The sequence below is a fragment of the Solanum pennellii genome, chromosome 3 (genome assembly GCF_001406875.1).
Source record: "Solanum pennellii chromosome 3, SPENNV200".
Taxonomy (NCBI): domain Eukaryota; kingdom Viridiplantae; phylum Streptophyta; class Magnoliopsida; order Solanales; family Solanaceae; genus Solanum; species Solanum pennellii.
Genome location: NC_028639.1, coordinates 2,896,762 through 2,966,891, shown reverse-complemented (window position 1 = coordinate 2,966,891; position 70,130 = coordinate 2,896,762). Strand labels below are relative to the sequence as shown.

General features: G+C 32.2%; 9 protein-coding genes across 14 annotated transcripts in view; 4 read left to right on the top strand and 5 right to left on the bottom strand.

Moving 5' to 3' along the window:
- Positions 1 to 284: 284 nt before the first annotated feature.
- On the bottom strand, positions 285 to 1,222 carry LOC107012696. The gene has a single exon (XM_015212605.2). The coding sequence runs from the start codon at positions 1,101 to 1,103 to the stop codon at positions 384 to 386; it is 720 nt and encodes a 239-aa protein (XP_015068091.1). The 5' UTR covers positions 1,104 to 1,222; the 3' UTR covers positions 285 to 383.
- Positions 1,223 to 3,972: 2,750 nt separating this feature from the next.
- LOC107012136 (SKP1-like protein 21) lies at positions 3,973 to 10,778 on the bottom strand. Of its 5 annotated transcripts, none has more exons than XM_015211883.2 (10): positions 10,397 to 10,778; positions 9,589 to 9,809; positions 8,696 to 8,971; positions 8,345 to 8,536; positions 8,152 to 8,262; positions 7,936 to 8,017; positions 7,105 to 7,208; positions 6,799 to 6,974; positions 5,577 to 5,713; positions 3,973 to 4,397 (listed from the first exon to the last, which is right to left on the bottom strand). In XM_015211883.2, exons 3-10 carry the CDS (start codon positions 8,915 to 8,917, stop codon positions 4,378 to 4,380), a joined length of 1,044 nt encoding a protein of 347 aa, XP_015067369.1. In that variant the 5' UTR covers positions 8,918 to 8,971; positions 9,589 to 9,809; positions 10,397 to 10,778; the 3' UTR covers positions 3,973 to 4,377. The 5 variants fall into 5 exon arrangements, with proteins under 5 accessions (XP_015067369.1, XP_015067365.1, XP_015067368.1 ...); XM_015211879.2 differs by having other exon boundaries at positions 8,696 to 8,917; positions 10,397 to 10,777; XM_015211882.2 differs by having other exon boundaries at positions 3,973 to 4,394; positions 8,696 to 8,917; positions 10,397 to 10,777.
- A 7,894-nt stretch (positions 10,779 to 18,672) lies between these two features.
- On the top strand, positions 18,673 to 24,131 carry LOC107014874 (short-chain dehydrogenase TIC 32, chloroplastic-like). Its single transcript, XM_015214983.2, has 8 exons — positions 18,673 to 18,912; positions 20,158 to 20,389; positions 20,552 to 20,631; positions 21,095 to 21,248; positions 22,095 to 22,173; positions 22,432 to 22,516; positions 23,361 to 23,407; positions 23,851 to 24,131. Exons 1-8 carry the CDS (start codon positions 18,702 to 18,704, stop codon positions 24,007 to 24,009), a joined length of 1,047 nt encoding a protein of 348 aa, XP_015070469.1. The 5' UTR covers positions 18,673 to 18,701; the 3' UTR covers positions 24,010 to 24,131.
- A 1,873-nt stretch (positions 24,132 to 26,004) lies between these two features.
- On the top strand, positions 26,005 to 30,420 carry LOC107014200 (short-chain dehydrogenase TIC 32, chloroplastic-like). The gene is made up of 8 exons (XM_015214049.2): positions 26,005 to 26,178; positions 27,647 to 27,878; positions 28,010 to 28,089; positions 28,564 to 28,720; positions 29,027 to 29,105; positions 29,379 to 29,463; positions 29,914 to 29,960; positions 30,096 to 30,420. Exons 1-8 carry the CDS (start codon positions 26,070 to 26,072, stop codon positions 30,255 to 30,257), a joined length of 951 nt encoding a protein of 316 aa, XP_015069535.1. The 5' UTR covers positions 26,005 to 26,069; the 3' UTR covers positions 30,258 to 30,420.
- A 1,857-nt stretch (positions 30,421 to 32,277) lies between these two features.
- LOC107014197 (short-chain dehydrogenase TIC 32, chloroplastic-like) lies at positions 32,278 to 36,059 on the top strand. Its single transcript, XM_015214046.1, has 8 exons — positions 32,278 to 32,682; positions 33,372 to 33,603; positions 33,700 to 33,779; positions 34,506 to 34,659; positions 35,091 to 35,169; positions 35,435 to 35,519; positions 35,621 to 35,667; positions 35,769 to 36,059. Exons 1-8 carry the CDS (start codon positions 32,577 to 32,579, stop codon positions 35,925 to 35,927), a joined length of 942 nt encoding a protein of 313 aa, XP_015069532.1. The 5' UTR covers positions 32,278 to 32,576; the 3' UTR covers positions 35,928 to 36,059.
- Positions 36,060 to 37,102: 1,043 nt separating this feature from the next.
- On the bottom strand, positions 37,103 to 39,698 carry LOC107014196 (peroxidase P7-like). The gene is made up of 3 exons (XM_015214045.1): positions 39,415 to 39,698; positions 38,416 to 38,607; positions 37,103 to 37,804 (listed from the first exon to the last, which is right to left on the bottom strand). The coding sequence occupies exons 1-3, from the start codon at positions 39,628 to 39,630 to the stop codon at positions 37,253 to 37,255; spliced, it is 960 nt and encodes a 319-aa protein (XP_015069531.1). The 5' UTR covers positions 39,631 to 39,698; the 3' UTR covers positions 37,103 to 37,252.
- Positions 39,699 to 45,271: 5,573 nt separating this feature from the next.
- On the top strand, positions 45,272 to 51,100 carry LOC107014198 (short-chain dehydrogenase TIC 32, chloroplastic-like). 2 transcript variants are annotated; one of them, XM_015214048.2, is made up of 8 exons: positions 45,272 to 45,608; positions 46,132 to 46,363; positions 47,465 to 47,544; positions 48,108 to 48,261; positions 48,803 to 48,872; positions 49,464 to 49,548; positions 50,102 to 50,148; positions 50,597 to 51,100. In XM_015214048.2, the coding sequence occupies exons 1-8, from the start codon at positions 45,503 to 45,505 to the stop codon at positions 50,753 to 50,755; spliced, it is 933 nt and encodes a 310-aa protein (XP_015069534.1). In that variant the 5' UTR covers positions 45,272 to 45,502; the 3' UTR covers positions 50,756 to 51,100. The 2 variants fall into 2 exon arrangements, with proteins under 2 accessions (XP_015069534.1, XP_015069533.1); XM_015214047.2 differs by having other exon boundaries at positions 45,276 to 45,608; positions 48,794 to 48,872.
- A 123-nt stretch (positions 51,101 to 51,223) lies between these two features.
- LOC107014195 (mitogen-activated protein kinase kinase kinase YODA-like) lies at positions 51,224 to 60,049 on the bottom strand. Its single transcript, XM_015214044.2, has 12 exons — positions 59,728 to 60,049; positions 57,793 to 58,430; positions 56,853 to 57,590; positions 56,636 to 56,723; positions 56,442 to 56,504; positions 56,045 to 56,205; positions 55,871 to 55,946; positions 55,475 to 55,534; positions 55,275 to 55,382; positions 54,857 to 55,093; positions 52,549 to 52,640; positions 51,224 to 52,384 (listed from the first exon to the last, which is right to left on the bottom strand). The coding sequence occupies exons 2-12, from the start codon at positions 58,341 to 58,343 to the stop codon at positions 51,886 to 51,888; spliced, it is 2,673 nt and encodes an 890-aa protein (XP_015069530.1). The 5' UTR covers positions 58,344 to 58,430; positions 59,728 to 60,049; the 3' UTR covers positions 51,224 to 51,885.
- Positions 60,050 to 69,111: 9,062 nt separating this feature from the next.
- LOC107013857 (silicon efflux transporter LSI2-like) overlaps positions 69,112 to 70,130 on the bottom strand; it is a 2,099-nt gene continuing 1,080 nt past the window's right edge. Inside the window, exons 1-3 of the mRNA XM_015213737.2 lie at positions 70,116 to 70,130; positions 69,759 to 69,948; positions 69,112 to 69,581 (exon numbers count right to left, since the gene is read on the bottom strand). The exon at positions 70,116 to 70,130 is cut by the window's right edge and continues 1,080 nt beyond it. Of these exons, the coding sequence (XP_015069223.1) occupies positions 69,322 to 69,581; positions 69,759 to 69,948; positions 70,116 to 70,130 (465 nt within the window). The 3' untranslated portion in view covers positions 69,112 to 69,321. The remainder of the gene's footprint in view (positions 69,582 to 69,758; positions 69,949 to 70,115) is intronic.

Below are 70,130 nucleotides of genomic sequence, written 5' to 3'. Positions count from 1 at the left end.
AGTTTTCTATTTCAAAGCTTCAAGTAAATATCAAGGAGTGTGACTCACTGATATACCTAGTGATCTGTTTCTCAAGTGTTGTTTGGGATGTTATTCACAGATCGATAATGCTTTAGCTGGTTAATGTTATTATATATGACAAATATAATGCCACAAAATACATATAACGAATAGTGGTAGGTACATGCCACTTTTCTGATAGACCCTTGTAATCTCTAGAATAGTGGTGGGTACATATCTTTAGGTAATCCCAAAAATAGTGGTGGGTAGATGTACACACAGACTCAAAAGAGAAATACAAATCCATTTATATGTCACCATTTATATACATACTAAAACTAGTTGAATCCTTTGCAAGATGAAAACAAAAAATTAAACATTAATCAATCTTTTGATTTGCGGCCGCAGTAGTATATCTTAAAGGCCTTAGGAAGATACACAGGCAACAAAAAACAAAACAAATTAAAACACCAAAACACCATATTAGCAGTAGCTAATCCTCTACCCATATGCACCCTCCTCAAATTCCCTCCATATTCTTCATCCACTTTCGATATTTCAGTCTTCAACCACTCCATAATCGTAAAAATCCTCCTCGAATTGTAAAAAACTGGAACAAAAACTCTTATAGGCAGCGAAAATTGATCGGTAAACGTTAATCCTTCCATGAAAACTTGACTAGCCAGCAAGAAAACATGTGGGGCTGCTGCCTTGATACCTTCTTTATCTCCCTCGTAAATTCCTTCGAAAATATAGAGTATCGGGAGAAATAACCCAACCAGAGCTCCAATCGAAACATAAAGATTTAATACTCTGTTTTTTTCGCCGAAAACAGGGGGCTGCTCTGTTTTAGGAGAGATTTGGGGAAAGGCAATTTTGGAGATGAAGTAGATGTAAATTAGGGAGAATAGAACGAAGGAGAAATCTTCAATACTCACCATACCACTTGAAGAAAAGATGATTATGATTGCGAGGACGTTGAGCTGTCGAAAAGTGAAAAATCCTCTGTTTTTTTGTTGTGTTCTTTTCTGGGAATTGTTCATGATTTGTTCAGTGTTCTCCTCTTCAAGAATGTCACTACTTGGACCAACTCCACCTGACATTTTTTTTTCTTTAACAAATTTTGTTGTTTTTTTATGGTGATTTTTTTTGGTTGTTGAAGATAATGAAGAACTAAGAAAGTGACTGAGAGGAGAAAGATTTAAGGGGAGGAGATCATGAGTACACGTGCTAGTTGGAGATTTTGGATAAAATACGTGGCTGAAAAGAGATGACGTAGTGGAGATATTAGTTATATCCTTATACAGTGTTTTTTCTTGAAGTCAAGTTTTTCGATAAATGAATATGAGTTAATTTACTTTGATTGGATTTCTAGAGGATGGGTGCGTACAGGGTAAAACTTTCGCTCTTATGCAATAGCTCGTAAATCACATAGGACAGGTAATTCGCACTAGGCAAGCTCGGTGCAATGAGTTAGATTCAGAAGGCAAACCCCTTGCTTTCGCTGACAATTGATTTCAAACTTGAGACTAACCACTGGACCACCCCGAAGGGTATGAAGGGTGCACTATATTATAAAAAGGTTGATCTAAGATGTAATTTTAATCGGTTCGACATTTAGGTGCTAAAAGAGGTCAAGGTAAATATAAAATTCAAATATCTAACCTTACATAGAGAGAGGTACACCCTGTTATTAGCATTATAGTGTGAGTTCATACATTTATATAACATAACACTATTATATATGATCTCAAAAAAAAAACATGAGTTTACGTAAATCGATGACCGCTCCTTAAATACGTCCCTGCATTTATGCATGATATTTGTGAAAAGACAATTAACGATAATCTACTATTAATGAGAACAACATATAAATAGTATTTAGTTAAGAAATATTTATTATTATTGGTATTATCATAGATTTTTTAATTAGGTTATTGTATTCCGTGTGATACAAATCAAAAGAATTCTGTTGTTAAAATTGGTAAAGAAAATATCATATGGAATTTGAATTATTTTTTTTATTGAAACAAAATATCTGTATCTTAACTTTGAATATCTTTTATCATTTTATTTTAAATAACTATAATTTTTATAGTAATATATTCACTAACAATTAATCTCAAAACAATTACATAATACTTTTAACAAAATTATGAAGGGAAAATTGTATATAATAGCAAACTAATAACTTAAAATAAATGGAATATCTAGGGTTTGATTTAATTGTGCTCCATAGCAAACGTTTGCAAAAAATTGTCAGGCGCCTCTCTCCCGAATATCTCGCTCGCCACTCTCCTCCAATCTCTCGCTCGCTTCCTCACTTTTTATACAAACACAAGTGTATACAAATTGTTTCTAATTATATAAAACATAGAAAATTGTATGAATACATATATTTTTGTTCCCCTCTCTCCCCTCTTCCAGATCTCACTCGCCATCCTCGCCTTTCTCACTTATACAAACAGAAGCGAAAGGTATAAATTGTGTTTATGTTTGTATAAAGCGTAAGAAAATTGTATATACACACGCAAATACATATATTTTCGTCCTATACACTTATAATTATACAATAAAAATTCTCCCCTGCCCAATTTCTTTTGTCTTTCTCTCTTTCTCGTTTTATACAATTTTCAAATTGTATCTAATTTCTCTTTTTCTCGTTTTATACGATTCGATTCAATTGTATATTCCTTGTCCAGTCTTTTTTGTCTTTCTCTCTTTCTCATTTTATACAAATTCAAATTGTATATAATCGTTCTATACACTTATAATAATACAATTCGTTTTATACACTTTATTTTTATACAATTTTCTGTCCATGTGTCTTTCTCTTCTTGTTTTATACACTTCGTTTTATACAATTTGCTTCAACTGTATATGTATAGCGAATTATACAGTTTCTATGTTTGCTATGAAACGCAATTATGTAAACTTTGTTATAGCATATAAATATGAATTTTTTATTTGCTATATGTGAAAGTTGCCCAAGAATAAAATAACTAGGTTAAGGGCTTTGTGTTTGTGTAAGTAGGCACATGTCAATTGGCGGTCGCGTTGGGGCTGTGGTGCGACCGTGACCTACTTCTTCCTTGCCATTAAAAAAAAACCATATACTATTGAAACCCACTTTACAACATTACACAAAAATATAATGAAACTCCATGTGAATTGCTACTATTTTCTATTTATAGACAGACAGCTTTTGTTTGCTATTTTATAAATAATAGTTTTGCAGTAAGGTGTCAGTTATAGTTAAATATAGATCATGAAGAGTAGTGTTTGTCAGTTTGACACCTTGGTTCTTACTTACTCTTTTGGATTATTCAATTTTTGCAATTTCTCCAAGAACAGTGCCGGTCTCTATTTACTTGTCTATATTTTTTTTATACCTGTTTATTTTAACAAATCAAGAAAGAACAATAATTTTTTTCCTAATATGCTCTTATTTAATTCTACAAAATTTCTAGTACTACTAAGTAGTGATGTATGCTTTTTGAAACCAGAAAATACATTAATTTCTAGTACTACTAAGTAGTGATGTATGCTTTTTGGAACCAGAAAATACATTTATTATACTTGGGGAGTTACATAATCTTTTAAGCTAAGGGTAAAATTATAACCAACCTATAATAATAATTGGTGTCTTGATATGTGTGTGTCAACTCTAAAGTGGACAACTAAATAGGGACAGAGGGAGTATATGGTGTCGAGTTTCGCTCGTAGAATTTGAAACACCGGAGCAAAAGCTATTCTTCAGTTACAGGACTGAAAAGTGTCTAGTTATAAATAGAGTGGGGAAAGGGAGGAAGAAGGAGCCACAAGCTTCTATTTTTGTACATTTAATATACAATGGTGTTAGTCAAGTAGACTTCGTTACACAATTATTTTCAAATCCCTTTAGCAATTTCATGGGAAGGGGGAATGATCATGATACATTCCTTTTATGGGAAGAAAGAGAGCAAATTTAAATTAAAAAATGAAACAAAATAACTAAAAAAGGATGGGAGGTTACAACAAACATTTGGACTATATAATTAAGAGAAGATGGAAAAATCAAAACCATGGTTTAAAAAGAAACTAGGAATGTAGTGCAAAACTGGAAACTGTTAATCTCAGCTTTTTGAAATGCACAAGTTTTGCAAATTCCATAGTCACAAACAACAGAAACTTTCCTTCTATTCTGATATTTCAGTACACTTTGAGAACCTGGCGTGTATCCAGGGACGCGAACTTGCTATTGGCAGCTTGACAGGAAACTTTACATGAAATGGATACCAAAGTTCTTTGTTGCAACAGACAGACAACCTGGCATTTTAAGCTCAAGCTGTATACAAAAAAAAAAAACGCTTTGTCGTTTGTCCACCATTTCCATCACTATCCCCGGTCCACTCCTGCTGCAAAGACAACAAACTTCTTTTTAGAGACAAGCTTCTAGCACAAAACAGATATTTGTTTAATAGAAAGCCATTTCATGTTGATTTCGGGTCATTCTGTTTATTTTTTCATACGGAGGAAGTGCAAAGCAAATCAATAGTAATATTAGTCCCAACTAGAACCCAGCCACAAAACTGTACACTCCTTGATAAACTATCCCATCTCTTGAAACAAATAGTGAAGTGCAACACCCCAACCAAGGGGAAATGCTTCACCTAGTTGGTTTCCAGATGGACATGTCTCACTCAGGAAAAACTCAAGAAAAGAGGCCTACTCTGTATGATTACTGTTCAGGTATGACACATGGTTCTCAGCATTTCTGAAGAGCCCTGGGTGATGCCAGAACATACTGCTGATCTTTTGAGTTGTTCGATGGGGTGTATAGTACCTGCTTGTGTCTGGTTGGCTATTTAGAGAGAAACCTCAGGTGTCATGAATATTACTAACATTATTCAGAACTTTAAAGAAAAATGCATTAACATGTTGTATTTTTGGTGAAAAGAAGAAGGTAGAAGAAGTAGAACAGTTGGTAGATTTCAAGGATCTATGTGATAATGAAAATAGCTTGTAATTTTTTTGGAGGTAGCCAGCACACCCTTAATGCTGAAAAATACGACTTTACCTTTATATATAAAAAAAAGAAGAACATTCCCATAGCCTAAAGTTAATGATGAAGACTCTAAAGTTAAATTCAACTTCTTTTAAATAGCCTAAAGATTCTTGTACTTTTGGTATTTAGAATGATAGAAAGAGTCTCCTTGAAACTCCAGTCTTACGCAGAGGATTCTTTTCAGCAAGATCTTTCCAAAAGAATATTGTACTTCCCTGAACACTCGGTTTGGATGGTTGTTGCGTAATGTATTGTATTGTATCATACTATATTGTTTTAATGAATACAATGTTTGGATAGATTACTCATCTCCATCGATACATGATGACTCATCCATAATTTGAATGATAAATCTACAGAAAAGTAGGGTACGGAGTAGAGCTACTTTGAAAACGTAGGGTAAAAAATAAAATAGAATTATTAAATAGTAAAAAGTAAAGACAAAATGAGAAGAAAATACTAAGCATACCATCCAAACAAGGTGTAAGTTATCAATAAATGTTTGGTTCAGGAGAAGTAAAAGATCTACCTGTACATCTCTTCATGGAACCATTTCCGTTCATGGAAATTGGTCCAAGCCGTTTACTCTCCTGACCCAAAGACAAAATCTGTTGTATCCTATCTGGCCAGACAGAGTCTAGTCTCCGAGCAAAATCCTCAACCTCCCTGCAATATAGAAATACAAAACAAATTAGAAATCACACATCTTACCATGGAAACTTTATAAGAATTCTTGCCCCATACAGACGATAGCAGCCCATGCCAAGAGATATATGGAGACATCTCGCTGTTATAGATAGTAATCACACAGACAGAGGCCTCTCACTCCAAAGACAGAAACTCAGATGGAACTCCTCCATTTTTCAAGGACAAAAAATAGGAAATGACCACTGCTACATAATAAAGATTTATCAACTCTTATCCATGCACTCTAACACGTGGATGATATGACAGTTCCACATCATTTAAATAAATCCATATATACTATAATAGGTAAGCAGATTACAGCTAGAAGAATCCAAGCATTTTAACATTGCTGTACTTGCAGTTAGCACAATTAGGAAAGCTACCAGTATACAAAATCAAGCAAGACATTAATGCCAGTAAGGGTTGAAACTTGTACGAAGGGAGCAGGTCAAACAAATGAAACAGAGAAAATTCATCGACTTGGATGGACAAAAGACGGATCGTCAAAAGTGTGAACGATATTAGATTCAGTTTTAGAATCTAAAGTTTTTCCCAGGGGATCATGGATCTATTACACAGGAAAAGTCAAGCTCCCCAAAAGCATGGGATGTTGGGAAGATTCTATCTCCAACCTTTTCTCTTTCTTTTCTTTTCTTGGTAGAGGGGGTCAGTTATATGCATAACCGGGCTAAGTTAACCTTTAAGCCATACAGTATGCCCTGGAGTATGCAATCCTTCGGGCTTACCAGAGAACAAGGGATATACACAATTCCTTATCAAAAAAACAAAGGGACGGGGGATGTAGATAGTTCCTTATCCAAAATATGAAGGAAACAGACAGTTCCAATGAGCTTCTTAGAACAGGTATGCAACCTCTGCAGAAATAGGAAGTGCGGTACACTACTCGTAGGGAAGTAGTCTTCCCTTTACCCAAATAAACATTACCAAAATCTATCAAAAGAGAGAGATATAAACATAAATAATTTATCACGAGAAATGCAGTCATGCCATATAGTCAGAATAACAAAGTATATCTCTAGAACACTAATACAAGATGAACGAACCTGTCAATTTCTTCCTTCCTTGCTGGATCTAACTCATCATCAATATCAAAATCATCCAAGTCGAGCTTAGATGAAAACATTGCAGACGGTGAGTTTTGCAGCTCAGAATTTCTACTTGGAGAAGACCCATCACTGGTGTCACCATTTAGGCAGCCAGATGTAAGGCAATTAGATTCCTGAGTACCAGCAAGGATCATATCAAAAAAATAGAAGATAGTTACAAGAAACACACTCTTCTCTTACACTGCGAGCATAAAACATAATATAAAGAAACAGAAAAGAACCTAGAGTACATGAGATACCAACCTTATTGTTGTTTCCAGCTTCATTATTTGAAGACGAATTTCTAGCTTGTTCTTTTCTCCCTCGAGATTTCTTTTTATTTTTTGTTACTCTTACAGCCTTTGAGTCTGCAAAAAAAGATAATCATGATACAGTTAAAAGAAGGAACTTGTCACACACAAGACAAGAACAGGGTTCTCAAAACGATAAAGGTTGGTTAAAAAACTATTCTATTTCAGATAGGGGCTTGCAAACACAAAAAGTATACAGTTCCACATATTTATTAGCTAACCTACTCATGTGCATCTACTAATGACAAAGTCAAGTCCTTCAGACAAAACTAGATTACAGTATTATAAGGTCCGGCGACCATACAGACTACAGATATGATGATTATGCAGCAAAACATATTTACTTATTGGAAAAAGAAACGCAATTGATTCATTGAAAGCATAAGAACGGATGGCCCTGATCATAGTTTTGGCAAACTATATACTCCCTCTGTCCCAATTTATATGGTCACTTTCCTTCTTAGTCAATCCCAAAAACAATTCTATATTTAGTAATTTAATTTCAAAGTGCCCATTACCCTAAATGAAATGATTTACAACCACACAAATATCTATGACTTATCTTAGACCACAAGTTTCAAAAGTCTTTCTTTCTTAAACTCCCTACGAAGTCAAACTGTCATATAAATTGAGAGGGAGGGAATGGAAGCTATGATGAGCAAATCCCCCCCCCCCCAAAATTGTAACTAGAGGTGGTAGTTCAAATATCTTACTTATATAATCTGTAGAAGTTAGTGCAACTCTACACAACAAATGAGAGTGTAAATGAAGTCCACAATTGTACCTTGATCTCCACTATTTATGAATGACAAAAGATCATCAACTGATCTTTCATCTACGCGGGGCTCTTCTTCTACATCAACATTCTGGAAAATCAAAATGAAAATCAGTTAAACATTAATGAATTAATGCAGAATGAGAGATGCATATACAATCACACAATAATTACCGATATAAATAAACATGACTAGAGATTACAATGTGAGATAAATGAAAGCACCTTTAGTTTCTTTCTGTCATATAATTCTTTCCTTTTTCTTGCATAGAGTCGATTTAGAAGGCGAATACGTGGATCATCCGTCATATTTCTCAAAGGTTCCAACTTCTCCTCCTGAAGAAATACCACTTCAATGTAAGGACAACCATAATATGGTAGTAGAAGGATATCTAAGTTCTCTGCAAGTGAGACAGACCTCTGTTAGATCATCAGGCAAATGGAAAGTTTCACGTATTTCCTCGGGAGTTTTGCCTTCGATCACCCGAGCAAGTGCACGGCTCGTAAGGTCAACCACAGGCCTTAGCTGAAGACTGTCAGCAGCAGAAGCCAAATCACATAACGTCTTGGTATCTAACCGGACAAACTTCTCATCATGTTTCTTGCGCTCCTAGGTATGTAAATGACAACTGTTACACTTAGTGGAAGCCAAATGATTGAACATCATGTTACATAACCATACTAAGCCCTGATTTTCCTTCATTATGTGTATGAGGTTGTTGTTTGGGGGGGGGGGGATGCATTGCTTTAAAAGAAGCAAGAAAGAGACCTTATTAGAACGGCCAGGAACTTGATGGAACCGACAAAACTCCAGTATTAACTCTAAGTTAGCAGGATTGACTCGTTCAGGAAGTAATATTGCACAATTTTTCGAAGATCCCTTGCCATTTTGAAGTAATTCCCTGCATATCACAGGGCAAAACATGGCAACTTCTTCCTCCACTTCTTGGATTGAACCATCAGCAGTTTCGAGCCAGATGTATGACTTCATCTGTATAGAATTAACAGCAGCGCAAATTTAGCAGAAGATCTTGGACAAGGTTGCCTGATTGAAAAATAATAAAGGGAGATCATTGGAAATGCAATAAAAATCTATTCCCACACCTTGGACAGTGATGCAGGATGTCACACTCCATTCCCATGCAAAAAAGGATTTTGGCCATTATCCAAAAAAATTACTATTTCTTTAGATGAAGAAAGGGATGGTTCCACTTATCTCTACCCTTCATGCTAAAGCAGTCTTTATCAGTTCTCAAACAGGATCATTTAAATGCTTACAACATTTCAGGGCTGTGATCTATATAATGCATCTTGTGTCGTGGCACAACATGCCATCAATAAACTAAGAAACACCTAGCTCTTCCATGCAGTATCCAATTCAAATTTAAGATTAAAAAAAAGTATGCAGCATAGCCAGTTCATCTTAACACAAAACCACTACTATTCCCGAATCATGGGATCTCATAACACCTTAAGTTAACGCAACTCACAACCTGACCAAGCAACTGATATAAGACAGCCTTAAAAGGAATGTGATTGGATGAAGATAAAAGGAATAGAAGTTAAGAGTCTCCTAAATTCGTAAAGATCATAACCAAGTAGCCTTTTTTACTAGATAAATACATCCAAGTGTCATTTGAACATAAAGAAGTTATCTCATACCTCTGGTTTGACGATCGCCATAGGACCTCCAGATATCAGCTGATAAATCTGATAAAACTGTTTATGGGCCTTCTCAGAACTACGGTATAAATAAAGTTTCAACCTTAAAAGTGTCGATGTTATGAACAAGACAGCAGCTTTATTCCTTCAGAAGACAAGCATCAGTAACATACATCAAACCATCGTAAGTAAACCTCTCCGAATTCCAACGAGACATGCACCTTCAGGGAGATTGTTTCATCAGTAGTATATTCTTCTTAAAGAAAAAACATAGCAGGGTTGATCAAGTTACATAATTAACAAACACTAATTTTTTTTTAAAAAAACATATGAATCATAATAAAAGGTAAGTTGGTTCATTTCCATTTTTTGCCTATAAGGGTTTTTACTTCTATATGTGCTTGTTTTCCTTACTTAATTGTTCATTTCTATATCAATTCCACCATCACATCCCTCCCCCTAAAGAAAAAGGGAAAATTTATAAGTGGAATAATCAAACAACAAACAATCCCCAGAAATGAAATTTAACAGAAATGTAACAAAATTTCACTTCAATTGCTAACCCATGTATGTGTAAAAGCTCATCAACATTTCTCAATTAAAACCTAATGAAGAACACAAAGTAACACCAAAAATCAAGAAACGGTATAAAATAAACACCCACCAACTAAAAAAAAACCCAATTAAACAACTCGATTTTTACACGAAATTAACACCAATTCACCGATAAAGAACCAATTTTTTAGTGTAAAACAAGGTAAATAAATTCATAACATAAAAAGGTGAAAACAGAAATGAAAAAAAATACCTCAATAAACAATGCAGTCATCTATGCCGCAACAGAGATAAAAGCTGGAGGATTAAAACAAAAATCCCAGAGAAATAGGTAGGGTTTTAAACTAGCAAGAAAAAGAGAAGAATGAATTTTTTTTTTCTCTTCTTTTTTGGCTCGACGTTTGTTTTTTTTTTTTTTTCTCTTTGTTATTTCTTTTTCGATTGGAAGGATAGTAGTTTCTGTAATTGCTTAGGTTTGTTTACCTGATAATAAGGCCCCCTGACTGTCAATGGTGGTTTAGCAGATTTGGGCGTTTAGGGCTCTGTCTCTCAACAAGAATGGTGGCTGCTGCTGGGTTTAGGAAGGAGAAGAGACAGCCTCAGCCTACTGTTTTTTATTTATTTTATTTTCATTTTTCATTTTATCCTTCTCTTTTTCATTTTTTCTTCAACTTCTTTTGTTTTATTATAAAATAGTCTTGTCACATTAATAACTCATTTACTTTCATTAAGATCAAGAATATGAATTAAAATTAAAATATCATAATATAAATATTATTTGTCTAAATATTAAAATATAGTTTTTACGTCTAAATATTAAATTATTACGATTGTTTGTTTTCAATATTTGAATGTGCATAATATTTTTTTAAAAAAATAGATAGTAAATACTATATCAATAAAAGTTATAATCTGAACCTAAAATACTTCTTTTAAACAATTGTTTCAAGAATAAAATTATGAAAAAAATTATTTATTTTCTCAAACAATTTTTTCTCAAGAAACAATGATAACTTCTTTCAAAAAAAAATTTGACAACAAACGAATTGTAACAAGAAGGGTTCTTCATAAATATCAATTCACCCTAGAATATTTTATATATTAGAAATATTAAATAGATACTTGTAAAAGATTATGAAAACTTACTTATTCAAAAGAAAGGTACTTGGTTGGAAAAGAAGAGAAAGAAACTTGAAATTTGTCGAGAAGAGAAGCAAGGAAGAAGAGAGTTTATTTATGAAAAGAACGATTATTATTTTAATATAGTCTGGGTCATATTAAGACTCTGTTATAGATCTGATTCATTCGGACTCATAGAGATCCATTAAGAGTTTTTTTTTTTTTAAAGAAACAAATAAACTTAATGGAATGAATTTTAATGATTAAGATTCAAACCTAAAAATCAAATGACCATTAAGTGCAGATAAATGAGACCAAAAATTATACCGTTGATTTATAAATTGGACGTTGGAGTCACTATGAAGATTAATTGAAAATACTATTGATCTTACTGAGAAAAATATTAGATAAAGGAGAGACTATTGACGTATAGAACAAGCTTGTAATAGTAGAAAGCTCACCAAAATAGGTTTACAACGTTCATTACGCATTTCCATGTTGATCTATAGATTGTATGTTTGATTCGCCATGGAGACTATGTGGAAATACAATTGTTGATTCTCATAAAAAAGTAAAATAACAGAGAGATTATTGATTTATAGAATAGGCTTGTGACAGTAAAAAGATCACTAGAATAAATTTTGATGCTTGTTAAGCATTTTCATCGTCAATTCACAATTAGGCATTTGAGTCACCATGAAAATACTATTGGTCCTCCTAAAAAAATCATATAAAGAGAGACTATTGATTTATAGAATAGATTTGTGACAGTAAAAGACTCACCAAAATAAATTTAGAATGCTCATTAAGGATGTTAACTATTGATCCATGGATTTGTCGTTTGAGTAACCACAAAGATTACGTGTGAAAAGAATAAGGGAGAGACTATGAAGAGACAAAGTATGTTCGGTCATGTGAGATAAAAAGATGATACTGTGAAATAAATATATGTTATATGATACACGTAAGTTAGATTAGATGAACTTTTTCAAGATACACTGTATCCAAATATATAAAATTTGCATGTATCTGAAATTTATTGACTCTCTTATTCGTCTCTCTCATTTTTTCTCCCAGCTTGCTTCTATTCCTTTCTTGTTTGTCTCTCTTCATATGTATCTATATTTCAGTTGGTATATGAATTTCACAAATGTTGAACCTATCCTAATCAAGAATGTTACTTATATTGATGATATTCATAGGGTTAGATGGATAAAATAAGAGAGGGATCACATGAATATAATTGAGGATTTAACCTATGTTGTAATAGGTAAATTTTCATATGAATGGCCAAATTTGGAAGGTGTACACATTTAGATACCAAAATAACTCAACGTGAATATAAACACAAGTGAAATTTTACAAGGGATGAAGAAGTCTTGGAGTGTTATCTTGGAATCAACTCGATTTAGTTTCTTTTAAGGGTTCTTACAATATATAGTGCACTTTCTTAGGTAGTGCAATACTTTAATAAATTTTTTTGACTAACCTAACTTTGATTTGCATGAGAAACTAATTTCAATACAACAAATTAGTTACCAGCAAAAGAAAGATGCGTACTAAATATAGACAAATTAGGACTACCTAATATTAGAAGAATTGTGAAAAAGTAATGTTTCCTAAGTAAAAATCGATGCTAATTGATGAACAACGTTAAAGGAAAGCTTGAACGGAATTATTTCGAGGGTTCTTAAATTTATTACCCAGTGAGAGCTTTGGGTGAGATAGAGTTCAAATTCTGCTCAAGTTTACTTCAACTACTGTTGTGTGATTGACATATGGATGATTAGTGCAACATCCGGAAAGTACTTCCTAGACGTAATCGGCGTCGGCGTTCTCGGAGGGGACTAAGACTAGACTCTTAGCATTCATCATTACATTCATAGGTTAAAAATGTGGAAAATTTAGAACTTTTCGTTTACACTTTCATGAGATTTATTTAGACCTCTCGCTTACACATAATATCTTCATATCGAGTATACATAGACCCTTCGTATAAGAAGATTACATAGTCTTTTACTTTTATGGCACACATATACATAAGATACATAACATAGTCTTAAAACGGATGTCTCATATTAAACCATCTAAACGGAGTCGAACAATATGGTCATAAGCCCTTACATAATATATAAATGCCACTTAGGACTTACAACAATATCTTGAAACAAGTAGAATGAAGTGATCGTCTTTAGACTACAATAAAGAAACATAGCTAGAGTAATAGCAAGGTATCATCCTTGGACTTGAGGACGTACCCACTTGGAGAATGATTGCAAGCCTTTATTCAAAAGTGGTCACGAACCCTTCAATGATTGAAACCTAAAATGTTTGGGACAAAGGGAGAAATGAGGTTAGAACATTACTTGTACTAAGTATAGGCACATATGCACACACAACATAGGAATCATGCTAAAATGGGATATTTAATAAAAGCATGTAAAATTACTTTGAAAAGCCTTATGCATATTCAAGAACCAACACAAGTCAATAAGCACATATTCCTTAAGTCAAGACATGTACATCACAAGACCAACAATAACAAGGCTAGTCAAGTCAAACATGCATATCAACATAATTGAGCACATGATCAAGACAACTACATCATCAAGTTATAATATCAACAAACATGCAATAGAGTTCATAATGTCATAACCTAAGCAAGACTATTACTCATACACCCCATTTAGTCCACTAATGCAATGGCTAAGTAAGACCCCACAACCTCACTCAACCAAGTAAACCCAACAAGAACTATAAGCAATGTCCAACTTTACATGCTATATCATTAAGAGATAACATCATCATACTTTAGCAATAGAGACCAACCACGCGTTCATAAATGAAACCCATAACACATAGTGTCATTAACACGTACGATCATCATATACATATCATATACAATTATAAGCACATAAGCACATAAGAACATCTTCCTAAGACTTCTTTCAAGACTAACTAGTGCAATGTATAGGTAGATTCCCATAACCCTACCTAGACTAAGCCAAACCCCTTAGGTCATCCTAGTTAGAGTTCACTTTATTACTTCATTTTACCTTTTGGGAACATCTTGCCTTTACCGACATAGACCACATGAGCTAATGTGAAATCCGATGTCATGGAACCCTACACTGAAAGAAGGTGCACTACTTGCCAAGGTAGTACCAAAATATGAACATAACATCTATGTGTATCCACCAGCTAGTATTCCTATGGGGGCAACATAGTTCAAGAACTAGGAGATATAGTTGGGACCCTCATTATGCTACATGCATTATAGTCTCCAATCTCATGAGTGTCATAGTGATCCTACCTTTCCTATGTGGGAAGGGACACTTCTCACTCTAATTTACTCGGTGCTAAGCTAGAGTCCCTTTTGAAATGTCTTTCATTAATAGTCATAGCTTAGTTTAGGTCATAGGGTCTACCCCTTATATAGTCATTATCATAGCTCAATAGGAATTGCATAAGTATTGTCCTTTCATTATAATTCACACATGTTTAATTATGTTACGCCAAGAAATAGCTTAGAATTACTTGTTGTTTCAAGCACCATGTCTTGACTAGGATGTAGACTTGAGTCGTGAAAATAAGTCTATCGTCATAAAAGTGACTCACATATACTTATTTATCTAAATGAGATTTTTAAAAAAAAAAAATTAAAAAATCATGTAGAGCCATATGTATGATCCTTTTTCCCCATATATTTTTTTACTTCTTTAATTGTTATTATTTAACTTTCTCGTTTTTATTTTATTTTTTCTTCACCTTTTAGTGTAAAAATATGAGAATTTTTTTTAAACTGTGAATGAAAAAGGACAAAAAAAGTAAGGAAAAGAGATATAAAACTATTTTGTTAATATATTGTGACTTACCTTTTGTATTTGTAATATAAATAAATGGAGCATACATGCTAAAATTTACAAGAAAATTGTGAAAAATTAATTTTGACATCAAAATAAATTCAAATTAGCTGTCAAATCACAGAAGCCAAAAAGAAATACGCATGAGAAGGATCAAATAAATCCGACATGAATTTTCTTAAGATAAATTTTGAAAAATTAATTTAGAATTAATTGTTTTTTACTTCCTTTAAAGGAAGAGGATAAATGTGAGTGATTTGTATAATCATATATGTATATATGAACCATTGTTATTACGAGGGGTATATTAACTCAAAATAATAAAATGGAGGGGTATATCACATCATTTTCCCTTTAAATAAACACAAAGTAATTAATAAACTCTTCAAACTTCTAAATTTTGTCTAGGCTTCGAAAGTGTTTTAGTTGTAGAGGTTAAATGAAAAAAAAAAACTTAATTAATTTTATCTTGATTTAGTAAGTAAACAAATAAAGCGGACCTTAACGATTTAGCTTATCGATATTGAGTTTTATATTTACTAATTTGTGTCAATCAATAAGCTATCAGCTGATTTAATGTCAAATTAGTAATTACTAGACGGTGTATTGACTCAATCATTTCATGCTTCCTTGTTTCACTTTCACTTACCCATATATCGACGTCCTATCAAACAAGACAGTTTTTCTAAATTTACTTAAGCAGTTATTATGTAATTATTATAAATCACAATAACAAACACATGAAAGTCTAATAAATATTTATTTAATAAACATACTAATGAAAAAAATGTAAATACAATAATCCTTAATGGGTTAACTTCTACTCAATAAGAAAATTAAGTAATTCTTCCTCGCACCTTTAAATCGTTAATTACAAAATTGAATTTTTCATCAATCGTTAATTTGATAATTCAATACTATAATTAATAAACCAATTTTTATAATTTACTTATTAATTATGGTTTGATTTTGAATAATTTGAATATTTTTAATAAGTTAATTGATTAATATGAAACGAAGGAAGTAATTTTGAAGTTGGAAAACATGAAGTGTGGGTAAGATTGGATAAATGTGAATCATTTGTATAATCATATATGTTTATATGAACCATTCTTATTACGAGGGGTATATAACTCTAAATAATAAAATTGAGGGGTATATCACATCATTTTCCCTTGAAATAAATACAAAGTAATTAATAAACTCTTGAAACTTCTAAATTTTGTCTAGGCTTCGAAAGTGTTTTAGTTGTAGAGGTTAAATGAAAAAAAACTTAATTAATTTTACCTTGATTTAGTAAGTAAACAAATAAAGCGGACCTTAATGACTTAGCTTATCGATATTGATTTTTATATATACTAATTCGTGTCAATCAATAAGCTATCAGTTGATTTAATGTCAAATTAGTAATTAGTAGATGGCGTATAACTCAATCATTTCATGCTTTCTTATTTCACTTTCATTTACCAATATATCGATGTCCAATCAAACGAGAAAATTTTTTTAAATTTACTTAAGCAGTTATTATGTAATTATTATAAATCATAATAACAAACACATGAAAGTCTAATATATTTTTTTAATAAATATTTGATAAAAAAAAATGTAAATACAATAATCCTTAATGGGTTAACTTCTACTCAATAAGAAAATTAAGTAATTTTTCCTCGCACCTATAAATCGTTAATTACAAAATTTATTTTTTTATTAATCGTTAATCTGATAATTCCATACTATAACTAATTAACCGTTTTTTATAATTTACTTATTAATTATGGTTTGATTTTGAATAATTTGAATATTTTTAATAAGGTGATCGATTAATATGAAACGGAGGAAGTAATTTTAAAGTTTGAAAACATGAAGGGTGGGTAAGATTGGATAAATGTGAGTCATTTGTATAATCATATAAGTATATATGAACCATTCTTATTACGAGGGGTATATCAACTCTAAATAATAAAATAGGGGTATATCACATCATTTTCCCTTGAAATAAACACAAAGTAATTAATAAACTCTTGAAACTTCTAAATTTTGTCTAGGCTTCGAAAGTGTTTTAGTTGTAGAGGTTAAATGAAAAAAAAAACTTAATTAATTTTATCTTGATTTAGTAAGTAAACAAATAAAGCGGACCTTAATGATTTAGCTTATCGATATTGACTTTTATATATATTAATTTATGTCAATCAATAAGCTATCAGCTGATTTAATGTCAAATTAGTAATTATTAGACGGTGTATTGACTCAATCATTTCATGCTTCCTTATTTCACTTTCACTTACCAATATATCGACTCCTATCAAACAAGACGATTTTTCTAAATTTACTTAAACAGTTATTATGTAATTATTTCAAATCACAATAACAAACACATGAAAAGTCTAATAAATATTTATTTAATAAATATACTTCTAAAAAAATGTAAATACAGTAATCCTTAATGGGTTAACGTCTACTTAATAAGAAACTAAGTAATCCTTTTTGGCAACTATAAATCATTAATTATAAAATTTAGTTTTTCATCAATCGTTAAATCTAATAATTCAATACTATAATTTATAATAAACCAATTTTTATAATTTACTTATTAATTAGGGAAAATTGTATATAATAGCAAACTAATAACCTAAAATAAATGGAGTAGCTAGGGTTTGATTTAATTGTGCTCCATAGCAAACGTTTGCAAAAAATTGCCAAGCGCCTCTCTCCCAAATATCTCGCTCGTCACTTTCCTCCAATCTCTCACTCGCTTCCTCACGTTTTATTTTAACACAAGTCTATAAAAATTGTTTCTAATTGTATAAAGCAGAGAAAATTGTATAAAAAAATATATTTTTGTTCCCCTCTCTCCCCAATTCCAGATTTCGCTCGCCACTCTCCCAAGTACATATATTTTTATCCTATACACTTATAATTATACAATAAAAATACTCCCGTGCCCAGTTTCTTTTGTCTTTCTCTCTTTCTCGTTTTATACAATTTTCAAATTGTATCTGATTTCTCTCTTTCTCGTTTTATACAATTCGATTGAATTGTATATTCCTTGTCAAGTCACTTTTGTCTTTCTCTTTCTCATTTTATACAAATTCAAATTGTATATAATCGTTCTATACACTTATAATAATACAATTCGTTTTATACACTTCGTTTTTATATAGTTCTCTGCCCAAGTGTCTTTCTCTTTTTTGTTTTATACACTTCGTTTTATACAATTTGCTTCAATTGTATATGTATAGCTAATTATACAGTTTCCATGTTTGCTATGGAGCGCAATTATGTAAATTTTACTATAGCATACAAATATAAATTTTTTATTTGCTATATTTGAAAGTTGCCTTATTAATTATGGCTTGATTTCGAATAATTTGAATATTTTAATAAGGTGATTAATTAATATGAAACGGGGAAAACAATTTTGAAGATGGAAAACATGAAGGGTGGGCAAGATTGGATAAATGTGTAGGCTAATAGTTCCACTTGGCAACATAGGCTCCAGTCAGTCTGTTCCCTTTTAACATTTCTTAATTAAATTATGAAAAGGTAATGAATCATGCAGAGAGGGTATCTCATTTAATGTTTGCATATAATAGTACCATACTTTGGGAAACTAAAGCTATTAATACTAATAACTTGTTGCCATCATCTCCATATCGAAAGAAACAAATCCATAAAACTATCATGTGGCTTTTCAAGAGAAAAGGGCCTTCTGGGTTTTCGTCTTCTTCCACTGCTGAGGAAGTTACACATGGAATTGATGGCTCTGGACTTACCGCCATTGTTACAGGTTTCCACTTGATCTCCTTTTCACATTCTTCAAAATTGAAAATTATATATTTAATGGGTATCGATTAGTATTTATTATTGTTGGTGACATGCAATGAGTGTAGGCTATGGCATTAAGACTGGCGGAATCAGGATTTTTATTAAGGGTTTCAAAGTATAAAGAAGTAGACCCACAGAAATCAAAGGGGTTCAATATTTGCTAGCATGTATAAATAGTGTAATTTTTCACCAAAGTGGGTTTGGATGAACCATAGGCTCTTTCTAGCTCCGGCGCAGGGTATGAAGTATGAACCAAGTAATTTCACCTAGCAAATCTGTGGGCTGCTCTGCTTGCTTTTGTTCTTTGTCCTAATCAATGGAAGACATTGGCCCTGCCTAGAGAGAGGGTTAAAACAAAAAGTTTCGCGTTGATGGTTAATGAGATGGCTACTCCTTATAAGGTTTGAATAATTTTTTTCTCTTTGAGCTAGCTTTTGGGTGTGAGTTATGCCCAAATACTAATTTAATATCGTATTAGCAAAGGACCCATCTCACCCAATATTAGGGCCCAAAAAATAAAAAATTGTCCAAAATCGCCCATGCACTCTAAACAGTTAATGAGATGAGTGGATTCCTTAGAAGGCTTGGATAATCTCTCACTTTTCAACCTCATGTATTTGTGGAGTTCTTGGAGTTAGATGAAGAATCCATCTAAAACTACTATGTACGCCTCCAATTTGGAATATTTCAATCCTAGTAGTTATTATATGGGGTTCGCTAGACTTCAATAGACAGAATTGGTAATTCAATTTCATTCAGAATCTCCTGATGTACACTGAAAAATAATGAAATATTGAATTCCTTGACGTAGTGAACCAGGCTAGTTCCCTGTCAGAGACCTGGTTACCAATGCTTATTTGGACCAGCTTATGCAATATCCAGTCGGTGCATGCATAGATTGAACTATTGCAGAGGCACGATACAATTACATGCAATTGTAGCTATTGGTGTATAAGTCAAGAAATAAATAAATCCTGCATTGGTTAATTGATCTTTATTGTACATTCTTAAGTTAACACTTCCTCATTTTCTGTACTATGGCTGCTAGTGGTTTGTGATAAGCAGCGCAATTGACATTACTACTGTAAGTATGTGCATACAGTTGAGCTTATATCTATTAGGTACAGTGTGCTCAGTATCTTAATTTAGAGACATGAAATGTTAAGATCTAGCAGTATTTAGTTTGCTCATAAACATCCATTTGCAGGAGCATCAAGTGGTATTGGTTCTGAAACTAGCCGTGTTCTAGCTTTACGTGGAGTTCATGTCATCATGGCTGTCCGGAATATGACTGCTGGAAAAGATGTTAGAGATGCAATAGTTACAGAAATCCCTGCTGCTAAAGTTGATACCATGGAGTTAGATCTTAGCTCATTGGCATCAGTGAAGAAATTTGCTTCAGACTTTAAATCATCCGGTCGCCCATTGAACCTTTTAATGTAAGTGATGAATAAGAGTGGTAGTCGCATGCTTGAAGATTGCATTTTTACACCCTCCCAGCCTCCCTCTCTCTTTCAAATAACTTTGTTCTTCTGCATGAATCTCTTCCCTCTTCATATATATCCTAGCATGTCAATTAACATCATCTATTTCTTTCAAAGTAATAATGCAGGAATCATGGCAACTCCCTTTATGCTCTCAAAGGACAACATAGAGCTGCAATTTGCCACAAATCATCTAGGTAAGAACTGTTTGTTAATGCTTGTTTCTGCGCGAGAAGAGAGCCTGTAATAGTTCCATCATCTTCTTTATTTTATTTTTTATTCAGGCACCAGTTCACTTTATAAAATAAAGCATCTGATCCAAATTTACCGCCCTTCCTAATTTTACTGAAATGAAGATTCAATTCTCGCTTAAAGGAGATCAAATAGTTGATTCTCCATAATTTTGTCATCTTAAGTTTCAGTTATAAAATGCACATGTAAAAGACCATCTGAGACCTGGATAGAGGACAATTCATGTCCCCTTTATCCCTACTTTGTCATCCAACTCTTCTACAGTGCACACTTGACAAATCTAATAAGACTGGTAGGAAGTTGTATGATAGGTGGGCAATGCTTTCAAAAGTAAACTTTCAAGAGGGAAATTCGTACTTCCTTTTAACTTATCTTATCCATAACTATTCTTCTTTCTTGCCTTTGCAGGTCATTTTCTTTTGACAAATTTGTTGTTGGAGAAGATGAAGGAGACAGCACGTAAAACAAAGAGAGAGGGAAGAATTGTGAATGTTTCATCAGAGGCTCATCGATTTGCATACAGAGAAGGAATTCGGTTTGACAAAATAAATGACCCCAAAAGGTAATCTTGTTAGATTTTGGTGCCGAACTAAATTTTCTTGATTGTAAGAGAAGCCTTGCTCAAATCCATCACTTGCTCGATGGCTTCAGTGATCACTCTGAAATTTTCACAGTCTAATAGTTCCATGAGAGTGTATAATATACTCCCTTCATTCACTTTTACTTGTCCACTTTGGACTTTGCTCGCCCTTTTAAGAAACAATGATTAATATGAGTATTTTACTACAATATCCATATTAATTGACGTATAGTCTTAAGTCTTGAATTGATTTGGGGAAGAAGTAATTAATGTTGCGGGTAAAACACAAAAAAGCAATTGTCTTTAAATGATATGTTAAAAGTAAGTAGAAGTGGAAATCTATTTATGGAATACTGAACAAGTAACCTGAGGAAGTATTTTAATATAGATTTCTAATGTTATCATGCCAAGATCACTTGCAATTCATCACAAGTTCTTGGTTGACAATCTTTCTTGTTAATTATGGTGCCCTAACTTCTCGACCAACACCTTGGATTTCCTTCATGAGATGTTTATATTTATTGTTTTCACCTGGAGAGTACTGGGTGATACTCTATCTGTATTAAACACCAATATGAATCATTTTCCTTAATATGCAATCACTATATTTAACTGATCACTTGTCTTATTGGTTTCCTTCAAGCTTAATGGTTATTCTGTACTACTCTTGAACTAATCAAAGATGACAAGCATTTTGTGCTCAAGATTGACGATTCTTTGCTGTTTTTCACTTCAAGCTGCATAACTGATATTTTTCCATGATAAAAAATAGTTGTCCCCTGGATATTGATTTTTCAATTTCGGTGTTGTTTGTTATCTTATGTGCAGCTACAACAGCTATGGTGCATATGGCCAATCAAAGCTGGCCAACATACTGCATGCAAATGAGCTTACAAGACGCTTAAAGGTGGATTTTCGAAAAAAAAGAATCTTGCAAACTGATTTTCATTCTGATGTCGTAGTGGTTCTTGTGTAGTCATGATTGTCTCCATTCCTAGAGGCGAACACATATATTTCTTGGGTGTAGATTTGGATATTCCTTTTGGCACATCAAGAAGTTCTTGGTTTGCAGTCTCTGACTTCTGTAGCTCTGTCACAGCTTTGGACAAGGGCTCCATACCATTTAATTGAACTCTAAATTTTTAGTGATCTTTATTTCAAACAGGAAGATGGAGTAGAAATAACTGCAAATTCACTTCATCCTGGAACGATCACTACCAATCTTTTCCGTCATATGGGTATTTTTGATGGTTAGTAAGATTCTCTTTTCTTCCTTTTCTATTTAGTAGCTGTTGTCTGATTAATATGAATGGTTCGTACAGTAAGTTCACTACTTTATGTCTGGAAGAAAGCCTCTAGTGCTCTCACTAATACTAATATATGGCATAATGAGCAAAAGGCATTTCCGTTTGTAGATTTGTGGTGTGTCATGCCTTTCTTTCTTTCCTTTTTTTTTTGGGTTTCTCTTTGTTTTTACTTTTTCCTTAAGGTGGGTTGTAGAGGGAGGGAGATCGCTAAGAACTTGACCACTAATTTGGAGGAGGAGAGGGGTTTGGAATTGAACCCTTGCATTAAGCAGTTTTGGTCCATCCGTTAACAAACTCTGACTGTTATTAACGAAAATTGTGAAAAGAAATGATTTAACCAGGAACACCAAGTCTTATCAAGTCCCAGAAACAACAACCCCAAAAACTAGAGCAAACACCAGAAATAGAAAGAAGAAGCAGAAATTGCACCAGGAAAACCGGCACCAAACTTCAGAAATAGAACGTAAATAGCAGAAACTGCAAAAATGGCACTTCCAAATGTGAGTTCATGGTAATCCTTTTCCTTTCACAGTTAAATTTAACGGCCAGAGTTTGTTAATATTTGACGTAGACCAAACATGCTCACTTTTGATTGACTTAGACGACATAAACTGCTCCAGGAGTACATTTAAGAGACTATTATTTTGGACCCGACCAAAACATAAGAGGGCTATCAGTTTCTCCTATATAGAGTTCTAAGCCCACAAGTCGTAGAATATTTATGTGTAATGTTTGTTTCACAAGCTAAGAGAAGCGAACATGAAATATTCCTTTCTGCTCATTACAGGTCTGGTCGGCACTATTGGGAAACTTCTGCTTAAAAATGTTCAACAGGTATGTTCTGCATCAAATCATTTAAATTTTTGCTGTATGCACAGATTCTTTTGCAACAATGAGGAGAGAATTTTGACATCTTCCAGAGCAAGAAGTTTGGCTCAATATTAATCGGCTAACTATCAGAAGGTTTATATTAGGATTATTAATGATCTTCTCATGAATCAGTTGGAGAAAAATTCAACCTTGTCGGAACATTATTTATATTTCCTTAAGACATAGATAAAATTCCCTGCTATATTCGCAGAAAATGGAACCTGATTAAGAATCTCCCCAGAAGGTAAGTCAATATACAAGCCAGAGGATGATTTGCCAATACAGAATAACTTGTCGACACACACGACCTTTGCTCAGATGAAGAAAAAGATATCTCTGAAATAGAAACAACCATGATGCCATGGAAATTGATCAGTACTTAACATTCCCTTTTTCCTCTTCTTTAGGGAGCATCAACCACCTGTTATCTTGCATTGAATCCACAAGTGAAGGGGGTAAGTGGTGAATATTTTTCAGACAACAATTTGGCGAAGACGACAGCGTTGGCTAAAGATATGGATTTAGCTAAGAGGCTCTGGGATTTTAGTATGGATCTGGTCAAGTAAAATGTTGTACAAAGAAAAACAGAAAAGTAACTCTGTATCTGGTTGTAATTTGTGATGTTGCTTAAAGAGTTAAGAGATGAATAAAGTGACGTATTCTTAATATTATCAAATGTTCAGCTTGATTTTTTTCTTGTAAACAAAGGTGACATAGACCCATAACGACTTGCCACTTTGTTTATTGTCACCATCTAAATAATTAACTACTTAAGCAAATAAAATAATCACACACTATATATTCTGAGAGTAGGTAAACGGGTTCCACAATATTGTCGATCTCTACAACTTTAGAAACCTGGTTCCAAGGAGTACACAGTGCCGGCTCTTGACCATTACTCCCTCCGTTTCAGAAAGATTGACCTAGTTTGACTTGAAACGGAGTTGAAGAAAAGAAAAATGACTTTTTAATCCTGTGGTTCTAATTTAAAGTTATGTCAAATGTATCAAAATACCCTTTAATGTTGTGGTCTTAAACATGCCACGTGGAAAGTTACAATTAAAGTGTTGTCAAAAAAGGAAAGGAGTTAACTCTTTTTGAACAGACTAAAAAGAAAATAGAGTCATTCTTTTTTAAATGGAGGGAGTATATTTAGGCCACTGCCTTAGGCCTCCTATTCTTGTGGGCCATAAATTTCTATAAAATAAAAATCTTGTTTAATTTTTCATGAGAAAGAATTAATTATTCATAATAAAAGTAAAAATATATATTTTCTTTGCTAATACTCATATTATTTTAATTTTTTTTAAACTCCTTTTGCATTCTATTTCTTCAAACCTTTGATAATTAGAGTAATGTTTTGTCAATAATATGAATCAATTGTTGAAAAGTGTTGAACAAAGTAAATTACAAATATTCTTTTATTTCTTCGTAATTTTTATATTAAAGTAAGATATATCAAGTTATCAATTTTTTGAATCAGATTCTATAATTCTAACTCTTATCTTTATTTAAAATTTATCAACTTACTACTTAAAGAACTATATTTTCGATTCATATACTATTTTTTTCTCAATAAAATAATATTTTCAATGTAGAATTGATCAAATCTTGCTTAAAAAATAATATCTTAAAAATGTATTTGAAAAAATCATTAATAAAAAAGATATTAAGTAATAATTTACATCTAAATTTTTTTAAAAAATAAATAAATACAAATAATTTTTACAAAATATTTAAGTCTCTAATTAAAATTTCGCTTTATGTCTCGAATTATGTTGAGTCACCCCTGCAGTTATATATCAAATTAAAGCGCGTGCCACTAATAATACTTTATTTATGAGGATTGAGAGCAATCATATAAGGAGAATCCTAGGCCCGCCTACGTGGCGCCATCACAAGTCAAAATTGGCTTAAATTTATTTTATTTTCAAAACTAGCATTTTCCTTATGAAAGTCGTGACTTTTATGAAAAAATTGTAACTTTTATGAAAAATTGTAACTTTTATGAAAAATTGTAACTTTAATGAAGTGTTGCGACTCTTATGAAAAGTTATAACATTTATGAAAGTTGTGACTTTTATGAAAAGTTATAACATTTATGAAATATTGTGACTTTAATGAAGAGTTACAACCTTTACGGAAGGTTGTTACTTTTCTGAAGAGTAGTAACTTTTTTTAAATAATTATAACTTCTTTGACAAGACACAATAAATATTTATTAACAATATCATTTATTGTTTATAAATAGAGGAATTTCCTCTCATTTTATAACAAAGAAAATTCGAAACTTCTTATTCTTCTTCACAATTAAATATTGCTCATGTTAAGTGGCTTACCGATATAATTGCTTATGTTATAGATCCCGATATGTATTTTTATAATTATTAAGTTATGCTTATTTTATTATAGATAAGTAAATAATAAGATGTGAATAATAATTTTCATTTTTCATATAATATTTTAATGTTTTAAATATTATTTTTATAAATTCTATAATAAATTCCGGCTTGAAAAGTGCGAGTTATTTTACTAGTTTATATATAAAGGAACGTGTTTAAACACGGTACCCGAAACAATTCTGAAGCAACGGGAGAGAAGTAAATAAACTACTGGTTACTGTACTATGTGGGTTTTTAATAGATCAAAAGGGCGATCTGGGTTTTCCTATTCCTCCACTGCTGAAGAAGTCACCGATGAAATCGACGGCTCCGGTCTCACCGCCATTGTTACAGGTGTTTACTCCATTTTCATTTTCACTTTTGCTAGCATCCAATTAATATCTCTTTGTATGACTATTTCTTCTAGGTCTACGTTTACCTCTTTGTTTTAACAAAAATCAAAGTGTTCCTTTCACGGATTAAGTATAAGTTAATCTATTCATTTCATGTTGAAAAATCTGTGCTAGCTACTTGCATATAATTTTTGTCCTATATATCCGTGGCTTTGGCTTGAGAACCATGAGGTTTTAGTTCAAATCCCAGCCGAGACAAATATTAGGTGGTTTCTTTCTATCTGTCCTAGTTTAGTGTACAAAGTTACCCTATACCTGTTGCTGGTGGACTGACCGTAAATGACAACTACTAAAAAAATATACCCTTGGATATATTGCACTAGAGATATGTCACAACACCTATTGTACTTAAATTATATTGTATCATATCCTAACATTCTTCGTTAGGTAATGAAAGAATGAGGTTTTAGTTCAAATCCCAGCCGAGACAAATATTAGGTGATTTCTTTCTATCTGTCCTAGTTTAGTGTACAAAGTTACCCTATACCTGTTGCTGGTGGACTGACCGTAAATGACAACTACTAAAAAAATATACCCTTGGATATATTGCACTAGAGATATGTCACAGCACCTATTGTACTTAAATTATATTGTATCATATCGTAACATTCTTCGTTAGGTAATGAAAGAAAGTCCCATTTTGTGTAACGACTTATTTGGTGTGATTGAGTGATTAACTTATTTTGTCTTATTCTATCTTTTGTGCCACCTTTTTATAGCGATGCCCTACTTTTCTTGGTGGTTTATTCTTCAAATTGTTATTGTTGATGTGTGTCATTATGTTATGACGAAAAACAGTACAATCTATTCAAAAGTTGTGTCGTTAAAACAATATTGTACGATACAATACAATATGATACACTATGAAAGAATACGTAATTACCATCCAAATAGAGTATAAAACAATGAGCAATTGTAGGTTACAATTCAATAACCTAAGAGGCTACCTCGAACCACTTGACTGCTATGGTCACTCGATCATAGCAATACCTTTCAAACTAAATCTAGCCCAAAAGTACAAGGGTTTTTAAAAGAAATATCTTGTAATAATGTTCTTGAAGTGAATAATGTTACTACTTAAATCATCTGGTACGAAGAATAGACAAACTGTAGAGCTGAAATGAACTTCAACTCACAAGCTTTTGTTCTTCAGTTTGATCTATCTCACGCTCAATATTTGCTTCTTACTTTAGCTTTCTCAGTTTTTTCAATATGACAGCAGACTAATAATATATAGGACAGACATGAGAGGCAGCGTTAGATGAACGAAGCATGAAGAAGAATAAAATCACAGTACTCCTAATATTATCCTAGTTGCTTATTAGACTGAGACTCCACATTGATGAGTGTTTTCTTTAGCAAGAAGTTAGCAGCAATTTGTTTGCTTTTAATTATCAATCTATTTGTAGGAGCATCAAGTGGTATTGGTGCTGAAACTAGCCGTGTTCTAGCTCTGCGTGGAGTTCATGTTATCATGGCTGTCAGGAATATAGCTGCTGGAAAAGATGTTAAAGAAGCAATAGTAAAGGAAATCCCAGCAGCTAAAGTTGATATAATGGAGTTAGATCTTAGCTCATCGGCATCAGTAAGGAAATTTGCAGCTGATTTTATGTCATCAGGTCACTCATTGAACATGCTAATGTAAGTCACAAATACGAGTGGTAATTAATCACATAGTCTTGAAACTCTGAAAGACGACATTTTGCTTTTTCTCCCTATATAGTTTTGGAAGAATCTTTATATATCTATTGATGTTACTTATCTTCTGTTAGTAATAATGCAGGAGTGGTGGGAATTCCCTTTATGCTTTCCAAAGATAACATAGAGCTGCAATTTGCCACAAATCATCTAGGTATGGTTGTGCGTTAGGCGTATGTTTCTGTACACGACATTTATCATGCGGTGCCTTCCTGAGATGTCATGGAAGGGCAACGTGAGGTAAAGTAATTGATTTCCATATGATTTGTCATGCGGTGCCTTCCAACTGCCTTTCCACCTTCCGTTCAATCGATTAGACTGTTTGTACTGTACAGGGAATTTAATATCAAGATCATAGGATGAAGAAAAGCATGAAATGCACATATATAATAGTAGACCATATGAGACCTGAATTAACTTGTATATGTAACAGTGAAACAAGGGAGATTCTAAAATCACACTGGTAATAGGCAGTTTATATCTGCTTGGTAGTACGTCATAGGAGATGATAGGTGCCTGTTGATGCTTAATTCGAATTTGTAAATTTCAATAGGGACATTCAGTTTGTGGTTCCTGTTAATTTATTTTGCCCAAAATTGTTCTCTTTTCTAGTTCCCTGTGTTTGCAGGTCATTTTCTTTTGACAAATTTGTTGTTGGACAAGATGAAGGAGACAACACGTAAAACAGAGAGAGAGGGAAGGATTATCAATGTATCTTCAGTAGCTTATTGTATGTTCACATATCGCGAGGGAATTCGCTTTGGCAAAATTAATGATCCCAAAAGGTAATCTAATCAAATTTCTTATGTCGAACTTCCATAAGTTATCTTGATTGTAATTAATAGAAGAGAGGTGTTCGCTCCAATCATGTCATTTGATTGTTCAATTATCTTATTTGGTGTCCTTCTATCTCGATAGTTGCTCATTGCTACTATTGAATTACTCAAGATGACAAGCTTTTCATGCTCAAAAAATGCTGCTCTTTTCACTTCAAGCTGTATAACCATGATCAGATTAACATGATAAATTTAGGCTTCTCCCATGGAAAATTGTTTTTTCATTGTCTATGTTGTTTGTTATTTTATTTGCAGCTACTGTAGTTTTTGGGCATACGGACAATCAAAGCTGGCCAACATACTGCATGCTTATGAGCTCACAAGACGCTTAAAGGTGCTTTTCAGAAAATAAATCATCACATGTTCTTTTTGTGTTCTAATAATTTTGTTTTGGCGGTTCTTGTGTAGTCATGACATGTCTCCATTCCTCGCGACCAAACACATATTTCTTGGAGTTGATATTTGGTATTCCATTTTGCACATTGAGAAATCGTGATTTAATTTCCAGTATCTGATTTCTGTAGCCACAGCCATAGCTTTGGCTTAGGGGTTCGATGCCATTCAATTAATCTCTAAAAATCTGAGTGCTCTTTGTTATTTTGAATAGGAAGGAGGAGTGGAAATAACAGCAAATTCACTTCATCCTGGAACAATCACAACCAATATGTTTCGTCATCTGGGCTTTTTTGATGGTAATAATAAGATTTTATTTTCTTCCTTCCTCTATGGTGTCTAATTAATATGATGCCATTCTTAGCGAGTTATTATCTTCTTTATGTCTGAAATAAAGCCTTTTATGCTCTCACAGTCTCACTAATAGTACAACGACAACATAGTGTACTCTCACACAGTGGGATGAGGGGAGGCTAGAGTGTACACAAACTTTATCTCGAGAGGCTTTGAGGTAGAGAGGTTGTTTTCTATAGAACCCCGACTTGAGACAAAAAGTCTAGAAATAGACATAATGGACATTACAAGAGACAACAAATAGTAACAAAAACAACAGATAATTACAGAATAATACTACAAATGAACTACACGAAATAATAGATAGTAACGCTAAATTGCATATTTAGCAAATGTGAATTATTCCTGTATGTTTATTTTATCGAACTAAATACTCCCTTTTCTATATGATACAGGTCTTGTAAGCAAGTTTGGGAAGTTCATTTTTAAAAACGTTCAACAGGTATGTTCCATATTGAGACATTTATTAAATTTGCAGTACACACACACACACTCTCTTATGCAAATTTATAGAATTTTCGACATCATTCAGAGCAATTTTATAGATTTATTTTTCCATTTCATCTTCTCTATATAGGGAGCATCAACCACTTGCTATGTTGCATTGCATCCACAATTGAAGGGGATAAGTGGTGAATATTTTTGTGACAACAATTTGGGGACAACAACAGCTATTGCTAGAGATATGGATTTAGCTAAAAGGCTCTGGGATTTTAGTATGGAATTAGTTAAGGAGTAACATATAAGATGTTGTACCAGTAATAGAGAAAAAATAACTTTGTATTTAATAGTTTGTGATGCTTATTTTTGTATCATATAGAGAAATAAGATGTTGTACCTAACTGAGAGTGTTCACCGAATAAAAAGCTTTTTCGAGTAGTGAGGAAGATTCAAGATTTAAAGTGTGTTTAGTAGGGATAAAAACATTTTTCGGTTTTTTAATTTTTTCATGTTTGGTAAACTTAAAATTTTTGGAAAATGTTTTTTCAGACAACTCGTTTTTCTCAAATTTGAGGAAAATGACTTTTCTTCCAAAATTAAAAAAAATATTTTGTAAAACTCTACCTCATCCTTTAATTTTTTTTTTCTTACCCAACACATACACCGTACCCAACTCTCCCTATTCAAAAAGAAATAATAAAACTTTTGAACTTCTTTTATTTTTTAAATTTCAAATATATTTTTATCTGTACCCCCAGGTAGGCCCCTGTTCCTTCGAAAGAAATGCTTTTGAAAAATATTTCAAGTTTTTCAGCCTATTGAGTTCAATTTTTTTTTAAAAATCATCTATTATGCCTCCACCCCCATCCTTGCCACCCCCGTCAATTTTGTTTTTTCTAAAAAAATTGTTTTTGAAAATTTTATTTTTTATACCACCTCCACCCAGATCATTCCTGTCAATTTTTTTTAACAAAAAATAAATATTTTTGAGAATTTCAAATTTTTTTTTTATTTTTACGCGTCGCGCCACCCCCATAGTCTTATTTTTTTTTGAATAAAAATATTTTTGAAAATTTCATTTTTATGTCACCCCCACCCAAGCCCATCCCCGTCAAAAAATATTTTCGAGAAATATTTCAAAATTTTTTTTTCATTTTCGCACCACACCCATCAAAAAAAAATTGGATCAGGTGTGTGTGTAAGATCTCTGGGTCGAATTTTGTAACGGTCATCGGGATTTTTGTCCTACTTTGGTGTGTGGGGCTCCTAATCAAATATCTAGTTTGATTTTTGGATTAGAAATTATTTTTCTAGAGAGCATTTTTTTTAGTCTCGAGCCTAAAATAAAAAATATTTTCTGAAAAATATTTTTCATTCACCAAGCAACCTCAGAAAAAAAATTTTACTCACCAATTAAATATAAAAAATAAATAATAAAAATATACTTATTTTTTAAGAAAACATTTTCTACCAAAACACACCCTAGTAATTTAGCGCGGCCCCAAAAAAAAACATTTGATATCTCAGGTAGAATTGCTATTCATTTGTAAAAAGTGAAATTGATATGGCTTTTCATATTTTTTTCTTTATACGAATAAAATATTTTTTAAGAAAATATTTATCTAATTATATTTTTCTCCCAAAGTCGTTTTGCTTATTTGGTTGGACGGACATGAAGAGAATGGAGTGCTAGCATGCCAATCATATTGTAAACGACAATGATATTCACATGTTTTTTAAAGTTCAAATTTAAATTCTATTTAAAGTTTTAAATATTAATATTTAGAATCACAAAACGTGATGTACTTAGTATTCATGTTACCATTGTATCATTAGAATCATCATTCAGTTATGGTGGACGTATTTTTACCAAGTATAGAAATTAAATTATTCTTAAAAATATTCAAACAATTTTTGCTATTCGAAATCGTTTGGATGATTTTTCTCAAATTGATAATTTTTTTCCATGAACATTTTAATATTATGGGTAGTTCGTAATTTAGTTATTTTTTAATGTTTAACTAATTGATATTGTATAGAAACCGTAGATGAAAATGAAGATGTCTTGTCGATATTTATGTTAACATTTTTAAATTATAATTTAATTTTAAAAATATACTTTTTAAAAAAAGTGAGTTGTCCTAACATGACTTGTCGTCTACATAATTGTGGGTTAGGTCAGTTATTTTTTTGACGCACAAAAAAAATGGGTCATACTGGTTTGACCCATTAAATTTCAAAACATATATAGTTAGTATGTTTTTAAATGTGGTTTGAACCAACTCATATTGACAATTTTACTAATGAGTATATCATCAAAGAAGGTTGCTTATCTCTTAAATAGAGATTTTGAGTTTTGAATATAAAAAAATTGTTAATAAAAAATACTTTCATAAAAACTCATGAAATTTTTTAATCTTTCGGGTAAAAAAATGTATAGAGATTTAACTAACTAACAAAAAAACAAAAATCACAATATACTAATGAGTAATGCCATCAATATCCGTGCAAGCTGAGTTTTTGTCTGTTGCACCATTTTCTCAGTTGCACATTTTTCCATAGCTAGTGAATAGAGTGATACAGAAACAAGCAGAGCAGCAAATTGAACCTTAAAACTATGTGGCTTTTCAAAAGAAATGGACCATCTGGGTTTTCGTATTCCTCCACTGCTGAAGAAGTAACCCATGGAATCGACGGCTCCGGTCTCACCGCCATTGTTACAGGTACTTACTCCCTTTCACTTTAACTTTTTGCTGGCGTATGTGTTTTTACCAATTAAAACTATAAATCAATCAATTTCACTTTGATAATCTGTTATCTATGCGTTGATTTTGGCTTCTCGAACACCACGCCTGATACCGTAATATAGTTTTCACTTTTCACTAATTAAGTTTATCCATAAAAAAAATTTGACAAGTTTTCTTTAATTTTATATATTTATAAACCTCATATTTATATGGTATAAAAATAATTTATTTTGACCTGACCACTTTTGTAATGATTAATTCGATTGAGTGATTTTATTGATATAAAAATTAAATTTGAGTGGCTTTATTATCGGGTTATTTAAATAAGTCGTGTTTTTTGTGATTTTCCCATGTTACAACTTCTGTACTAATTCGATCGATCCGGAATGAATCACAAAATTAGGTTTAATGACTTTGCTAAATAAATTTTATAAATTATCAAAATTGAGTGATCTTTTGAGGTATGAACTCATTTTTTTACTTGTACATTTTGTTGAATGTCATAATTTATTAATCTCTTCTAGTTTTTGTATAACCACAATCAATTTGTGATGTCATGTTTAGATGAAATCTTGTAAGTTTTTACAATAAATATTTACATGAAAAGATCAAAAAAAATTGTTTGCCTCTCCAAATGTTATAAACATGCATGGATCCATTTGCAGGAGCATCTAGTGGTATTGGTGCTGAAACTAGCCGTGTTCTTGCTCTGCGCGGAGTTCATGTTATTATGGCTGTTAGGAATATGACTGCTGGAAAAGATGTTAGAGAAGCAATAGTAAAGGAAATCCCTGCTGCCAATGTAGATGTAATGGAATTAGATCTTAGTTCATTTGATTCAGTAAAGAAATTTGCAGCTGATTTTATATCATTGGGTCACTCATTGAACATCTTAATGTAAGTGAAGAATAAGAGTACTCATCAGATTTGCCATTTTGCAAGAATCTCTATCTCCATAAATATCTACTAACATTATATCTTGTCATTCTTAAGTAATAATGCAGGCGTGATGGCAATTCCCTTTATGCTCTCCAAAGACAATATAGAGCTGCAATTTGCCACAAATCATCTAGGTATGGCTGTTAATCACATCTATTACGTGTTGAAGACGAGCATAATCGGGTCATGCTATGGAGAAGACATAGAAAGTTGTAGTCTAGAAATAGAACAAATATCTTAGATAGTTGCATCTTTTCTTTCCACGAATAGTTCTGTAAGAAAAATGATAGCATAAGGTTTATCTGATTAAATGTACTATCTCCCTACCAGACAATGGTGTGCGTTCAAAATATGAAAAAGTAAGAAGCTAAGGGGTACATAAAAAATAATTTTAACTATGTATAAATAGTGCGGAAACCTTGCTGAATCCCAGCTTCCTGATAATACTAAAATGAAGGTTCAGTTTTCCCTTAAAGGAGATCCATGATCGAGTTGTCAATACTTTTTCAACTTAGACTTCATTTGTTAATGTGGACGGAGAAAGCCTTTTAAGACCCGAATTAGCGTAGATGTGCAACAATGATACTAGGGAGAGAAAGCATGATTTTAAAATACTACTGTTTAGGCTTTCTATGTTGAAATCAGTTTTATTGTAGACGTAGAAAGCCTTCGCCCATACTTTGTCATCCCATCTTCAGTCACACAATACATATGTAACAGATGTTACAAGGTTTGGATTTGATGTACTACAATAATAGATGAAAGATGGGCGATGATTCTATAATTGCACTTTTAAGAGGGAAATGCATACCCACTTAATCATCTTAGCCATAATTACTCTTTTTTTCTTGTGTTTGAAGGTCACTTCCTTTTGACAAATTTGTTGTTGGAGAAGATGAAGGAGACAGCATCTGAAACAAAGAGAGAGGGAAGGATAGTCAATGTTGCATCAGACGCTCATTATGTTACATATCGTGAGGGAATTCTGTTTGACAAAATTAATGACCAGGAAAGGTAATATAATTATGTTTCGGTATTAGTTCAATCATGTCTATAAGAGTGTGAAGTTCAAATGTCAAAATATCTACCAGTGCCGTTATGTATTTATTACCTGCAAGATGCTTAGTAACTAACTATCCACCTCACTGCTAATCACTCTTAATCAGTGCTTATCCTCGTGACAAATATAGTAAACTAACAGCCTACTTATCCATTCTCAATTAAGGGAAACCTCCATTTGCTCAGAATCATTGCTTCAGTTGCTTGATGACTTTTGTAAGAATATGGGATAGTTCTGTCTTACAGCTCCAGAATTTCTATGCTTGCTGTGTTCTACTGCTGTACCTTCTTGGTACTAGCTACTATAGTGAAATTTATTAAGAAAAACACACATTTGGCCATTGTAAATTCATTTATACTTTTTGTTGTTTATAACCTGTTTGCAGCTACAGAAAGTTCTCGGCATATGGCCAATCAAAGATGGCTAACATACTGTCAACATATGAGCTCGCGAAGCGCTTAAAGGTGTTTTATCAGAAATATATCTTACATGCTGCTTTCTCATCTTATTTTCATATTGGGTTTATGTGTAACTCACACTTTTGCTCCATTCCAAGAGACAAAACACATATGTTGCTTGGTGTGGGCATTTTGGTATTTCCTTTTTACACTTCAAGAAAATGCTTGGTTTGCAGTTCCTGGCCTCTGTATTCAATCATAGCTAGAGCTGAGGGGTCCATGTTATGCAACTAAACTCTTAAGAATTTTAGTTGATCTTTACTTTGAACAGGAAGACGGTGTGGAAATAACTGCAAACACACTTAATCCTGGAGCAATCTCAAGCAATCTTTTCCGTCATATGACTATCGTTAATGGTTGAGTATCTAATTTTACTGTTTTGGCCTAACGAGAAGCTTTTCGTAACGTCTGTTTTCTACTTATTGTTGGTTAATGCTACGTTTTCTGTATGGCCCAGGCTTAGTAGGCACGATTGGAAAACTCCTGCTTAAAAATGTTCAACAGGTATGTTCTACATGAATTAGTTAAACTGCAAATTGTTTTGGAAGAGTAAACAGGTATGGCAAATGATCAGTTTTTAACTTCCATTTGTTCGTCTTCTTTAGGGAGCATCAACCACCTGTTATATAGCATTGAATCCACAAGTGAAGGGGGTGAGTGGTGAATATTTTCAGGACAACAATTTGGCCACCCCATCGAAGAAGGCTAGGGACATGGATTTGGCTAAGAAACTCTGGGATTTTAGTATGGATTTGGTTAAGTAACAAACAACATATCAGTAAGTAAGTAGTGGTGTGCATTAGCCGGTTTGATTCGATTCTATGTATTATCGGTTTTTATTTTTCAATAAGCTAAACCAATAATAAAATAATAAGATATTCTTTATCGTTTATTAATTTTCGGTTTACTCAATAAGAAAATGCTCATAAAAAATATATATGATTTCTTACTTCCCTATTTGACACAATACAATGAGACAAGCAAATCAGCTTGTATGTTTTGATATAGTGAAACAAGAAATATAATGAGAAATTGCATGTAGTATGAAGACTACAAAACATCATATGGAATAAGTAGAAGTACGAATCCGGAGCCTAAAGGGTATAAAATATTAACAAAAATTTTAAAATGGTATATAAAATTTTATATTAAACAAAACGGCAAAATCGATGGAGCAACAACAATTTTTCTCCGCTGAAAAAAGCAAAATCGCTGCTACTGTACCGATTTTGTAAAATGTGATTTTTTTAATTTTTATTTTATTTTTTTTCTTGATTTTTTTAAAAAAAATAAAAATCGCTACCTAGGAAGCGATTTTCTTTTTTTAAAAAAATCTGTTTTTAAAATTGAAAATCGCTGCCTAGCTTAGGCAGTGATTTTATTTTATTTTATTTTTAAAAAAAAATCACATTTACTGCAGCGATTTTGCTTTTTTCAGCGGAGGAAATCGTTGTTGTTCCAGTGATTTTGCCGTTTTGGTTAATATAAAATTTTATATACCGTTTTTAAATTTTTATTAATATTTTATATGCTTTAGGCTCCGGACTCGTAGAAGTACTATGATGTGTGAAGTGTGTAGATAGTAGAATATACTCATGTAGTGTCTAGCTATGTTAAACTATTATTATTTACTAATATTTATAAAGAGTATAGTAATAACTTATTATCGTCTTAATAATTTATCTGTTTATTCAACAATCCAATACTAAAAAGCATATCAAATCGATAGGCCAATAATTTTCTTTTTTATAAAATCATTAAAAATTGACCCAATAATATTATTTTTTCATTCGACTAATAACATTTTTTTCAATTCGATTTATGCACGCCCCTCTCTCTTCAAATTTGGTGTTGTATTTTCAAATTTAATCAATCTTCAGCTCTCTGCAAATGTTGAATTTTTTGGTAAAAGTTTAAGATTACACTCATGTTTCCGATATTTAAACCATAAAATTTAAAAATCTCCATTTATTTCGTAAACTTCGTGTCTAGTTAACTGATTGACACTGATATTTGGTACAGAAGAGGAAGTGATACAACAACTTACAATAGTAATTATGACAATTTTAAATTCGTAATAACAACTTAGTTAGTTAATAGCCCTGCAGTTTGTTCTAATCTCTCCATTAGTTCCAGTAAGTGGACTAATATTCCCCATCTTCACCATAGCTGCAGCAAAATCACTTCTAAAACTCGCACCATTGTTACTATAACTCCTCACCAACGCATCCTGAGATCCACCGTTAAACAATTCCTGATCCGAGTGAAGCAACCCACGCCGAATCACTAGGTTCTGATAATAATCATTATCGAACCGGTTCGGTGTCTGGATATCCAACGGGGCCAAATTGGCGTCGCCGCCGGAAGCAGGGCAGGTAGCCCTGCGCGTGGCGGCGAATTGCGGGTCGATGTTGGTGTCGTTGTAGATCCGGTTTCTGAAAGTGGTGCACCGAGCTTGGCCGATCGTGTGGCTGCCGGATAGTGCCGTCATGTCACGCGCATTTAGGCCTTTGGCGGAGAACATGGAAATTAAAGTTGTAAGACTGGAAGATGGTGCGGGGATTTGGGTGTTGGCGGCGCTTTGGCTCGCGGTCCTTGCGTCTCTTCGGCCCAATGGCACTGCCCATGATGGCCCTCCCAGCTACATAAACAAATTAATTCAGAAAAAGTAACATTAATCATGTTTGGTCGAACTCATAAACAAATTCTTAAATTTGTTAGATTTTTTTCCTTAGGTATCTCAACTACGTCATTTTTCTATTGAATCATTGAACCACCCATAATTTATTCCTTTTAAAAATTGTTAGTTGATTTTGATCGGCTATTTTATTGTAAATGTCTTCGATTGTGTTCGTATTGTAATTTTTTTTTTACTAAAGAATGACGACAAACTGTGTTAGTTTCATTTGTAATCTAATGTATTCAAATGACTTGAAATAAAACATCATTACTCTCGAACATTTTCATTGTCAATTAAACTAATGAGTTCTGGAACAACATATGTATCTTCTGTCAATGCCCTTCAAAATTTTGATTCCATATCAGTCAACAGTGTTTGTTTAAAAGGAACAAACTATCGGCGGTTCAATGATTCAATAGGAAAATGGCCAAACAAGTTTAGGGATCTATTTATGTTTTTTACAAAAATATTATTTTCAAAGTGAAAAAAACAAAAGCAACGTAAAAGTTAAATGTTTCTAAATAAGGAAGCATGAAAATTGTGAGGTCAGTATTGATAAAAGGATTACTAACCAGCACGGTGCCTTCTCGGGCAGCGAGAGCAAGAATATCCGCACAAGAGACAACATTAGGACAAGCAGCTTCAACTTGAGTTTTAATGGTGTCTATCACTTCATATCCTCTTGCAGAGTTTCTGTTTGGGTTTGCATTCTTTTCTCCTATAAAAGTTGATGTGTCATCCAGTAGTATTGATGCATCGCACCCCTAAAAAGTAACAGAAAATTATCATAGTAGAATAAAACAAATGCTTTCTGAATTATATTCCTTTCAAATTTTTAACAAAGAAAAATGCACAAGTATCCCCTCAATATATGTTCGAAATCTCAGAGACACACTTATACTATACTAAAATTCTATTACCCTTGAACTTATTTTATAAGTAAATTTCTATTACTTTTTGGCCTACGTGTCACTAATTTTAAAGAAAAAGTCAATCAGCATTGAAACCACAAGATAGTACGATTTAAGACTCTGAAATTTGTGATCATACACATATATATATGTCATAACAATAACATTTAAGTAACTATAGATTCATATCTATTTCAAGATTTAGAAAATTATTATTATGTTAGGAATGAACTAAGAAACTATTGTAACGTAGTGTCCGTTTGGATTGACTTATTTTAGGTACTTTTAAGCCAAAATAGCTTTTAAGCAATTTTAAAGTGTTTGGGTAAAGTTAAAAAATACTTATAAATATTTATATTAAAGCCAAAATAACAAAATAAACCAAAAATCCCCGCTCAAATGAGGAAGTATATATTAATACTACATTATATAGGCCCCACTCATCAATATATGTTGTATTTTATTAAAAGAGTGTACTTTTATATCAATAGATAAAAGTAGTACTCTTAAATGTCACATATGTACTAAATTTCCGCTATGCGGAGTTTAGATAGAATTTGATATTCCTACATTTTTTTACAAAGTCATTTCCGCATAATAAATAAAATATATTCTGTGATCGATAATAATGAAAATGAAGATAGAAGTGATCGAGCTTACGTTAACGAAGCAATCATGGAAGAACAAGCGAAGAACAGAGGCACCAAGTCTGGCCTCTCTATTCACAGCTTGTGTCATTGCATTTCTTACAATTGTCTGCAGATTAGGGCACGACGTCCCATAAAAATTGGCTGATAATTGGGCATTGCTAAAGCTAACAAAGCACAATAAAACACACAAAAATGCCAAAATGAGGTTCCTATTTAGAGACACCATAATGCTTAAATATAACAAATTTAATATCTTTTAGAGCAAAGTAAAAGAACTCTATGATATTTGTATAATATGACCATGCATGAGGCCCTTTATATACAAGTAAGATACCTACATTGTTCATTGAGTGACATAAAAAGTGCAAAAGTCAACTTTATTTTAAATTTTATCGTTTACTTTTTTTAGAGTAAGCAAAGTAGTAGCAAGAGAGAAAATTTCATGTGTACAAATTAAAGTGAGGATTTGTTCAAACTTAGCTGCCCCAACCGCGTTTTTATTCACTTTGATTTGATTTGATATATGCAAACTCGAGCAGATATACTTATATATTAAGGATTGTGTTAAATATATGTGGTGAATTCGATATAATACGAATTATTCATGAACTTTAAATATATTCTAAAAGAGAGCTAGAAGTCGATGTATGAGTTCAGTTGAATATAGTATAGGTTTAGATGAGATTAGGGGTGAAGCAAAAGTTTAAAGTTTTGATACATATTCTATATTTATTTTAAAATTTCATGTAATATGTATACATAATTTATTATGAGCAACCCAATGAAATTATATTTTCTAGAATGCAGACTTTTTAACTTCAAATTTCTAGCTTTGTTTCGCTTCTAAATTTTAAGATAAAACTCATTAAGTATATTCATGAGTTTAATTTATAACCTAATTAATTACGAACGACTGATATTGTGATATTGTCATCTTACTCCCTCCATCCACTTTGATATTTTCTATTATACACTAAAACCTCATTAAATTAATACTCAATTAATTAATAGCTTTTCTAAGATAATATTTTTTTCCAATCCGGATATGGAGTAATAGAAAAATCATCACTCGTTTTGATGATATAATAAGATATATATTTTGATCCATATATAAATATATGATTCCCATTAATATAATTATAAATTAATAATTTTAAAAATATAAATATATCTAAGACGATTTAGTGAAATGTGATTTTATTGTGTTTTTTTTTGTTAAATTTAGCTCTACTTTTCTTATTGCACCCAAAAGTTTCGGTATTGTCTTTTCGAACTGCACCATTAAATTGAGAAGAGTTCTAAATGCGATATGTGTTTCCTTAGCGTAACTGGATCCCAAAGTATTGTATTATCTTTAACTTTATCATCAACATTTTTTTTTCAATGATATCTCCAATTTCTTCAAGCTCCGAACCTTTAAACATGTGTCATTTTCACTCATCCAACAAGTATTGACGTCCATTTATCGCGATAATCGTGATCGTTCTATTAATCATGACCTTAAGTTCATGAATGACGTTTTTGACAAGTGAATTTATTTATTAAATACTCCGAGATTTCATCTCCCAATAAATTTATGATATCAAAACACATTTTTTAAATTAATAAATATTAATTTATTGATTAACCAATAGTTTTATTAAATAATAATATTTTATAATCTCATATATGAAATTTTATGGTACTAAGATGTCTCTTTTTATTTGCACAATTTTTTTTTCTTTTAAAAAAAACTAAAAGATAATTATCACTAGATGAGGTAGGTACCTTAAATTTGGGGGACGGTTTGACTTCTATTTTTGTATACATATTAAGTGTCTATATTTCATTTTCTACTATAAATATAAATAACATGCAAAAAAGATAGATTATATATGGTAGCTATATTTCATTTTCAAAGAAGTGTTATAGCTGCATGTCCCTTTTATTTATTTCAATTTCAATTTTCATCCGCAATTGATATATAGATAGTCACTCTACCTATTAATTCTTGTTGACTAAATTATATAGCAATAGCCAATTCTACTTCCTCCTCTTCTTAGCATTTATTTATTTTTAACAAAATTAGTACTTTCTTCGTTTCACAAAAAATGATTTCGTTTTACTTGATGCGTAGTTTAAGAATATAAGAAAGATTTTTAAATTTTAAATTTTATGGTTCTAAATTAAAGTTAGATCAAGTATATAAATTTGTTCTTTGATCTTGTGGCTTTAAATATGTCAGGTGGAAATCTAAAGTTAAAATGTTTTTTTTTTAAAAAAGGTCATTCATTCTTTTTTAAACAAATAGAAAAAAAAATTCTTCTTCTCTATGTTTGGATCATTGTTATTCATTGTATTGTATTGTATTGTTACTATACCTACAATGTTTGTTTTGATTATTACTTAAAATGTATTGTACTGTATTGTTAAATTTCGTTGTTACGTAATAGTGGAAATCCCTATTTTATAGAACAACCAATTTGGTGTGTTCCCGTTGTTACTTAATTTCTTTTTCAATTATATCTTTACATAATATTTTAAAATACTATTTTATCCTTTACCTTAATTATCTAAATCTAGTCAAACCTCTTACCCTAGAATAATTAAGGATATTTGAGTATTATAAATTATAATACAATACGATACAATCAAACCAAACAATTAAAATGTTACTAAACAACAACAAACAATACAATCTAGCCAAACATTGTATCTATCGTACGATACAGTACAATACAATACAATATATTATGAAACAATAGATAACAATGATCCAAACAAAGTATAAAATAGACAGGTAAAATGAGATTGACTCATATACATATTTTAGATGACTAACTTAATTATTTAATAGTCGAATGAAAATTCTTATATTTTTGTTCTTTTAAAATTTGAACAGAAAGTATTTAATTGAAACATTTTATTAATAATTGAAGTATTCAATTAGAACAAAATTTAATTGATGGTCTACAAACTCAACATTTTTTTTATTATTATGTAGGAACTTTTCTTACATATTTGGACCAAGTCTTTTTCATCCATTAATTTTGATTAGCAAATAATTGAATATGTACAAGTGTCAACCTTTTACCTGCTCAAACACATATTTTTTTTGTGAAAGAAATCGAAACACCTAGACGTTATTTGTAGTTTCTATATGTGCAAATTTTAAAATTTCAAAACAAAGTAAACAAATAGATGGCCATATTCACATGGGGTGTGACCCACATATTATGCAATTAGTAATTATTTGATTTGAAATTCAGGGCGGCCTAAAGTAAAATTTTAATTCGTGGTCTAAAATATAAATACATTTCATATATGTATTTATTAAATAAAAAAATTACACTATTTAGATAAAAATTACTAGTACATAATATTATTTTTTCAATGCTAGTTTTAGGTAAGATTTTGTCAACTCAACATTGAAAAACATCCTTTAGTTGAAACAATTATTATATGTATTGTTAACATAATGATATAAGTATCACAGAATTTGACTAAAAAAGTTCACGACTTGGTATACCTCATTTTAATATGCTTAGAGTAATGCTTGAAACTAAAATTTAAAATAAATAAAAAAGAATCTATAATTCACTTAGTTCAACACTTTCACTGCTATTTCTTATTTTTAACAAAGTACAAAAAAAATTCAAGTGGATAAATAATTTATTTTAAAAAAATTATATTTTATTATAAATAATTATTTTTTCTATAAAAATTTAGCACATAATTTATTCTTGTCAAGAATTTGAGGCCCCCGAAATTTAGGGGCCTAAGGTAAATGCCTTATTTTTGAAAGGATAGAGCCGGCACTAATTTAGATAATTGGGATTGATCTCGTCAAGATTTTTTTAGTCGAGCATTTTACATAGGACTTGTCTAATACAATTTATATCTTCAGTGTGATTTGTAGGCTATAACAATAATGTAATAGGTCTAATTATATGAATTCCATCTAATAATAGTTCATTATACTATTTTGGAATTTCTAATAATACTTCTCAACTTTATGAAATCAACGACTAATCACACTTATTTCTAAACTTACTCTTATCATTAATTAAAGTTCTATTTTTGTTACATTTTTCAAGAATTATATTTAATTATATTCAAAGAATGATATAGTATTTATAGTTTCTTAAGAAATGGGCAAAGTCAATAGTGGACAAGTATTGTTGGAGATAGCAGAATTTTTGGCTAAAAACATCCTTCAACTATACCTCAAATTTAAACTACATCATTAAAGTATCATTGATCTCCAACTTTTTTTCGTTCCGAAAAAGGCAAATTATGTACGCTCACACCTTCCAATCATTTTTAATTTCCATAAGCAACAATGTCTAATTATTTTTATATTTTTCAAGAACTTCTTGTGGAAAGTAATGAAGTTATGCATAATAACTTTTGTCGATAGTCAGGTTAACTGCTCATTTTTCGTAAGATCCCTTAATTTTTTTTACAATATCTAACAAAAGGATAAAAGTTGTTCACTTACAAATACTCAAAGGATATTTTGAGCTAAAAATGTTACTTTAAGGATGTCGTTTAAGTTTGGGTTATAGATAAATGATGTTTTCTACTAAAAATGATACTTTAAGGATGTAGTTTAAGTTTGAGCTATAAATGAATGATGTTTTTGGCCAAAAATTCGAGAGAGCTCTAGACCCCAAAGTGAGAAATTCAACCTTTTTTGTGTTGTAAATATTTATATTAGTATTATTACATTAAATTTAAAGGTAAAATGACGCGGTTAAGCAAATTTATACTATTTAATTACTCATCATAATTATAATTTGCTATAATTATCACTTGCGATTAACATTAACCATTAGTTACGTGGACTGACTTTGAATTTATATAATTAACCACGTTTGTATATGTATAATTCACCACATTTGTATAATTCGCGACTAACAATTCTTTGTTTGATTTGTATTTGTACGTATACGATGGTTTGTATTTGTATATGACAATGATTTCTTTTGATTTTTCACTTTTGTCATCATATACATTCAATCTTTTTGTGTATAACTTTAAAGTTTTTATAAGCGTGTTATTTTTGAATTTTGTATAATATAATTTATATATGTAATTTGTATAATATATTTTGTATAATTGTTTAAAGTTTATATGTTTTATGTTTGTATCAATTCGTTATTTCGAGTTTGATTATATTTGTATAATTTCAGATTTTATATTACTCAATTATACAAAGACATGCGAATTATTCAAACGTACCTGCGAATTATACAAACGAGATATGAATTATTTAAATTATTGTCCTCTCTCATCCCTCTCCAAATCTCCTTCGCCTCTTTCCTCCCTCTCCCAATCTCTCATGCCAGAATATATAAATACATATGTATAATATTATCTAACCGATATACATATACAATTCACCTCTTTCCCACTGTATTCCTTCTCTCGCTTGCCTCTCTCATTCCTCTCTCAGTCTCGCTCGTCATTCTCCTCTTTATAACATGTAGCTACGAATTGTAATTAACAAAATATACTTATGAAGCATAATTAATCTATTTTTTAGTGGCTATATGCAAAAGTTTTTCAAAATTTTAAATTATAAAATTAAATATTTTTTAAAGTGGGCTAGTCCAGTGAGAACTTCAGCCCATGTAAGGTTGAATTGGAAGGAAAACTTTACATTTCTCTCTCTTCTAAAATACGTTCCTCCCGTTAAGTAATATATCGTTAAGTAATATATCATTTGCAATGTATTAAATAATTTAAAAAATATATCCGAAAGTAATAAAAATCTTAGTCAGTTACAATTAAGAAACTTCCAAAATAGGATATAAAATATCCCAAATGTATGAGATTTGTGTACTTTGTACCTATTTTAAAGGCTATCAGACTGGCCAGCCAAATTCCAAAGGATTCTACGAGGTTAGCCTGTATTGACAACTCTAGTAAGTTATTAGTTGCTTCCTCAATTCATTTTGAATGACTAGGCAAATAATAGAGTGCATATTTATTTATGGAGAAGAAATAAGGATACATTATTAGTTAAAATATTTGAAAAAAAACCAAGAAGAATATGACAGGGCAGAAGTAGAAAGGTTGAGTTTTTGTAGCTTTGGGAGAGAAGAAGGTGAATAATGTGGTTTCTTAGCAAAAAGGGTCTTTCTGGATTCTCCCCAAACTCAACTGCTGAGGAAGTAACTCAAGGAATTGATGGCTCTGCTCTTACTGCCATTGTTACAGGTTCTACTCTCTTGCTCAATTTCATATTGAACCTCCCCATTTTTTTATTTTAAGTTTCTTGGTTTAGTATTATATTATCATTATACGTTTCAGTTTATTTGTCTATTTTGACTTAGATAAAGTTTTTAATCTTGTAGTATTAAAGATGTTATGTTCGAAAATTGAAATAAAAGAGTGGCCAAACTTTTTGGGAAGGGATTAAAAATAATTTTTTTGGAGCGGACTAAAGAGGAAATTAATATAAATTTTTTGGATTCATATGTATCCTATACTTACTCAGTGGATATTCCATAAAGAAGAACTGGACTTGTTAGTTTGAATGAATTTTGTATGATTCTATGGAATGAAAAGAACCAAATAGACCAAAATGTGTATGAAGGATTCATGTAGCTCACCCTAACTGGTTTGGGATTGAGGCATAGATGTTGTAGTATTTGAAAATTGAACTGTTTATCAGCGCTCTCTTTGTCTTTGTCGATATGTGCTAGACTATTCACACTTTCACATTCATGATGGTAAACAGGAGCATCAAGTGGAATTGGTGCGGAAACTGCTCGTGTTCTTGCATTGCGAGGTGTGCATGTAATTATGGGGGTAAGGAATATCTCTGCTGGAAAACAGGTTAAAGAGACGATAATTAAAGATCTCCCGCAAGCTAAAATTGATGCCTTGGAGTTGGATCTCAGTTCACTTGCATCTGTGAAGAATTTCGCATCAAATTACAATTCTTTAGGCCTTCCTCTAAACCTGCTTATGTAAGTGCTTACTTTGAAGTCTCAGAAACCGAGAATCTTGTATTAGAGAAAGTACACATATCTGCTGTGAATCTTATGCTCATTTCTATCCCTAAGTTCTCATAAAAGGTGTGATCGTACAGGCATAAGCTGTAGATGTATGTATGTATGTATGTAAACAAAGAAACAAGAGAAAAGCATGTAGTTAAAAAGACATTAAGGGTAGCTAACGGTTGTTATGTGTCAGTTCTCAACCACAGTATGCTCCAGGTCTATATTATTAGGTAACCTTATCTTACAGTTGAAATGGAATGTCTTGAATGATTAGAGAAGTGTATAAATAAGAGTACTTTTAATATATTAAGTTCCAAATATATTCTATACAAATTCTAAGTCGACGCAACTAGACTTTACACTACATTAAATAGGTTATTCAATAAATATTGTAGGAAGCATCTATGATGAACTGTAATTCCTTATTTGAGTGTAACATATTGAACTTATTTGGTTTATCTCCAGAGTTTTCCTTCTCTGCTGTACATATGATAAGCTTTCTGTTCGCTATGATGTCAATATGAATATGGAGATCACTTTTTCATACTCCACAATTCAGACAATGCAAAATTAACATTCTGTTTTTTTAAAGTGAGCAATTTATATTACTATGTATATTGTAATGCAACCTTTTAGACGATTTCCGGCCTATATTTCATGTCCCATTGGAAGATTCAGACAATACAAAAGTAAAATTATTGAAACTTAGAAATTTAATGTTATCAATGATACTAATTTCTAATATCAGTTTTCGCTTGTATTGACAACCCCTAATTATTATGTTAATTGTCTCAAAGAAGCGATAATTCATCATAGATAATAATACCTGCATGTCCGTTTTACTTTACAATACTTAAAAATGTGACAGACTGAATCCAAGGCATTCAGATTTTGTTGCTGATATGGTAAGTTCAGTTTGCTGATGAATAATCTACAGATAATATTTTTTGAGCCTTGCTCCTACCGCCATTAGGGTGAACAGGACTTGCATTCATAGGCATGGTACTTGTGTTTTAGGCTGAATGATGAGCACAGAAGTAACTAGATAATTGCAATCTTGTGGCAAAGTAACAATGCAGGAATCATGGCAACCCCATTCGCACTTTCCAAGGATAACATTGAGCTGCAATTTGCAACAAACCATGTTGGTAAGATGCACGACTTTTCTTACTAAACACTGAAATGAACTAGTCAATGAAAATGAGAATAGAAGGGCTGGGGATTTTCTATGGAGATGATAAATTAAATATCCCCAGCCTTTGGGCCTTAAAACTAGAATTATGAGGTCAATTTTGTCGCTAAGTGATACTTGTGTATCAGTCTATGTCCTGCTTGTTATACCGACTGTGATTAACTTAGATGATACCATGTCTTGACAAACAAAATTGGCTTAGTTTATGTCTACATTGTTACTTCCTTGTCTTTAGTGCTCATGTGCCTTAGTTTGTGAGGTTTTGTTTCCTAGAGTTTCGCATAATTTTATGACATCTTTTCTAGTTAAGTATCACTTAGTGTGGGTATCCTAGTTGGTGTTTTTAGTGCTGAATGCTAATTGTTTTGTTGTCATAGTTCTCCTTCGTTTGGTAAGGTTCTATATTCTTAGATTTTTGCATGACTTCCTGACATCTGGTGTTCAAATTATGTTTTTGGTGATATTGAAGTCAAATTGCATCACAGTAAAGGATGATTGACAGAGTATATTTTATTGCAGGCCACTTCCTTTTGACAAATTTATTGCTGGACACCATGAAAAAAACAGCTCGTGAGAGTAGAAAGGAAGGGAGGATTGTTAATGTCTCCTCACGTCGCCACAAATTTTCTTACAATGAAGGGATTCGGTTTGACAAGATTAATGATCAATCAGGGTGAACATGCTTTAATCTGACATATCTTTTGAGTGCTAATTCTCTAGTTGTTGAGTCTTTGATTTTCTTCCATACAAATTTGACTAGTGTATATATTAGTGTCCCACAATGGCAGAAGATATTCTACACACTGCACAGAGTATCAGTTAAGAACTGAGTGTAAGGAACTTATCTTTGTGATCTCCCAATCTGCTCTCGTTAGGACTGAGTATCTGCGAGAAACAGGATTTAATTTCTTTGGTTGTCTTATCATCGACCAAGTTGGGATGAAAAAACATTATAACCAGTGCTACTTCCAGTGACTGCTGGAAAAAACTTATGCCCTTCACGAATTTAAAATATTTGGAGAATAATTGTTCCCTAATTCTGAGTGATGAGAGCGACAAAGATGTTTAAGCCAAAGTTATTGATCATTTATGTGCAGTCATGAGGAGTGTTTACATGTGTTGTTTCCAGAAAATAGATGAAATGTGCTTATGCCTAAAAAAACATTGTCAAAAGTCTTTGACTTATGTGGATGAATGATCCTCAGGTATAATAGACTGTCTGCATATGGTCAGTCAAAGCTTGCGAATGTGCTGCATACTAATGAACTTGCTAGACATCTAAAGGTACACACTTATCAAGTAAACTGTTTAATGTGTTTGAAGATTGAATTTTCTGATACATTTGATAAAAGTACTCTACCAGACTATACAGCTATATCATTTAAATATGTCAAGTTTGAGACCTGGTAATTGTCAAATGGATTTATCATTAACTGAAACCTCCTCAACTGTAGATATTTCCTGGAGTAGATTGAGGATTGTAAGCAGAAAAAACAAAATGGTAGAAGTTTTAGGCATTGTACTTGCTGCTACACAAGTACTTCAAAAAAAAAAACTATAATTTTCAGCATTTGTTACAAATGTTTTCAAGAAAGCATCATCGATACAGTGTCTGTCAATATGATATTGTGTTGTACACTTTTTGAGGTGCAATTCTTATCTTTTCAAGCATCAAAGTCCAGTACTCCTAGAATATCTAGTATAAGTTATATTAAATTCTCTCATTAACTAATATTACCAGGCTTACATAACCTTTTGATACCTTGCTTCACAATAATATCTAGTATAAGTAGACGATAAGTTCTTTATCCATTTTAAGAATAATAATGTGGACATTCCCTCTAGGAGTAATAATGTGGTCATTTTCTTGAAAAGGATGAGGGTGTGGAGATTACAGCGAATTCGCTTCATCCAGGAGCCATTGCCACCAACCTTTTCCGTCAGAACAGCATTATCAGTGGTAATCTCTTTGACTTCTGAGTCGTGTGTTCTGCCGATTTCTGCATGGGTGCTACATGTAAAGTTCCACTGGATGGTATACTCTTGATTGTTTGCATTGTGCTCTTGCTTCATGACTTTATAGGTGAGAAATTAAGTTAAAATTACTGGTGCTAAGAATTGACAACACCTGTCAAATGATGCTCCCTTGAGTTCGTAAGCATCTAACGAGCCAAATCTGGTTCGAAGCTGTCCATAGTGGGTCTTCTCTGTTGCTTGTTTCTGACATGTGTTCTTATGTCTTGTTCTTCACTAACGCTTGAAAATTTGTTATTTACATTTGATGGCAGCTAGATGTAACAGAAAACTAACTGGATATCTGCTACTTAGTTTTATGAGTTTTATAAACATCTTCATGATTTCGTCAATATCTCACCTCAAATTAATAGACCCTGAGAATAATGGGTTTGTGGTTTAAAGTCCTGTGATTATCCTTTATGCATTAAGCTTGTTTACATTTTACTTTTTTTTTTTCCAGAAATGTTTAATCCACTCTACTCTTTTATGTGATACAGGCATTGTTAATGTCATTGGCAAGCATGTGATGAAAAATGTTGAGCAGGTAATGTTGGAGTGTGGAAAGTCCTATTAGTTTCTTTTGTTTTAGACTAAGAATCTTTAACAAACTCACAAGGGCCACGAAATGCTAGATATGTGATTTCTAGAACTTGAATTTAACTTCGAAATCATGATTCATGAAGATTATCTATAAGTAGTGACTTTTGTCACCCTTTTTTCGTTTTTAAAAAGAAGAGTACCTCATAGGTCCTTCTTTTCATTGCTTCTATTGTTATAGTTTCAATTCCACGCCCTTATAAAAGCAGCTAGCAAATCTAGGGCACTGGGTGTCTATGAAGGTTAAGGGAATGAGATCTCTTTGACATGTATGAATTAGTTATGACATTGAATCCTTAGTTTTGGCTGTTGCACCTCTTTCTATTTGGTAGCCAAGCAATGTTGTTTGCATAAGTTTCTTCATCTATTTGCTGATGTGAAAGTGGTATCTGCAGGGAGCTGCAACAACTTGTTATGTGGCTTTGCATCCTGATGTTAAAGGTGTAAGTGGCAAATATTATGCAGACTGCAACATAGCTGAGGCAAGCCCCCAAGCTAACGATGCTGGATTGGCAGAAAGATTGTGGGATTTTACCATGAGTTTAGTTCACTAACATAACATGCAATTTTAAACCTTGCTTTCGCGTAAAGAGGATTCGCACGTTGCTGTGTTGTGTATCTTGTGGTTTGTAAAGCATTACAACACTGGGAATCTCAAACCAGGTGGCCTTTGGCTCATCCCATGTTGTGCATTTACAGCATATAGCCAGTTTCTTTGAAATTATTTTGTAAGGGGCTATGTGGTTATTCTGAAATCTGTTTTACAAGGATAATTTTGAATATCTTTGATAGTTTACCTATTTTGGTACAAAACATATCACTTACAAGGGAATGGAGACTAATACACTCCCTTGGTGTGAGGTATAAGAAATAATAATCTAGAGAACTATTTTATCCTACGTTTCGTTGGAGGTACTAGGCAATCTGGAATTATTTGTCTCACACTTAATAACTCTTGTGTTAATGAGGAATAACATTGTCAAAATGCAGGAAACGTCTTTCACATTATGACATGGTTGAAGTTTGACTCAGACACCAACACAATTCATAAGGTCAAATAGTTGATAAGAAATGTGCTGTCATATCTGATTTTGTTTAATCAGCAATATTTTCAGTTCATTGTTTACTGTACAACAAACCCCAACCTCCTGTCCACAAAAGGGGGAAGAGCAGGAAGAGATAAAGGGCTCTAATCCTATTTAATTTCCACGCTTGCTTCTTTTTGTTCTCTCTCCTATGGGGACAGCATAAATATACAAGTTTGGTACCTCAAATGTCATGTTGAAGGATCAGCTGTACATTGAATCACTTGAAGCTAGCCTCCACAATCATATGACTCCTTTCACAGCTCGGATTAGGTTATCAAATCTGATCTAAGGCACTCAACATTTTACAAACAGCTTCACTGTCCACAGATGCTACAATGAAGGTCAAAAGATTCACTGGGAAGTAAGCTTCATCTTTGTAACACTAGACCCAAGGGCGGACGGAGGTAATAAGATCAGCTGATTGATCTCGACAATGGATAAAGTTCTGTTCAAGAAGATGCTATTTTATTTCCTAGTTTCCCCCCGATGGGTCCATATTGTGCAAATCAGCTTCCTTCAAAGTTACCAACATACACTGATAGTAAACTACGAAACTGGAAAGTCTCCCATGAATGTTGTATCTGACAAAGAAAAAATCATGCTTCACCTGTCCGACCATCCAAAGGAGGACAAGGGTTTAGATCTAGCGAAGGAACCAATTTCACATGATCCCTTAAGAGTTGCTGAGACACCCGATTGGCCAGCACTGACTGTCCATCATAAAGCTCTCCTCCTGTAGTCCTCCCAAACTGCTTTCCAAGAGCATCATTTTGAGAGGATGCCAATTCCCGGAAAGCATGAGATCCTGATGGTGGCCCTCTTAAAACATCAGGATCCCAGTAAGAAGGGCCATTCATGTAAGGACTCTGTGGAAGTGGTGCTGCCTCCTGTAAGTAAACTGACTGATTAAGATGATGAAATGGAATAGCACCAGTCCCTCCAGAGAGTGGTGTTGATGAGCCAGACATGGTGATAGGACTTGATATGGGTGAGGGAGACAGCCTCCCATTTAGGTGTTGAGGTGACCTTGGATGTAAAAGAGGGCTACCAATCGGTGAGACAGGGCATGATATGTTTCTTGTAATGCTAATGTCACTGGAGATCAAAGAAGAATATCAGTGATCATAAAAGATGAGTACTAACTTCATTATTTCTCTACTATATTCAGAATTGAAATTTGAAGGCAACTGCTTTCTTTTGAAAGTTTCTCAATAAAAATTAGAGAATTTAAAAATTATAAAATGATCAAGAGAAAAGACCTGCAGTGAAAATTAGATTTTGACACTCTGGATGAGTGGGTTGCAAGTCTTTCTGATTCTGATGTAGGGATATTCCTTGCCTGTCCAATGCCCTAAGATTCATAAAGAACACACCGGTAAGATTAAGCCATGCCACAAAAGCCCAAGATGGAGATTGATAATGTTTACGTCATCAATCATACTGCAAATTTCACTTGGAGTTACTATTCAATGCATTCCGACATCATGAATTTAATATATACTCCATCCATCTCAAGTGATCTATCGTAATTTCTAAAAATACTTTTTATCTCAAATTATTTGTCATTTTAGAAGTTCAAGATAAAATTAATTTCATCTTTTTTCCATTCCTTAGTAGTAGTTAATCTTAAGGACTTCAGACGCCTAAGTAAATATTTAATGAAGAGATTATATCTAAACAATGTATGAGGATAAAGTAGTCAAAAACTCTTCCTAATTGATGTTTTCTTAAGGGGCATGTAAAAAAGAAAAATGACGGATAATTTGAGACGAAGGGAGTACTAATTAGTCCCTTTTTACCCCTTTCTATAGGGGGATGATTAGTCCCATATCTTATATATATTCCAACATGGGACTAATGAAGATCGTCTGTTCCGAGGAAGACATGCTCCCTCATAATGGTGCTAGGACAAAGCTACGAACATCTAATAATACAACTAACAGCATGATGTTGTTAATATGCATTCACCATCTCATATATGAGCATCCTCCATCTAAATCTTCTTACAGCTACCAATAAGTCAATTTTCATTTTTTACAACATTAAAGTTCACTTGCTTCATTTTAAACTCATTGTAAGAAGAACAAGGATTGTATTTTGCTAATTTGTTTTCTCTTGATGTAAAACTCACTTCTTGTCTTCCAGCCCAAAAATTTGTGCTGATGATTCTTATGAATATACTGGATTGACATAATCCAGTATATTCATAGGAATCATCCGCACAAAAAAAAGGTTCACTTGCTTCTGTTTCTATCTATCTATCTATTTATCTCTTTACACTCAAGAGTGGATCCAATATTTAAACATTTTATGGGTTTGAGGCCGGGATCCTGTACATATGTTTAGTTATCCAGTAAACAATTGCTGATCACTATTCAAAGCTACTGGGTTTGGATGAACCTATAACGTATACATTAGATCCACCCTGCTTACTCTGTAATGAATCAAGAAGCCAATTTGAAAAGTAGTTCACTTATATGTTCTTTTTTCAAAGAATGAAGCTTCTTACTATGTTATGAATCAAGAAGCTACCAAGACTACGCTCACCAATCTCACTTGAGGCTGAATACTACATATAACATCAGGGGCAATCAAATTGCACCTTCAAAGAAAGCAAAGACAAAAAAGAAGGCATTCTAACATGAGAAACATGCATGCTTGTGAAGGCACATACACAGACATCATCCTACCCTCTTTGCTTTCAATTAAATATGGGAAGAAGAACAAGATGGGAGAAGCACTAAATTTCAAGTTTACTTGACCATCCAAATGAATCTAGCTTGTTAATATCAGAAGAAGCAGCTTTTAGCCACAGGAAAGAACGTTATACAATGGCCAGCAAGTAGAAAGTTTCTCAGGATCCTTTTTTGTAATGAGCTTATCTTAGTAAATTTCCTTTTATCTCTTTTTAAGTATTTCTGATAGTTAAAAGATCATATCCTCGCAGTTCCCAAAAAAAAAAAACAGATAACAGGGACTACTTGATTAAAAAAGTATGTTCATTATTGTAAGAACCCATTCACAGACCCCACTTGTGTGATCACACTGCGTATGTTATTGTTATTTTAAGAACCCATCTTACAATAAGCTACAAACTACAGTAGACAGATTATGTAGCACACATCAAACAATATAAGACCATATTTACATATTCAGTTAAATTATTTCCTTTTCCAGAAGGAAACGACCCACTTTTAAGAACTAACCACTCTCTGAGTCGCATGCGACAAGTTCATAGTACTGAATACATATTCCAGTACATTATTATCGACATCTGCATTGGTATTGTATGAGCTTCAAATATACTTGAACTCATCGTAATCAGGAAAGTAACTTAAGATTATATGCCGTCAACTTTCAAATAAAGGATATATGTAACCAATCAGTTAATTTTGCCAAAACTAATTGCTGATCCAAAATTACATTATGGTCACAGAAGAACAAATGTGTCGGTGTACTTTTATCAGTACCATCAGCACATCCTTCATGTTTCTGAAAAGAAAGAGAAATGACTACCAATGCCGTAACAGCAAAGAGGAAAGAAGACTAAATTAAACAGAAGTGTACCAGAGACTTAACACCATTTGCTCCTGCACATGGAGGATCTGCAGGTGGAGAAATATTTGGCTTCTCCAGAGTTGCCACATTTTTCACAAAAGGATGATCCAATAGCTGAGCAGCAGTAGGACGAAGACGGGGCTCACGCTGCAAGCACTTCCTCACAAAATCTTTAGCTTCATCTGAGAGCTGTTCTGGTATAGTTGGGAGCTCTTTACTATTCCCAATCTTAAACATAGCAGCAACCTTTGGGCCAGAAGACATCAAACACCACATGTAAAAGGTCAGGGGAAAGAACTGGCATTGCACAACTTGCTATCTCAAACTAAACTATGGGCTATGGCAAACCATTAATCTACAGAAAATTTCCAGAAGAAAAAACAAGCAGGAAATGCTCAATTAATGGTCTCTCGACCAAATTACTCACCCCTTCATACTGGCTAAAAGGAGGTTTTGATGTAGCCATTTCTAAGACGGTGCACCCAAGACTCCATATATCAACAGCAAGGTTGCAGCCACTAGAATTCTTTATAACCTGAAACAACAGGTAAGAGGCACTTTGGAGTCAAACCATAAGTAGCCAAGGCACATAAAAAACTTTAAAATACTTCCCAAATCAATCCTTACCTCAGGGGCCATCCAGTAAGGACTTCCCTTGAATGATAATGGACATGACTGCCCTGTGATCTGCAAATTTGTGATTGAAAAATTAAAGATATGAGTTTCAGCTTGAAGAGCACACCTACAGAGGGAAAAATATTCAGATGGCACAAGGTTGACAATAGCACAAGTGCATTACTTAAGGAATTGAATTCTGTACTTAACAATTTCCACCAAAAACAAGGAAAAAGCAGATGATAAGAAAACGATATATCCATAATCCATTCAACAGCAGTATTAATTAGATGGAAAAGCAGATCTGGAAGGGGGGAAATCCATACGCTATCTCCAATTGATAATTTCATCCAGTAATCAAGATCATCTAAAATTACAACGCCCTTAGAAGTCTATGCTTAAGCTTACATGTTTTGCCATTCCAAAGTCTGCTAGCTTTATGCGCCCATTTGGATCAACAAGAATATTTGCTCCTTTAATATCTCTGTGAAAATGCAGAGTTAGACAATCAGGGCACGCAGATAAAGACTGCTAAAAGAATGAAACTTAACATAAATAATGTAACCAAAAAAGCATTATTACCTATGCACTGTGTTTTTAGCATGTAAAAATGCAAGCCCTGATAAGATTTGTTGAGTATAACTACGGATCGCTGCTTCTCCAAATGCACCATATTCTTGTAAAAGCTTATAAATGGACCCACCCGATACATATTCCAAGTAGATATACAGTTTATCGCCAACCTGATTGAGGTAAACAATTCAGAAGAAATGACAGCTCAAAAACATGACAATTTCAGCAAGCAAAAGTATATGGCTCTCATATGATAAGGTTTATAATCATTGCCACTTACATTGGATCTAAGATTTGGAGTGCTACATTTTTATCAATTTCTTTTTATCAAGTATTTTGACCAAATTATTTAATTAAAATATCAAGATCTTAATTGATAAGGCTGCTAATATCATTTGAAGCTCACCGTTTCTGTCCCGTAGTACCGAACAATGTTTGGATGCCTTAATCGGCTTAACAATGCAATCTCCTGCAAAATATTTGAACATAAGAGCATACTCAAAAATGAAACATTTCATATTTTGACACAGGAACCAACAACTCTAAGCAGTCCACAAACATTAAACCTTTGTTAGACTGTTCCCTATATGATAAACTTACTTGTGCCAACTGCTTTGCACTTTCCTTTGACTTTGCGTCATCTGAAAATAATGTAACCTCCTTCATTGCACACATTTCACCACTATCACTGCAGAATAGACAAGGCCAGGTATTAAACAATAAGGCTGTCAATCTTTGATTTGCACATGCCAATGGGCACACATAAGCAACATGTTGGATTTGTATTTACTTCAAAAGGCCAAGTTCAATAATATACCTATTAAAACCAACATAAACATGGCCAAATGTGCCTCTTCCCAGCAATTTTCCTTTTTTCCAACGAGAGCCAGGGCTTGCAAGGTTCTCGGCTCTACCTGGACTACGAGGCACCGAGGGAGATGTTGCAACTGAATTAGAATGTGAAAAGGGCGAAGAGTTGGAAATTGTCAAAGGAGGAAGAGGCAAAGGGTGACTTTGTGCTTTTCCATCATCAGGCCAACTAGTCTGCAATTCAGCGGCTCCACCAACAGCCCTAGGATGAATTGGTGTGACAGCGCCACTATGAATTCTCGAGCTAGGTCCCGGACTTGTCATCCTAGGACTAGGAATAGGAGAGTACTCTGGACTTCCTCTACAAGGCTGCCAAAACAGTTGTCCAGACATATCTCCTCCCATTGAATTATGTCCAGAATTCTGACCAGACCCTGGGCTTGAACAATGGCCAGATCCAAGTGAAGGAAGATCTGGATAAGCTCTTCCTGCCCATAGAGTAGAACTAGTAACTTGCTCACTTGCAGCAGCTCTCATAGGACTTCTAGAAGGACTTGACATAGAACTATCGGGAGCACTGCAAAAGGCTCCAGGAGGAGGCACCTGTAGAGTGGTCACATGACTACTTAAAGGCCTTCTTTTAGGAGATACGGAGGAAACGTTTCTACTTGGTGAAAGACTAACTGGTCTTGTCATTTCTTTCAAGCTAATTTGTCCAACTGCAGATTGATCCTTAACAACCAAACTTCAAAACCAACAAGAAAAAAGAATTTGTGTCAATCAAGGTACTATAATTACTTATCAAAAGAAAGCACCAAATGTTTTAACAAGAAAAAAAAACAAGCCAAAGCAATTAAAGCATGCCAAGGGAAAAAGCGCCAACTTTTGAAAGAAAAGAATCTATAATGACCAAATTTTCTTCCAAATGACCTTCTAGATTAGCTAACCTGGAAGGATTACCAGCAGCAGTTCTGCTCCCAGTTTCATAATCAGTTGCAAGTGGACTACGCTGACGTGAATCAATAGGGTCATCACTCTCAATAGAGCACTCGCTTGAAATAGATGCAAAGACAAGCTCTCCATCGGTATCTGCAGGGTCGAGTCTGTGCCTGATGCATGCAGGTTTGGGGAGAGGCAGAAACAAGGATGGCTTTGAGGCCTTCTCTACTCTGGACTTTGCTGATGGACTTATCCCAGAATCCGACCTACCTACATTTGCTGGACGCACACCGGGAAGTGGTAGTGGTTGGGCCAGAGGCCTTTCAGCAAAGCTTTGACATCTTGATACATGTTTAGAAGGTGATGACGCTCTTGATTGTGCTTGGGATAGAGAACCCTTCTCAGAAGCAATGTCACTGTTATGCCTTCTAGAACCTCCTGATTTACCGGGAGATTTAACTTCAGCTGGACTCTTAAACTTGCGATGCAATGTATCAATAAAACTTTCTTTTGTTGGTTTCTTCTTAGCTTCTTTTGATGATTTCCACCATGAAGGCATATTTCCTTGTGCTAAAAATTAGCAAAATCAATAGGCAACTTACTACAACATAATTTCCAAATACCAGCCTTATATTGGACAATAAACCTGCAAGCAGAAAAAGACTAGCATGCTTTAGTTAAGAATTTGGAGATAATAGAATCTTAATCTGTTGCTGTAATGCATATGCCAATCCCTCCATTTATTTGAAATTAAAATTTCTAAAGATAAATACTACATATAAATATTTCAACATAGGCATGATATTGATCCACCCCAGATAAACTATCCACCTCAGTGTCCCCCCCCCCCAGGGGACGATCAGTGTGGCGGTTAGGTATCTTTAGACAAAATAGTGGTCTTTCAAGATTGATTGTTGTGTGTCAGCACTCAGCACGACCAAGGACATGCTTGTAGAGTTACAGATGACAGAATTGGTCAACAAAAGCAATCGGCTTCATGATACAACCATGGTAACCAATGCTTATGTCACTTCATCAAAAAAAGAATGTTGAGAGAATCAATTAGAGACCAAATAGTTAAGATTCTGGACAAGCACAACTAAGATAAGACGATCAAACCTTAGTTCACCTTCTTATTGATTTGTGTGAACAGATATTTGGTTCCAACAATTTAACTGTCACTTATAAATCATCTGCATAATAAAACAGAAATTCGCACCCTGGTTCTTAATTTATTTATTTTTTACAGATAACTAGGCAATTTTACAAGAAACTTCCAACCGAACCACTTAAACACTAATCAGCCATGAACATGAAGTTAACCCGTGATCTAGTTCAAGGAAATAACTCCCTTCGGACACCAACCCTTTCCGATAAGTCTTTCTGACACTAATCTTGAAAGTGTGGAATCAAAATTTATTTTTACTTTTTCACCTCTCAATAACGAGTTCCCTCAACCTGCTTCTACTATTTTATGTTATCCCATTTCAAAGATTAATGGGTCTCCTAATATGAGAGAACCCTCAGCTCATCCAGAATGAAATTCATTTACAGTACCCAAATCTTCTTCAGGAATCACAGCAAAAAGATATTACTTTTCATTTCTTGCCATCTCCCCGTGTTTGCATCAAACCAATAGATACATAACACATATCTTTTACATAAACTCTCATCCATGGTTAATCAATGTTCCAATTTTGCAAGTAGTGTTCCTCTTAGAAACAAATCAATTTAATTGGGTCGATTATGTTACTGATCTTTTCAGAGTTGAGCACAGCAATCATCATGATTTCAAAAACTCAAAAAACACAGCCTTTCCACACAGATCTAAAACACTAACAATGCACTTAAACTAGTAAAAATAACAAAAAGCACAGATTAACAAGTATAACAGCCAGAAATGAATTCCTAAAAATTGAAAAGAAAGATCACCGAAACCTCACCTCTAAAGTTCTCTGCTGTCACATATCGAACACAAACAGCTCGCTTCAGATTCGGCCTCCTGAATCCAACTCAGACACTACTAGCTCAAAATGAAACCCTAGAAAAATCTCAGCTTCCCTCTCCCCTCTCCGAGATTTTCCCAAGAGACGGAGAAAGAGAGATATAGAAAAGAGAAGAGAAGGTTCAGGAATTCGAATTGGAGAAAGTTAATTTGAAGAGATCGCGTAAGAATTGAGATGGAGTTTTAGAGAGAGAGAGAAAGGAGTGAGAAGAGCAGCTAAGTAAGAGAGAGAAACAGAGTGGAGTGGAAAAGAGGTGTCTCACAACTTAATATTATCCCTATATTCGGCGTGAATTATTAGTTTTTCTTTAAATTATTAACATTTTGAAAATACTTTTAATTGATCGGACTTAAGTATACTCTCGATTTTACAACATTCTAAATTATCATCGAGTTTATAAGTATTTTCAATATTTTCTTTTGATCTTTTATTAAGAGTTTCATGTTATTATAAGAGTTTAACATTGTTTATTACGTCATGTGGCCAATCAAAGTTTAAAGTTTAGTTAATAAAATAAAAAAATCTCTCAAGTATTTTAAGATGATTACTAATTCAAAATGAAATTAATAATTTGCTCCAAGTTAATATTTTCAATATTTCTCATAAGTTATATAAAAAAATATTTACTATGATGAAATTTATCTTTAATAGTAATATTTATGACAAATCTTGTAGTAATAGATTTGAGAATCGCAATTAGATTTCAAATTTAATATCTAACCACTACTATTTATTTTTCCCAAAATACTAAAGTTGCATTTGAAACAATACAAGGGGAAAATTCTTTTGGCTACAAATATTTTCAATTTTTTTGAATTATATTTGCTTCATAGTTTTTGCAAGAAAATATGTATTGTATTTTTTGTCAAGTAAGAAGAAAAAAAATGTAACTTCTTAAAAAAATGTGACTTTTTTTTTAAAAAAAAAAATGTGATAAAAGAATAAAATGAATATTAACCTATCTCTATCTTTATAAATGAGAAAAATTGTTATCAATAAATTTTCGATGTAAAAGATAAATATTAAACATAGAATTATAAAAAAAATTAAGATACAATATATATATATATATATATATATATTATTTTTTTTCGCTCAAATTTGTTTCACCCAACTCTTGTACCAAAATTGTAGTATAATAATGAAAAGAATTAAAATAATAAATGAGAGTAGTAATAATTACTATGAAGCACGGAAATAAATTTTATAATTATGAAATAATTAAAGTTTGGGATTCCATTGTGTGCTCCTTATTTATTTCTTTATTGTTTCCGTTATCTAATATAAACTTATTCCATTCTTGTTAATTTATTTATTATTTATTTATAGACTTGTGAAGTGTTGTATTTTCTATGATATGGACAATCTAGAGCACCTTAGTACTTGAAAGTGACACAAAAAAGTAAAATAATTTAATTTTCCTTGTTCATTTATTTTTTTTTTAAATAATTACATAAATCTCCCCTAAAGTTTAAATATGTAAATATTTGATTATGTACTTCTATTTTGTATTTTATTAAACAGTCTCGTCATTATTTATTCAACTTCTTCAAATAAAGAAAGAAATAAAAATAACTAAATATTACAAATAAAAAAATTAAATAAATTGTAACAAAATAAGTGAAAATTATTATTTTCCCAACCCATCAAAATCTAGAATATTACTAATATATAATATATTTGGGCATAAAGAAATTTGCCTTTTGGTTTAATTAAAATAATCCCACTTGTCGGGAATAATTGATAAACTAGTAGGGTCCTTTTTCTTCTAACCTTAAGAATTAAGGCCCCTAAAATGCAAAAAAAAAAAGGCCTAAAAAAAAAAGGAGGCAATTTCTCTTTAAGATATGTAATAAACTTTTGTTTTGTCAATATACAATATATATTTTAAAAAATGACAATAAAAATGCTTAAAATTTTAAGAAAAATATCTTGACAAAGGACATAATGGTGAATCTAAGGAGATACACTTTTGTATTATTATCAATTTTTAATTAAATACGTGAAATAAAGATGATTTGTCTTTGTTTCAATATACTCGTAATATTTTTATTTATATATATTTTTTAAAAAATATATTAATTAAAAGGAATTATTTTATTTTTATTTTTATTTATATCTTAAGATATACTCAATTTCTCTTCAATGAATTTTACCTATTTATTTGACATAATTAAAGTATCTATAATCTTCAAAAATAACAAATATTAAGAATAAAGTGGAAAACATAAATGACTAATTTTATCTTAAACTTTTAAAATAACAAATATTTCAAATAAAAACTACAAAAATATTGAGAAATTATAAAATTTGATATAAATATTAAATTTCTAAAACAAAATAAATTAAGTGTTCTCTAAGAAAAAAAGACTTCAAATCCCCAGTGTTGCTTCAATTTATCTTTTAAATAGGATTTTGTATGACACCAATTGATCCTCCAATTTCCATATGAGTTTCTCTGTAAGTTGTTGGAGGACTTCTTAATGCTATTTAAGAGAAATCAAAATGAAAATTGAAGAAACAATTGGTGTAGTTTATACAACCCAGTTTGAAAAAAAATAGATTGATACACCACTATAGATTTTTGGAATCCGATTTCTCGTAAGAACGCTAAAACTTGTTTTTATTGTAAAAATGGATGAAAGAGAAGAAGAAAATAGAAATTTAGTATAGTGAGTCGAGTTGGAGTTAAAAGAGAAAATTGAATAATTTTAATTGAAATTTAGTAATCCTACTTGAAATATGAGTGATAAGTCTAGAGACGACAAAGTTATAAATGGTCACATAGTATAACAGAAGATAAAACTTATTATTGAATAAAAATTGTTGCTTAAATATGTTAAGAATATACTTATAAATTATTTCATATATTTATTTTTATTTGTCTCTTTCTTATAAAATCAAGAAAAGACTATTTATTTATTTTTCTATTTTACCTCAATATTAAATATTTATTTTTTTGATATCATTTATCAAGATTTATACTGTTCATCAATTAATATGAGTATGATATTGTGCCAGAAAATTGTTTCTTAAATGACGTTTAAAATTTAAAAATGTACAAATAAAAGGAAATGAAAAATTGTATTTAATGTTTTTGCTAGTTTAGAAAATACTTTACCTATTGGAAGGACTTTTTGAAAAATTATTAATAATTAAAAAAAATATAGCAAGAATCATAATAACGACATGTCAATTGTTATTATGATTAAGACGTTGTGCTTAAAAAATAAGATAAACTTTTCGTGATGATAGTAAAATAATATATATCAAAATAATTTATATTAAAATCAAAGTATTTCTTTTTAGAAAAAATAAAATAATCTTGATACTGAAATAGAATAAAAATAACAGTAAAAACTTATCGAGTTCATAGGTCGTGGCAAATCACTATTTTGAAAGCACTTGTGACTCGATTGGGATGCAAGCATTATGGTGGATTGCTCTCCAAGATTCCATAGTCACTTTGAAACATGTTTCCTCGAGATTTCAACTTGATTAAGATATAAATCGTAATGACTGATCGTTTTTTAAGGTTCTACAATCACTTTGAAAATGGGTGCACTCCGTGATTGAAAGTTTGAAATCTGTATGATAAAAAATTGCTTAGAATACAATCAAAGAAGAACAACTTCAAAAAAAAGAAGAGAATTTTCAATGTTTATTTTGTTCACAGGTACATCGTTTATATAGGCCAAGGACATACGTTACAAAAAGAAAATTAATTGGGAGATAAATAAAATTTTAAATCAACAGACTAAATAAGTCAACACGGAGAATTGAAAAACGGTTACAAAATGTAAATAAGATGTATCAATAATTAATTCAGTTTGAATAATATCAATGTATTCACACTTGTTTTTGAAACAATGTATTTGAACACTTTTTCGGTAGGCTCAAAAATATTTTTTTATCTAAAAATCATATTTTTATCTAAAAATCATATTTGCAGTTCTTACCCTTCGAGTGCACATAAGAACCGACATAGGCTAAATCATGAATTGAGATGATTTTATCTGTGGTAATGTGAGACTAAAAAAAAATAGGTTACTGAGTCTTGTATCTAGGGTTAGGATAAATACCGAAAATCAAACTAATTTGATGTTTTGATTTCGATTTAATATTTCTAAAACTTTGATACTTTAGTATACCAATTCAAAAATTTTAAAAAACTAAACTCAAAGCCCAAACTACTTTCAAATAAACTTATACCCAGCCTATGTCCATTCTCATTCCCTTTTCCTAATATATAGTACAACAAACAATACAATTATCGCTAGTTCAGAATCTAATTATGTGTCTTTACTTTAATTTTTATAATTATAAGTCGTACCACATTTACTTCACATTTAGATACATGTATCTCGGATACGTATAAGTTATATTGGTTATATGTGTTTGATAGTTGATTCGGGTACCACACTTGGTATAACATATCCTCATGATTAGATTGAATATCTCGCCTGATATATATTACTTATTGGCTTGGGTACCTCACTTTGTACATGTATATCTACATATGATTGCCTCGAGTACCACGTATATATAACTCTTGGTACAAAATATCCTTATAGTTGGCTAGAGTATCACACTTATATATACTAATAGTTTACTCTAGTACCTCACCTGGTATAGAGATATCCATATATGATTGGGTCAGGTACCACATTGGTACACTAACATTTTAATTTTGAGTTCCATTAGAGGATCAAGTATTTATTTATGATTCCTCGTGTGAATCGATTTTACTTCTTCAAAATGTGATTGTCGCATGTTGGATCCTTGAGTGGTCCGGGTTACTTGAAAGAAGTGATAAATCATATGTGCCTTTTTATGTTGATGTTGTTCTTGATTATTGTGCATATAGGGTGAGGATTGGGAGTCTGAATTATATTATACTTGTGATTATATATTATTTATTTATTTAACAACTCCGTTTTTAGGGGTTTATTTCTGCATCATTATTTTAACTATTTTGTTGAATTTATGAAACTCAATTGTTTAATTGTCTAAATTGTTTTTACTATTAGGTTAAGTTTATTGATATATGAGTATATAACTTTAAGGTTGGGATGGTGAGAGCGTGTAGATAGAGACTTTGGGGTGATGTAACTTTCATGTTGCATGCTTCTTTCTGAATGTCTATTTTATTTATGTTGTATACTCTGGTTGTAAGAATTCACTGATATTTCATAGCTGAAAACGATGATGATCTGTCGCAGCTTCCATCCTCTTTCCTTACAATGAGAGTTATGTCATATTTCTTTTATAAATTGTACTCATAGAAGCTCTTGTATCTATTTAGACTAGTTTCTTAGGAGTTTTAGTATGTTCCTTATAAAATAACTTTGGAGGTTTAAATCTATTTATAGTGATTTCTTAACCATTTAAGATGTTAGCTCATGATTCATTATTTTTACGCATTTTTAAATTCAAATTGGGTAGTAAGTATTCTCCTATCCAGGTGTTAGAGTAGGTGATGTAGAGGTGTATTAAGAATTTCGAAATGATGGATGCACTATTACAAAAATATTGATCTAAGATATAAATTTAATTGATTCGACATTTAAGTTTCTATTACTTCGAAAAACATTAATTTTTTAATAATATAGGTCCAAAATTGATTAATTAATTTTATATATATATATATATTTATATATATATATTGTTGGGTTTTATTTGCCCTGATTTCTTACCATAAATAGGTTTTCCTTTTAGGAAAAAGTTTTGAATTGACTAATCCTTTTTTTGGTAGGAAAAGGTTTAGGACTCTATAAATAGAGACATGTTCCTTCTAACTTAATCAGCATTCACAATGTAGTCTTAATGGCTTTAAGAGTTTTGGTTAGGGGGAGAATTTATGGGTCACAAGTTGGATACGTTATCACTTGTGTGAACCTCCCATGTATTCCGAGTGAATTGGTTGAGGTTGTTTCTTTCTGTATTTTGTACTCTCATATTTATAGTGGATTGCTCATCTCCTTTGTGGACGTAGGTCGATTGACCGAACCACGTTAAATCTTTGTGTCTTTTGGTATAGTTCTCGTTGTCTTCTTACTCGTGGTCTTTTGAGGTTTGCTTTGCTAGCTTCCGCATTTACACCTGCTTATTTTCGTTCCTAACATATATATATATATATATATATATATATATATATAATGTCAAAAGTGCTACCAATAACCACATAGAGAGGTGCTATCTAATTTTAGAAATAAAAATAGAACAAGGTAAATATAAATTTCAAATTTCTAACCTCACGCAAAGAGGTGCACCCAATTATCATCACATTATATAGTACTCCAAGTGTGGATTTATACATGTATATTCTAAATTTTTAAAATTGTCGAACTCATAAATAGATCTCTAAACTTGTTATGGTTTCCCTTTAGGTACCTCAACTACGTCATTTTCCTATTGAATTATTGAACCACCATAATTTGTTCCTTTTAAACATCGTTGGCTAATTTTGATCGGCTTTTCTATTGTACTTGCATTCAATTATGTTCGTATTGTAATGATTTTGATTGAAGGAATGAAGACAAACTATGTGTTAGTCTCATTTGTTTTCTAATGTGTTCAAATGACTTGAAGTAAAACACAATTATTCTCAAACAGTTTCACTATCTATTAGACTAATGAGTTTTGGAACAACATATATATTCTCTATCAATACCCCTCACAAAATATGGTTCCACATCAGCCAACGGTGTTTAATATGAACAAATTATGGGTGGTTCAATGATTCAATAGGAAAATAACATAGTTGAGGTACTTGAAAGGAAACACCAAACAAGTTTAGGGAGTTGTTTTTGTATTTGAGCCTTCTCTTTAATATTACTTGCAATAACACATATTGTATGTATCATGTGTCATGTATGTATACGTATTATATGCATGCATATCAATTTGTTCAATTTTATACAAATATAATTGAGTATTTGTGCATATCCAAAGTTTGAGGATCATATGTCAGCTAAAATCAAGTTTAAAAGACACGTATTTATGTATAATGCCTATCTTATTCTCTATAATCTATATAGATAAACAAAATTTTGACCGTCATCAATAAAATATTTACTAAATAAAAATTTAAAATCTTATTTACAATATAAAAATAGATATTTTTTAAAAGAAATCATCAAGAACTATATCTTATTTTTATCATATTATAGATTCCGTTAAAATTAATATATATTTTTTAAGTTTGTTCATTTGTTCCATTATAGAACAATATTAGCTTAGGTATTCAATCAATATATTTCACTTTTCTTTCAATTTTGGATGAAATAAATATGCTTATATGAAATTTGTTTATAGATTAAAAAAATATATTAATGAACTAAAAATAGTATATAAAAAGGGAGGAAAATATAAAAGGGAAACTTACATAAATATACTATAATAAAAAAATATTTACCATTTATAGCAATAATATTTTTACCTCACTTGATCACTTTTAATTCATTTATAATACAAGTTTAATACATTTTACAAAGAACAATTTATTATTCACATATAATACAAATTTTAATGATGAATAATATATTTATCACACATTTTAATACACTTATAATACAATGTGACAATTTTTTTACCAAACAAACATAATATATTTCAAAAAACAATTATAATTCATATATATTGCATACATAATTCACTTTTAATACATATTACAGATTTAACAAAGCATTGCTATAAATGGTAATAAACAAAAAATATCGCTAAAATCAGTAATTATTTTTTAAAATGTATTAATTTATGTAATTTTTTCAATATAAAAATTGATAATGCAAGGAGTAGATTATACATTTAAAAAAGGTCAATTAAGAAAAATAGCTACTGTCTTATTTTTAACTTATTTTAAGTCATTTTAAACTTACCTTATTCTTGAGACCTTACTAAACAGTTTAACTTATTTTAAGTTATTTTTATATTTGTCTAACACTTTAAAAAGTCAACAACAGACTAAAACATAGGTTTAATCAACTTTTAAGTCAATCTAAACACCTTTTCCAAGGGTCTAAACCTTCGTACGCGATGCATATAACTAAAATTTAAAATAAAATTCCTAGTAGGCCAGCATGCACATACACCACTTGGCCAAGTATTCATTTTAGCTATTAATTTGGGTACATCTCCCCTGATCCTTTTTTTTTTTGGTTTAAAAAAAAGAATTCTTGGAACAAAAGCAAGTGTTATTTATGTGGAAGTATACTTCTTATAAATGCAACGTGAAACTTATGCCAAAAATTGAAAACTTTAGTAATGAAAACTACTTTCACCTATCACTTAACAAATTCCGTAAAACAATGATCAAATTCCATTAGTAAATATATAACTTTTTCGAAGATAAGTGGTTTTTTTTTTTGTGTGTGTGTGTTCGATTAGTATGGAGAATCTTATCCAAGGATATTTGAGGTATAATGTACGCAAATACTATGACTCCATATTTGGACACATGTCCCAAAACAATGAAGAACCCGATTCTCAACCTTAAAAAAGCCTGACCCAGGATTCGACGTGGAACACGTCCCCGACCTAAGAATCGTCCCCAATGCTAACCCAAGATTGAGATTTGAGAACCTACCCTAATCCTCTAACTCTAACCCAGGACCCGACTCCAACCCTGAGACCCAACCTTGAGATCTAAAGACTCTCGACCTGACCTTGAGACCTGACTCGAAGTTTTTGACCCCCAACCTCAAGACCGACCTTGACCTAGACTCATACTTTGAGATCTGACCTTGACCTAGACTCATACTTTGAGATCTGACCTTGACCTCGGCCCTAAGACCCAAACCTGAATACTGACTTCGTGACTCGACCTAACCCCAATACCCAACCCCGAGACTCGACTCCTAGAGCCAACTCTGACCTGACTTCGATCCCGACCCTGATCTCAAGACCTACCACCGACGTGACTTTTTTGTTTATCCCGAAATCTTGGTTTATAATCATCGTAGCGTCCAAACCTTTTGCTGGAAATATTTTCTCGTGGGGAACAAAAATTGTAGAGAGTTCCATCCTAGTAAAATATACTACGAATAAACAAAAGTTTTTGTAAAGGCCCAACTTTGTTAATGATATTGTCCGCTCTAAGCCTAAGCTTGCACGATTTTAGAACGCGTATGTTTTGTTGATGTGGAATTTCTTATCTTAAGAACTAAAAAATGGTGTCAAGGTTATAATAAAAATTATACCAAGTGCCAATAAGACATTGATACCTTTTGTAACGGCTCAATCCGCTAGTGATGTTGTTTGATTTTGGCCTTGGCTCACGACTTTAAAACGCGTCACTAGTTAGTAAGACCTGCTTAATTATATATCCAACATCTCTTTTGTGTTTTGCCGAGGTAAAACTTCTTTTCTTAAGTTGAGGCGTCCCAATTATAATGGAATTGGAAATTATACCAAGTGACAGTTTTAGCTGCACTTGTTTACAACATGTTGTTGGGAGAACAGAATACACAAGGTAGACTAACTCCTATTGACAATCATTGTGAAGCTATTAGTACAAATTTAACTTCAATCTCAAATGAGTGTCAAACCAATAGCTATAACAATTATAGTAGAGGGAACTCCAAATTTGAGATGAGTCCAGAATGATAGATTGTACCCCGAAGGTTGAGCGCGACGAGCTTGTTCACATACTATCAAGTTTGCTGCTGACCCTAATAGTGAAAGGTTGCCAGCCACAGTACTAACCCAGGCTAAGATGAGCCATGCTTTCTTCTCACTTGCTTCGGATATTGCACCCGCTGATGCACCTACCCGAACTCCCAGCAATAGAACTATCATCGAATAAACAAATTTGTATTAGTTAAATCTTGTGCATTCTGTGTATGTTAAGTTTAAGATCATAAGATTCAAAAGTCTTTCTGTACTTTCTTAAACTCTGTGTCAAGTCAAAACCAGACAAACAAATCAAAACGGAGAGAGTGAAAGTACTAGTTGAGATCGTGACAAACCAGTAGGCACATTAGAAGCTAAATTTGAGAGGACAAGTATGACAACAGCAAGAACTGCTACACCACCAGCATGGTCTATCTTGGCATATGGTTCCATAAAATCCCAGAAAGCACTTGGAATTCCTGTTCTGTTGAATCCATCTACTGTGATAAACATACCACAGAAGAATATCAACAGCGAATACGATACCTGTCAAGTTGAGACACCACAATGAACAAATTAAACTTTTTTTTCACGTAACTAATATATCGTAGCTGGTTGATCTGATAGTGTAAAAAAAAACTTTTTACATAGTCACTCATAGAAAAACACTATACATGACAAGACGAAGAAATGTAAACACAAGGCGGAAGTACCTTTTCTAAGCATTC

Bases quoted from the DNA above. Each gene is read 5' to 3' on its own strand.
- LOC107012696 (XM_015212605.2), bottom strand. From the start codon at position 1,103: ATGTCAGGTGGAGTTGGTCCAAGTAGTGACATTCTTGAAGAGGAGAAC.
- LOC107012136 (XM_015211879.2), bottom strand. From the start codon at position 9,609: ATGGCGATCGTCAAACCAGAG. The intron at 8,918-9,588 runs GTATGAGATAAC...AATTCTATACAG, and splicing joins TGGCGATCGTCAAACCAGAG to ATGAAGTCATACATCTGGCT. The intron at 6,975-7,104 runs GTTGGTATCTCA...GCTGGTACTCAG, and splicing joins AAGCTGGAAACAACAATAAG to GAATCTAATTGCCTTACATC.
- LOC107014874 (XM_015214983.2), top strand. From the start codon at position 18,702: ATGTTTGCATATAATAGTACCATACTTTGGGAAACTAAAGCTATTAAT. The intron at 18,913-20,157 runs GTTTCCACTTGA...ATCCATTTGCAG, and splicing joins ACTTACCGCCATTGTTACAG to GAGCATCAAGTGGTATTGGT. The intron at 20,390-20,551 runs GTAAGTGATGAA...TTTCTTTCAAAG, and splicing joins CGCCCATTGAACCTTTTAAT to TAATAATGCAGGAATCATGG.
- LOC107014200 (XM_015214049.2), top strand. From the start codon at position 26,070: ATGTGGGTTTTTAATAGATCAAAAGGGCGATCTGGGTTTTCCTATTCC. The intron at 26,179-27,646 runs GTGTTTACTCCA...ATCTATTTGTAG, and splicing joins TCTCACCGCCATTGTTACAG to GAGCATCAAGTGGTATTGGT. The intron at 28,721-29,026 runs GTAATCTAATCA...TTTTATTTGCAG, and splicing joins AAAATTAATGATCCCAAAAG to CTACTGTAGTTTTTGGGCAT.
- LOC107014197 (XM_015214046.1), top strand. From the start codon at position 32,577: ATGTGGCTTTTCAAAAGAAATGGACCATCTGGGTTTTCGTATTCCTCC. The intron at 35,170-35,434 runs GTGTTTTATCAG...TACTTTGAACAG, and splicing joins AGCTCGCGAAGCGCTTAAAG to GAAGACGGTGTGGAAATAAC. The intron at 35,668-35,768 runs GTATGTTCTACA...CGTCTTCTTTAG, and splicing joins TGCTTAAAAATGTTCAACAG to GGAGCATCAACCACCTGTTA.
- LOC107014196 (XM_015214045.1), bottom strand. From the start codon at position 39,630: ATGGTGTCTCTAAATAGGAACCTCATTTTGGCATTTTTGTGTGTTTTA. The intron at 38,608-39,414 runs GTAAGCTCGATC...GTTACTTTTTAG, and splicing joins TCCATGATTGCTTCGTTAAC to GGGTGCGATGCATCAATACT. The intron at 37,805-38,415 runs GTTAGTAATCCT...TTGTTTATGTAG, and splicing joins CCCGAGAAGGCACCGTGCTG to CTGGGAGGGCCATCATGGGC.
- LOC107014198 (XM_015214047.2), top strand. From the start codon at position 45,503: ATGTGGTTTCTTAGCAAAAAGGGTCTTTCTGGATTCTCCCCAAACTCA. The intron at 45,609-46,131 runs GTTCTACTCTCT...GATGGTAAACAG, and splicing joins TCTTACTGCCATTGTTACAG to GAGCATCAAGTGGAATTGGT. The intron at 47,545-48,107 runs GTAAGATGCACG...ATTTTATTGCAG, and splicing joins ATTTGCAACAAACCATGTTG to GCCACTTCCTTTTGACAAAT.
- LOC107014195 (XM_015214044.2), bottom strand. From the start codon at position 58,343: ATGCCTTCATGGTGGAAATCATCAAAAGAAGCTAAGAAGAAACCAACA. The intron at 57,591-57,792 runs GTTAGCTAATCT...TTGGTTTTGAAG, and splicing joins GCTGCTGGTAATCCTTCCAG to TTTGGTTGTTAAGGATCAAT. The intron at 55,094-55,274 runs GTGAGTAATTTG...TCTGGCCCAAAG, and splicing joins CTTTTAGCCAGTATGAAGGG to GTTGCTGCTATGTTTAAGAT.